Consider the following 72089-nt stretch of genomic DNA (forward strand, 5'->3'; position numbering starts at 1 on the left):
GCCTCCTGAACCCTCTGGGATACCACTCGATGACAAATGGAGAGAGACTTCTCTACACCCGGTACTCAATACTTTGTCCGCTTCGTCCTGTGAGCCTGACAATGGGTACCCCAAAGTGGTAGTTACCTCCGAGTCTCTACACCTCTCCGACCAGGCGGAGGATCTCCAGTTGTCTCCTGAACCCTTCGGGGTGCTACCTGGTAGCGAAAGGACAGAGTCTCTCCTATACTCTGTACCTGATACCTCGCTCGCTTCGTCCAGTGAGTCCAACCTAGTGTACTCCGAAGCAGAGGTTACTCCTGAGTCTCTACACCCCTCCGACCAGGCGGAGGACCTCCAGTTGTGTTCAGAATCCTTCGGGGTGCCACCTGGTGGTGAATGGACAGAGACTTTCCTATATCCTGGATCTGATACCTCGCTTGCTTCGTCCAGTGAGTCCGACCTAGTGTACTCTGAAGCAGAGGTTACTCCTGAGTCTCTACACCCCTCCGACCAGGCGGAGGACCGCCAGCTGTCTCCAGAACCCTTCGGGGTGCCACCTGGTGGTGAATGGACAGAGACTTTCCTATACTCGGTACCCGATACCTCGCCCGCTTCCTCCAGTGAGTCCGACCTAGTGTACTCTGAAGCAGTTGTTTTCTCTGAGCCTCTGCACTCTTCTGACCCGGCGGAGGACCTCCAGTTGTTTCCTGAATCCTCCGGGATACCACCAGATAACAAAGAGACAGTGACTTTTTCTCATTATGTACCTGATAACCCGTCTATTTCTTCCTGTGAGCTTGACAAGATGTACCTCGAAGCAGAGATTACCCTTAAGTCTCTGTCCCCCTCCAACCCAGTGAACGACTGGTCCTCGAATTCCCTGCGGAAGATTCTGGCAGGCCTGAAGAAGAGGGGGCGTAAGGGGGGAGGTACTGTAACATACCTGGCGGCGTCCTTGCATGGTGGTCCATCTCCCACTGTGCAAGAGGGCGCACTTGATCTCCTGTCCAGAATGTCTCTCTGGCTTCCCTCCATGCTGTCTGTTTGTGTCTGTTTCTGCTGCTTAAGGGCGGCGCCCGATCACTTCCTGCCTTTTGTACCTGCTGTGGGTCACACCCCTTGTGCGTCCTCAGCCTATTGCTGTCTGTCACTTGGTATATAGCTCAGCAGCTCCCTTCTATCCCTGCCTGAGCATAGTGTTTCCTTCAGTGTGTGCTTGCACTCTGTAGGTGCCAGGTCCCGTTCTTTGTTTCCTTGTCTGCCTTTCCTGGAGGCTGTATTTCCAGGCCTGTCTGAACTTAGTCCTGTATGTCTCCTGCTTTGCGGTATCAGCTCCCGTGTCTGAACTGAGTCCTGTATGTCTCCTGCTTTGCGGTATCAGCTCCCGTGTCTGAACTGAGTCCTGTATGTCTCCTGCTTTGCGGTATCAGCTCCCGTGTCTGAACTGAGTCCTGTATGTCTCCTGCTTTGCGGTATTAGTTCCCGTGTCTGAACTGAGTCCTTTCTGTGTTCTCTTGTCTGTCCTGTCTGAACACGCTCCTAGCCTGTTCCTCCCGCCTTCTAGGGGCCGATTACCTAGACCCGCTCCTGTATCTTGTCTGTCCTGTCTGAACACGCTCCTAGCCTGTTCCTCCCGCCTTCTAGGGGCCGATTACCTAGACCCGCTCCTGTATCTTGTCTGTCCTGTCTGAACTCGCTCCTAGCCTGTTCCTCCCGCCTTCTAGGGGCCGATTACCTAGACCCGCTCCTGTATCTTGTCTGTCCTGTCTGAACACGCTCCTTGCCTGTTCGTCCCGCCTCTCTGGGGGCAGTATTCCCAGACCCGCTCCTGTATCCCGCTGCAGTGTCGGTCTCCTCCGTACACTCAGTTCCAGTCTGAACTCTCTCCTATCCTTTACCTGTTTTGCCTCTATGTCCGTTCCCTTCCTTTTTCTGCAGAGTCTGAACTCGTACCTAACTCCTGCCTGTTGTCTCTGTACTCCCGTTTGTGAGTTTGTGGTCCACTCGCTACTTCACTGCAAGTACCCTGTGGGTGTCTGGCTCTGCCTTTCCCTTCCTGTCTGTTCCGTGTGAACAGAGCCCTGTCCTCCCTGCTCAGCCTTGTCTGCACTCTAGCCGTGCTTGCCTGTACCCCTCTGCCTGTATTATTCCTGAGTCCCAGTGTGTACTGGGTCCTATCCCGCCTGTGTTCCTACCTGCTAGTGCCTCCCTGTCTGCACTCTTGCTGTGCTTGCCTGTACCCCCCTGCCTGCTTACCCGCCTGCCTGCATACCAGTCGTGCCTGCCTATACCCACCACTCTGTTCCAGCCTACCAGCCTGTTCCAGTAATCCCTGTGTGGGTCAACCCCCGTGTCCGGAGTTTGACCTGGAGTAGCACCTGGTCCCTCTGCCCGGTTTCTCCCTGGTGCACTGGCGTCGTATGCCGTCGTGCCATCTTGGTCGGATCGGCCAGATACTTAGTTACGCCCCTCCAGGCACTCTCCGGTTCATGGTCCAGTGGAACCACTACAACCGCACACGCCAGTCAGTCCGGGCGTGTGCATAACACCACTATTCTGCATGGAGCAATATATGGGGTACATTATTCTGTATGGAGTAATATATGGGACCCATTATTCTGTATGGAGCAATATATGGGGTCCATTATTCTGTATGGATGTATGGAGCAATATATGGGGTCCATTATTCTGTATGGAGCAATATATAGGTCTATTATTCTGTATGGAACATTATATGGGGTTCATTATTCTGAATGAAGAGATATATGGGATCCATTCCTAATGGAGCATTATATGAGGCCCATTATTCTGTTTGGAGCAATATATGGGGTCCACTATTCTGCATGGAGCAATATATGGGGTACATTATTCTGTATGGAGCATTATATGGGGCCAATTATTCTGTATGAAGCAAAATATGGGGTCCACTATTCTGCATGGAGCAATATATGGGGTACATTATTCTGTATGGAGTAATATATGGGACCCATTATTCTGTATGGAGCAATATATGGGGTCCATTATTCTGTATGGATTTATGGAGCAATATATGGGGTCCATTATTCTGTATGGAGCAATATATAGGTCTATTATTCTGTATGGAACATTATATGGGGTTCATTATTCTGAATGAAGAGATATATGGGATCCATTCCTAATGGAGCATTATATGAGGCCCATTATTCTGTATGGAGCAATACATGGGACCCATTATTCTGTATGGAGCAATATATGGGGTCCATTATTCTGTATGGAGCAATATATGGGGTCCATTTTTCTGTATGGAGCAATATATGGGGTCCATTATTCTGTATGGAGCAATATATGGGGTCCATTATTCTGTATGGAACATTATATGGGGTCCTTTATTCTGAATGAAGAGATATATGGGATCCATTCCTAATGGAGCATTATATGAGGCCCATTATTCTGTTTGGAGCAATATATGGGGTCCACTATTCTGCATGGAGCAATATATGGGGTCCATTATTCTGTATGGAGCATTATATTGGGCCCATTATTCTGTATAGAGCAATGTATGGAATCCATTATTCTGTATGGAGCTTTATATGGGGTCATTTATTCTGTATGGAGCAATATATGGGGTCCATTATTCTGTGTGGAGCAATATATGGGGTCCATTTGTCTGTATGGAGCAATATATGGGTCCATTATTCTTTATGGAGCATTATATGGGGCCCATTATTCTGTATGGAGCAATTTATGGGGTCCATTATTCTGTATAGAGCAATACATAGGGTCCATTTTTCTGTATGGAGCATTATATGGGGCCAAATATTCTGTATGAAGCAATATATGCGGTCCACTATTCTGCATGGAGCAATATATGGGGTACATTATTCTGTATGGAGCATTATATGCGGCCAATTATTCTGTATGAAGCAATATATGGGGTCCACTATTCTGCATGGAGCAATATTTGGGGTACATTATTCTGTATGGAGTAATATATGGGACCCATTATTCTGTATGGAGCAATATATGGGGTCCATTATTCTGTATGGATGTATGGAGCAATATATGGGGTCCATTATTCTGTATGGAGCAATATATAGGTCTATTATTCTGTATGGAACATTATATGGGGTTCATTATTCTGAATGAAGAGATATATGGGATCCATTCCTAATGGAGCATTATATGAGGCCCATTATTCTGTTTGGAGCAATATATGGGGTCCACTATTCTGCATGGAGCAATATATGGGGTCCATTATTCTGTATGGAGCAATATATGGGGTCCATTATTCTGTATGGAGCAATATATGGGGTCTATTATTTTGTATAGAGCATTATATGTGGTCCATTATTCTGCATGGATCAGTATATGGGTCTATTATTCAGTTTGGAGCAATATATGGGGTCCATTATTCTGTATGGAGCATTATATGGGGTTATTTATTCTGTATGGATCAATATATGGGGTCCATTATTCTGTATGGAGCTTTATATGGGGTCCATTATTCTGTATGGAGCATTATAAGGGGTCCATTATTCTGTATGGAGCAATATATGCGGTCCATTATTCTATATAGAGCAATATATGGGGTCAATTATTCTGTTCGGATGAATATCTGGGGCCCATTATTCTGTATGGAGCATTTTATAGGGTCCATTATACTGTATGGAGCAATATATGGGGTCCATTATTCTGTATGGAGCAATACATAGGTCCATTATGCTGTATAGAGCAATAAAAAGTTTTTATTATTCTGTATGGAGCATTATATGGGGCTCATTATTCTGTATGGAGCATTATATGGGGTCCATTATTCTCCATGGAGCATTATATGGGGTCCATTATTCTGAATGGAGCAATATATGGGGTCCATTAATCTGTATGGAGCATTATATGGGGTCCATTATTCTGTATGGAGCAATATATGGGGTCCATTATTCTCTATTGAGCAAAATATGGGGTCCATTATTCTGTTTGGAAGAATATCTTGGGCCCATTATTCTCTATGGAGCATTGTATGGAGTCCATTATACTGTATGGAGCAATAGATGGAGTCCATTTTATTGTATAGAGCAATAAATTGGTCTATTATTCTGTATGGAACATTATATAGGGTCCATTATTCTGTACGGAGCAATATATGGGTCCATTATTCTGTGTGGAGCATTATATGGGGCTCATTATTCTGTATGGAGCATTACATGCGGCTCATTATTCTGTGTGGAGCATTATATGGGGTCCATTATTCTCCATGGAGCATTATATGGGGTCCATTATTCTGAATGGAGCAATATATGGGGTCCATTATTCTGTATGGAGCAATATATGGGTCCCTTATTCTGTATGGAGCATTACATGGGGTCCATTATTCGGTATGGAGCAATATATGGGGTCCATTATTCTGTATGGAGCAATATATGGGTCCATTATTCTGTATGGAGCAATATATGGCTCCATTATTCTGTATGGAGCATTATGAGGCCCATTATTCTGTATGAAGCAACATATAGGGTACATTATTCTGTATGGAGCAATATATGGGGTCCAGTATTCTGTTTGGAGGAATATCTGGGGCCCATTATTCTGTATGGAGTATTTTATGGGGTCCAGTATACTGTATGGAGCAATATATCGGGTCCATTATTCAGTATGGAGCAATATATGGGTCCAATATGCTGAATATAGCAATAAAAAGTGTTTATTATTCTGTATGGAGCAATACATAGGTCCATTACTCTGTATGGAGAAATATATGGGTTCCATTATTCTGTATGGAGCAATATATGGGGTCCATTATTCTGTATAGAGCAATATATGGAGTCCATTATTCTGTATGGAGCATTATATGGGGTCATTTATTCTGTATGGAGCAATATATGGAGTCCATTATTCTGTATGGAGCAATATATGGGGTCCATTAGTCTGTATGGAGCAATATATGGGTCCATTATTCTTTATGGAGCATTATATGGGATCCATTATTCTGTATGGAGCAATATATGGGGTCCATTATTCTGTATAGAGCAATACACAGGGTCTATTGTTCTGTATGAAGCATTATATGGGGCCCATAATTCTGTATGAAACAATATATGGGGTCCACTATTCTGCATCGAGCAATATATGGGACCCATTATTCAGTAGGAAGCAATATATGGGACCCATTATTCTGTATGGAGCAATATATGATGTACATTATTCGGAATGGAGCATTATATGGGGTCCATTATTCGGCATGGAGCAGTATATGGGGTCCATTATACAGAATGGAGCAATATATGGGGTCCATTGTTCTGTATGGAGCAATATATGGTTCCATTACTCTGTATGGAGCAATATATGGGGCCCATTATTCTGTATGGAGCAATATATGGGGTCCATTGTTCTGTATGGAGCAATATATGGGTCCATTATTCTGTATGGAGTAATATATGGGTCCATTATTCTGTATGGAGCATTATGAGGCCCATTATTCTGTATGAAGCAACATATAGGGTCCATTATTCTGTATGGAGCAATATATGGGGTCAATTATTCTGTTCGGAGGAATATCTGGGGCCCATTATTCTGTATGGAGCATTTTATAGGGTCCATTATACTGTATGGAGCAATATATGGGGTCCATTATTCTGTATGGAGCAATACATAGGTCCATTATGCTGTATAGAGCAATAAAAAGTTTTTATTATTCTGTATGGAGCATTATATGGGGTCCATTATTCTTTTTGGAGCAATATATGGGGTCTATTATTCTGTATGGAGCAATACATGGGTCCATTACTCTGTATGGAGAAATATATAGGGTCCATTATTCTGTATGGAGCAATATATGGAGTCCATTATTCTTTATAGAGCATTATATGGGGTCCAATATTCTGTATGGAGCAATATATAGGTCCATTATTCTGTATGGAGCATTATATGGGGCCCATTATTCTGTAAAGAGCAATATATGGAGTACATTATTCTGTATGGAGCTTTATATGGGGTCATTTATTCTATATGGAGCAATATATGGGGTCCATTATTCTGTATGGAGCAATATATGGGACCCATTATTCTGTATGGAACAATATATGGGGTCCATTATTCTGTATAGAGCAATACATAGGGTCTATAATTCTGTATGGAGCATTATATGGGGCCCATTATTCTGTATGACGCAATATATGGGGTCCATTATTCTGCACGGAGCAATATATGGGGTCCATTTTTCTGTATGGAGCAATATATGGGACCCATTATTCTGTATGGAGCAATATATGGGGTCCTTTGTTTAGTATGGAGCAATATATGGGGTCCATTATTCTGTATGGAGCAATATATGGTGTCCACTATTCTGCATGGAGCAATATATGGGGTCAGTTATTCTGTATGGAGCACTATATGGTACCCATTATTCTGTAGGGAGCAATATATGGGGTCCATTATTTTGTATAGAGCATTATATGGGGTCTATTATTCTGTATGGAGCAATATATGGGGTCTATTGTTCTGTATAGAGCAATATTTGGGGTCCATAATTCTGTATAGAGCAATATACGGGGTCTATTATTCTGTTTGGAGCATTATATGGGATCCATTATTCTGTATGAAGTGATATATGGGATCCAGTCTGTAAGGAGCATTATATGAGGCCCATTATTCTGTTTGGAGCAATATATAGGGTCCACTATTCTGCATTGAGCAATATATGGGGTCCATTTTTCTATATGGAGCAATATATGGGACCTATATTTGTGTATGGAGCAATATATGAGGTCTATTATTCTGTATGGAGCAATACATGGAGTCCATTGTTCTGTATGGAGCAATATATGGGGTCCAATATTGTGTATTGAGAAATATATGGGGTCCATTATTCTGGATAGAGCATTATATGGGGTACAATATTCTGTATAAAGCAATATATGGGTCCATTATTCTGCATCGAGCTTTCTATGGGGCCCAATATTCTGTATGGAGCAATATATGGGGTCCATTATTCTGTATGGAGCAATATATGGGTCCCTTATTCTGTATGGAGCAATATATTGGGTCCATTATTGTGTATGGAGAAATATATGCGTATAATAATCTGTATGGTGTATTATATGGGGCCCACTATTCTCTATGGAACATTTTATGAGGCCCGTTATTCTGTATGGAGCATTAAATGGGGCTCATTATTCTGTATGGAGCATTATGTGGGGTCCATTATTCTGTATGGAGCATTATATGGGGTCCATTATTCTGTATGGAGCAAGATATGGGGTCAATTATTCTGTATAGAGCATTATATGGGGTCTATTATTCTGTATGGAGCAATATATGGGGTCCATTATTCTGTATGGAGCAATATATGGGTCCATTATTTTTTATGGAGCATTATATGGGGCCCATTATTCTGTATGGAGCAATATATGGGGTCCATTATTCTGTATAGATCAATTCATAGGGTCTATTATTCTGTATGGAGCATTATATTGGTCAATTATTCTGTATGAAGCAATATATGGGGTCCACTATTCTGCATGGAGCAATATATGGGGTACATTATTCTGTATGGAGCAATATATGGGACCCGTTATTCTGTATGGAGCAGTATATGGGGTCCATTATTCTGTATGGAACAATATATGGGGTCCATTATTTTGTATGGAGCAATATATGGGTCTATTATTCTGTATGGAACATGATATGGGGTCCATTATTCTGAATGAAGAGATATATGGATTCCATTCTTAATGGAGCATTATATGAGGCCCATTATTCTGTTTGGAGCAATATATGGGGTCCACTATTCTGCATGGAGCAATGTATGGGGTCCATTATTCTGTATGAAGCAATATATGGTACCCATTATTCTGTATGAAGCAATATATGGGGTCCATTATTCTGTATGGAGCAAAATATGGGGTCCATTATTCTGTATGGAGAAATATATGGGGTCAATTATTCTTTATGGAGCATTATATGGGGCCCATAATTCTGTATGGACCATTCTATGGGGACCGTTATTCTGTATTGAGCATTGCTTGGAGCTCATAATTCTGTACGGAGCATTATATGGGGTCCATTATTCTTTATGGAGAATTATATGGGATCCATTATTCTGCATGAGTGATATATGGGATCCATTCTGTATGGAGCATTATATGAGGCCCATTATTCTGTATGGAGCAATATATGGGGTTAATTATTCTGCATAGAGCATTATATGGGGTCCATTATTCTGTATGGAGCAATATATGGGGTACATTATTTTGTATGGAGCAATATATGGGTCCATTATTCTGCATCGGTCATTATATGGGGCCCAATATTCTGTATGGAGCAATATATGGGGTCCATTATTCTGTATAGAGCAATATATGGGTCCATTATTCTGTATGGAGCAATATATTTTGTCCATTATTCTGTATGGAGCAATATATGGGTCCATTATTCTGTAGGGTGTATTATATGGGGCCCATTATTCTCTAAGGAGCATTTTATGAGGCCCGTTATTTTGTATGAAGCATTAAATGGGGCTCATTATTCTTTATGGAGCATTATATGGGGTCCATTATTCTGTATGGAGCAATATATGGGGTCCTTTATTCTGCATGGAGCAATATATGGGGTCCATTATTCTGTATTGAGCAATATATGGGTTCTTTATTCTGTGTGGAGCAATATATGGGTCCATTATTCCATATGGAGCATTATATGGGGACACTTTTTCTGTATGGAGCAATATGTGGAGTCCATTATTCTGCATAGAGCAATATAAAGGGTCTATTATTCTGTATGGAGCATTATATGGGGCCCATTATTCTGTATGAAGCAATATATGGGGTCCATTATTCTGTATGGAGCAATATATGGGTCCATTATTCTATATGTAGCATTATGACGCCCATTATTCTTTATGGAGCAACATACAGGGCCCATTATTCTGTATGGAGCAGTATATGGGTCCATTATACTGTATAGAGCAATATATAGGGTCTATTATTCTGTATGGAGCATTATATGGGGTCCATTAATCTCCATGGAGCATTATATGGGGTCCATTATTCTGAATGGAGCAATATATGGGGTCCATTATTCTGTATGGAGCAATATATGGGTCCATTATTCTGTATGGAGCATTACATATGGTCTATTATTCTGTATGGAGCAATATATGTGGTCCATTATTCTGTATGGAGCAATATATGAGTCCATTATTCTGTATGGAGCAATATATGGGGTCCATTATTCTTTATGGAGCAATATATAGGTCCATTATTCTGTATCGAGCATTATGAGGCCCATTATTCGTTATGAAGCAACATATAGGGTCCTTTATTCTGTATGGAGCAATATATGGGGTCTATTATTCTGTTTTTTAGGAATATCTGGGGCCCATTATTCTGTATGGAGAATTTTATGGGGTCCAGTATACTGTATGGAGCAATATATTGGGTCCATTATTCTGTATGAAGCAATATATGTGTCCATTATGCTGTATAGAGCAATAAAAAGGGTTTATTATTCTATATGGAGCATTATATGGGGTCCGTTATTCTTTTTGGAGCAATATATGGAGCCCATTATTCTGTATGAAGCAATATATGGGGTCCACTGTTCTGCATGGAGCAATATATGGAGTCCATTATTCTGTATGGAGCAATATATGGGGTCCATTATTCTGTATGGAGCAATATATGGGGTCCATTATTCTGTATGGAGCAATATATGGGGTCCATTAGTTTGTATGGAGCAATATATGGGTCCGTTATTCTTTATGGAGCATTATATGGGGCCCATTATTCTGTATGGAGCAATATATGGGGTCCATTATTCTGTATAGAGCAATTCATAGGGTTTATTATTCTGTATGGAGCATTATATGGGGCCAATCATTCTGTATGAAGCAATATATGGGGTCCACTGTTCTGCATGGAGATATATGGGACCCATTATTCTGTATAGAGCAATATATGGGGTCCATTATTCTGTATGGAGCAATATATGGGGTCCATTGTTTTGTATGGAGCAATATATGGGTCTATTATTCTGTATGGAACAATATATGGGGTCCATTATTCTGTATGCAGAAATATATGGGGTCGATTATTCTTTATGGAACATTATATGGGGCCCATTATTCCGTATGGACCGTTATATGGTGCCCGTTATTCTGTATTGAGCATTGCTTGGAGCTCATAATTCTGTATGGAGCATAATATGGGGTCCATTATTCTGTACGGAGCATTATATGGGGTCCATTTTTCTGTATGGAGCAATATATGGGGTCCATTATTCTGTATGAAGCAATATATGGGGTCCATTATTCTGTATGAAGCAATATATGTGGTCCATTATTCGGTAAGGAGAATTATATGGGATCCATTATTCTGCATGAGCGATATATGGGATCCATTCTGTATGGAGCATTATATGAGGTCCATTATTCTGTATTGAGCAATATATGGGGTCCTCTATTCAGAATGGAGCAATATATGGGGTACCTTATTTTGTATGGAGCAATATATGGGTCCATTATTCTGCATCGAGCATTATATGGGGCCCAATATTCTATATAGAGCAATATATGGGGTCCATTTTTCTGTATAGAGCAATATATGGGTCCATTATTCTGTATGGAGCAATATATTGGGTCCATTATTCTGTATGGAGCAATATATGGGTTCATTATTCTGTAGGGTGTATTATATAGGGCCCATTATTCTCTATGGAGCATTTTATGATGCCCGTTATTTTGTATGGAGCATTATATGGGGCCCATTATTTTGTATTAAGCTATATATGGGGTCCATTATTCTGTATGGCGCAATATATGCGTCGAATATTCTATATGTAGCATTATGAGGCCCACTATTCTTTATGGAGCAACGTACAGGGCCCATTATTCTGTATGGAGCAATATATGGGTCCAGTATACTGTATAGAGCAATATACAGGGTCTATTATTCTGTATGGAGCATTATATGGGGTCCATTATTCTGTATGGAACAATATATGGGGTCCATTAGTCTGTATAGAGCAATATATGGGGTCCATTATTCTGTATGCAGCAATATATGGGTCCATAATTATGTATAGATCATTATATGGGGTCCTTTATTGTGTATGGAGCAGTATATGGGTCCATTAATCAGTATGGAGCAATATATGGGGTCCATTATTCTGTATGGAGCAATTTATGGGATCCATTATTCTGTATGGAGTATTATATGGGGTTATTTATTCTGTATGGAGCAATATATGGGGTCCATTATTCGGTATTGAGCAAAATGTGGGTCAATTATTCCGTATGGAGCATTATATGGGGACAATTATTCTGTATGGAGCAACATGTGGGGTCCATTATTCTGCATAGAGCAATATAAAGGGTTTATTATTCTGTATGGAGCATTCTATGGTGCCCATTATTCTGTACGAAGCAATATATGGGATCCACTATTCTGCGTGGAGCAATATATGGGGTCCATTATTCTGTGTGGAGCAATATATGGGACCCATTATTCTGTATGGAGCAATATATTGGGTCCATTATTCTGTATTCAGCAATATATGGGACCCATTATTCTGTATGGAGCAATATATGGGGTCCATTATTCTGTATGGAACAATATATGGGACCCATTATTCTATATGAAGCAATATCTTGGGTCCTTTATTCTGTATGGAGCTATATATGGGGTCCATTATTCTGTATGGAGCTATACATGGGTCTATTGTTCTGTATGGAGCATTATATGGGGTCCATTATTCTGTATGGAGCAATATATGGGGTCCATTATTCTGTACAGAGCATTATATGGGGTCCATTATTCTGTATCGAGCAATATATGGGGTCCATTATTCTGCATGGAGCAATATATGGGGTACATTATTCTGTATCGAACATTATATAGGGCCCATTATTCTGTATGGAGCAATATCTGGGGTAAATTATTCTGTATGGAGCAATATATGGGTCCATTATTCTGTATGGAGCATTATATCGGGCCCATTATTCTGTATGGAGCAATATATGGGTCCATTATTCTGTATTGAGCATTATGAGGCCCATTAATCTTTATGAAGCAACATATAGGGTCCATTATTCTGTATGGAGCAATATATGGGGTTCGTTATTCTGTTTGAAGGAATATCTGGGGCTCATTATTCTGTATGGAGCATTGTATAGAGTCCAATATACTGTATGGAGCAATATATAGGGTCCATTATTCTGTATGGAGCAATATATGGGTCCATTATGCTGTATAGAGCAATAAAAATGGTTTATAATTTTGTATGGAGCATTATATGGGGTCCATTGTTCTTTTTGGAGCAATATATGGGGTCCATTACTCTGTATGGAGCAATACATGGGTCAATTACTCTGTATGGAGCAATATATGGGGTCCATTATTCTGTATTGAGCAATAGATGGGTCCATTATTCTGTATGGAGCATTATATGGGGCCCATTATTCTGTATAGAGCAATATATGGAGTCCATTATTCTGTATGGAGCATTATATGGGGTAATTTATTCTGTATTGAGCAATATATGGAGTCCATTATTCTGTATGGAGCAATATATGGGGTCCATTAGTCTGTATGGAGCAATATATGGGTCCATTATTCTTTATGGACTATTATATGGGGTCCATTATTCTGAATGGAGCAATATATGGGGTCCATTATTCTGTATGGAGCAATAAACAGGGTCTATTATTCTGTATGGAGCATTATATGGGGCCCATTATTCTGTATGAAGCAATATATGGGGTCCACTATTCTGTATGGAGCAATATATGGGGTCCATTATTCTGTATGGATCAATATACGGGACCCATTATTCTGTATGGAGCAATATATGGGGTCCATTTTTCTGTATGGAGCAATATATGGGGTCCATTATTCTGTATAGAGCAATATATGGGACCCATTATTCTGTATGGAGCAATATATGGGGTCCATTATTCTGTATATTGCAATATATGGGACCCATAATTCTGTATGGAGCAATATATGGGTTCATTATTCTGTATGGAGCATTTTATGGGGTCCATTATTCTGCATGCAGCATTATATGGGGTCCAGTGTTCTGAATGGAGCAATATATGGGTGCATTATTCTGTATGGAGCAATATATGCGGCCCATTATTCTGTATGGAGCAATATATGGGGTCCATTATTCTGTATGGAGAAATATATCGGTCCATTATTCGGTATGGAGCATTATGAGGCCCATTTTTCTGTATGAAGCAACATATAGGGTCCATTATTCTGTACGGAGCAATATATGGGGTCCATTATTCTGTTTGGAGGAATATCTGGGGCCCATTATTCTGTATGGAGCATTTTATGAGGTCCATTATACTGTATGGAGCAATATATGGGGTCTATTATTCTTCATGGAGCAATATATGGGTCCATTATGCTGTATAGAGCAATATATGGAGTCCATTATTCTGTATGAAGCTTTATATGGGGTCATTTATTCTGTATGGAGCAATATATGGGGTCCATTATTCTGTATGGAGCAATACATGGGTCCATTACTCTGTATGGAGAAATATATGTGGTCCATTATTCTGTATGGAGCAATATATGGGGTCCATTATTCTGTATAGAGCATTATATGGGGTCCAATATTCTGTATGGAGCAATATATTGGTCCATTATTCTGTATGGAGCATTATATGGGGCCCATTATTCTGTATAGAGCAATATATGGAGTCCATTATTCAGTATGGAGCTTTATATGGGGTCATTTGTTCTGTATGGAGCAATATATGGGGTCCATTGTTCTGTATGTAGCAATATATGGGGTCCATTAATCTGTATGGAGCAATATATGGGTCCATTATTCTTTATGGAGCATTATATGGGGCCCATTATTCTGTATAGAGCAATACATAGGGTCTATTATTCTGTATGGAGCATTATATGGGGTCCATTATTCTGTATTAAGCAATATATGGGGTCCACTATTCTGCATGGAGCAATATATGGGGTCCATTATTCTGTATGGAGCAATATATGGGACCCATTATTCTGTATGGAGCAATATATTTGGTCCATTATTCAGTAAGGAGCAATATATGGGGTCCATTATTCTGTATAGAGCAATATATGGGTCCATTATTCTGCATCGAGCATTATATGGGGCCCAATATTCTGTATGGAACAATATATGGGGTCCGTTATTCTGTGTGGAGCATTATATGAGGCCCAATATTCTGTATGGAGCATTATATGGGGTCCATTATTCTGTATGGAGCATTATGTGGGGTCTATTTTTCCGTTTGGAGTATTATATGGGATCCATTATTCTGTATGAAGCGATATATGGGATCCATTCTGTAAGGAGCATTACATGAGGCCCATTATTCTGTATGGAACAATATATAGGGTCCACTATTCTGCATGGAGCAATATATGGGTTCCATTTTTGTGTATGGACCAATATATGGGACCCATTTGTCTGTATGGAGCAATATATGGGGTCTAATATTCTGTATGGAGCAATATATGGGGTACATTATTCTGTATGGAGCAATATATGGGTCCATTATTCTGCATCGAGCATTATATGAGGCCCAATATTCTGTATGGAGCAATATATGGGTCCCTTATTCTGTGTGGAGCAATATATTGGGTCCATTAATCTGTATGGAGCAATATATCAGTCCATTATTCTGTATGGAGCAATATATGGGTCCCTTATTCTGTGTGGAGCAATATATTGGGTCCATTAATCTGTATGGAGCAATATATGGGTCCATTATTGTTCATAGAGCATTATATGGGGCCCATTATTCTGTATGTAGCAATATATGGGGTCCATGATTCTGTATAGAGCAATACATAGGGTCTATTATTCTGTATGGAGCATTATATGGGGTCCATTATTCTGTATTAAGCAATATATGGGGTCCACTATTCTGCATGGAGCAATATATGGGGTCCATTATTCTGTATGGAGCAATATATGGGACCCATTATTCTGTATGGAGCAATATATTTGGTCCATTATTCAGTAAGGAGCAATATATGGGGTCCATTATTCTGTATAGACCAATATATGGGTCCATTATTCTGCATCGAGCATTATATGGGGCCCAATATTCTGTATGGAACAATATATGGGGTCCGTTATTCTGTGTGGAGCATTATATGGGGCCCAATATTCTGTATGGAGCATTATATGGGGTCCATTATTCTGTATGGAGCATTATGTGGGGTCTATTTTTCCGTATGGAGTATTATATGGGATCCATTATTCTGTATGAAGCGATATATGGGATCCATTCTGTAAGGAGCATTACATGAGGCCCATTATTCTGTATGGAACAATATATAGGGTCCACTATTCTGCATGGAGCAATATATGGGTTCCATTTTTGTGTATGGACCAATATATGGGACCCATTTGTCTGTATGGAGCAATATATGGGGTCTAATATTCTGTATGGAGCAATATATGGGGTACATTATTCTGTATGGAGCAATATATGGGTCCATTATTCTGCATCGAGCATTATATGAGGACCAATATTCTGTATGGAGCAATATATGGGTCCCTTATTCTGTGTGGAGCAATATATTGGGTCCATTAATCTGTATGGAGCAATATATCAGTCCATTATTCTGTATGGAGCAATATATGGGTCCCTTATTCTGTGTGGAGCAATATATTGGGTCCATTAATCTGTATGGAGCAATATATCAGTCCATTATTCTGTACGGTGTATTATATGGGTTCCATTATTCTGTATAGAGCATTATATGTGGTCTATTATTCTGTATGGAGCAATATATGGGGTCCATTATTCTGTATGGAGCAATGTATGGGTCCTTTATTCTGTATGGAGCAATATATGGGTCCATTATTCCGTATGGAGCATTATATGGGGACAATTATTCTGTATGGAGCAATATGTGGGGTCCATTATTCTGCATAGAGCAATATAAAGGGTCTATTATTCTGTATGGAGCATTATATGGGGCTTATTATTCTGTATGAAGCAATATATGGGGTCCATTATTCTGTATGGAGCAATATATGGGTCCATTATTCTATATGCAGCATTATGTGGCCAATTATTCTTTATGGAGCAAAATACCGGGCCCATTATTCTGTAAGCGGCAATATATTGGTCCATTATATTGTATAGAGCAAGAAAAAGGGTCTATTATTCTGTATGGAGCATTATATGGGGACCACTATTCTGTATGGAGCTATATATGGGGTCCATTATTCTGTATGGAGCAATACATGTTTCCATTAATCTGTATAGAGCAATATATGGGGTCCATTATTCTGTATGCAGCAATATATGGATTCCATTATTCTGTATAGAACATTATATGGGCTCCATTATTCTGTATGGAGCAGTATATGGGTCCATTATTCTATATGAAGCATTGCTTGGAGTTCATAATTCTGTAAGGAGCATAATATGGGGTCCATTATTCTGTACGGAGCATTATATGGGGTCCATTATTCTGCATGGAGCAATATATGGGGTCCATTATTCTGTATGAAGCAATATATGGGGTCCATTATTCGGTAAGGAGAATTATATGAGATCCATTATTCTGCATGGAGCGATATATGGGATCCATTCTGTATGGAGCATATTATGAGGCCCGTTTTTCTGTATGGAGCATTAAATGGGGCTCACTATTCTGTATGAAGCATTATATGGGGTCCATTAATCTGTATGGAGCATTATATGGGGTCTATTATTCTGTATGGAGCAATATATGGGGTCCATTATTCTGTATAGAACATTATATGGGGTCCATTATTCTGTATGGAGCAATATATGGGGTCCATTATTCTGTATGGAGCAATATATGGGTCCTTTATTCTGTATGGAGCAATATATGGGTCCATTATTCCGTATGGAGCATTATATGGGGACAATTATTCTGTATGGAGCAATATGTGGGGTCTATCATTCTGTATAGAGCAATATAAAGGGTCTATTATTCTGTATGGAGCATTATATGGGGCCCATTATTCTTTATGAAGCAATATATGGGGTCCATTATTCTGTATGGATCAATATATGGGTCCATTATTCTATATGGAGCAATATATGGTTCCATTATTCTAAATGTTCATTATGAGGCCCATTATTCTTTATGGAGCAACATACAGGGCCCTTTATTCTGTATGGAGCAATATATGTGTTCATTATACTGTATAGAGCAATATACAGGGTATATTATTCTGTATGGAGCATTACATGCGGTCCATTATTCGGTATGGAGCAATACATGGGTCCATTAATCTGTATAGAGCAATATATGAGGTCCAATATTCTGAATGCAGCATTATATGGGGTCCATTATTCTGTATAGAGCATTATATGGGGTCCATTACTCTGTATGGAGCAGTATATGGGTCCATTATTCAGTATGGAGCCATATATGGGGTTCATTATTCTGTATGGAGCAATATATGGGGTCCATTATTCTGTATGGAGCATTATATGGGGTTATTTATTCTGTATGGAGCAATATAAAGGGTCCATTATTCTGTTTGGAGGAATATCTGGGGCCCTTTATTCTGTATGGAGCATTGTATGTAGTCCATTATATCTGTATGGAGCAATATATGGGGTCCATTATTCTGTATAGAGCAATGTATGGGTCCTTTATTCTGTATGGAGCAATATATGGGTCCATTATTCCGTATGGAGCATTATATGGGGACAATTATTCTGTATGGAGCAATATGTGGGGTCCATTATTCTGCATAGAGCAATATAAAGGGTCTATTATTCTGTATGGAGCATTATATGGGGCCCATTATTCTGTATGAAGCAATATATGGGGTCCATTATTCTGTATGGAGCAATATATGGGTCCATTATTCTATATGCAGCATTATGTGGCCAATTATTCTTTATGGAGCAAAATACCGGGCCCATTATTCTGTAAGCGGCAATATATTGGTCCATTATATTGTGTAGAGCAAGAAAAAGGGTCTATTATTCTGTATGGAGCATTATATGGGGACCATTATTCTGTATGGAGCTATATATGGGGTCCATTATTCTGTATGGAGCAATACATGTTTCCATTAATCTGTATAGAGCAATATATGGGGTCCATTATTCTGTATGCAGCAATATATGGATTCCATTATTCTGTATAGAACATTATATGGGCTCCATTATTCTGTATGGAGCAGTATATGGGTCCATTATTCTGTATGAAGAATTGTTTGGAGTTCATAATTCTGTATGGAGCATAATATGGGGTCCATTATTCTGTACGGAGCATTATATGGGGTCCATTATTCTGCATGGAGCAATATATGGGGTCCATTATTCTGTATGAAGCAATATATGGGGTCCATTATTCGGTAAGGAGAATTATATGAGATCCATTATTCTGCATGGAGCGATATATGGGATCCATTCTGTATGGAGCATATTATGAGGCCCGTTTTTCTGTATGGAGCATTAAATGGGGCTCACTATTCTGTATGAAGCATTATATGGGGTCCATTAATCTGTATGGAGCATTATATGGGGTCTATTATTCTGTATGGAGCAATATATGGGGTCCATTATTCTGTATAGAACATTATATTGGGGTCTATTATTCTGTATGGAGCAATATATGGGGTCCATTATTCTGTATGGAGCAATATATGGGTCCTTTATTCTGTATGGAGCAATATATGGGTCCATTATTCCGTATGGAGCATTATATGGGGACAATTATTCTGTATGGAGCAATATGTGGGGTCTATCATTCTGTATAGAGCAATATAAAGGGTCTATTATTCTGTATGGAGCATTATATGGGGCCCATTATTCTTTATGAAGCAATATATGGGGTCCATTATTCTGTATGGATCAATATATGGGTCCATTATTCTATATGGAGCAATATATGGTTCCATTATTCTAAATGTTCATTATGAGGCCCATTATTCTTTATGGAGCAACATACAGGGCCCATTATTCTGTATGGAGCAATATATGTGTTCATTATACTGTATAGAGCAATATACAGGGTATATTATTCTGTATGGAGCATTACATGCGGTCCATTATTCGGTATGGAGCAATACATGGGTCCATTAATCTGTATAGAGCAATATATGAGGTCCATTATTCTGAATGCAGCAATATATGGGGTCCATTATTCTGTATAGAGCATTATATGGGGTCCATTACTCTGTATGGAGCAGTATATGGGTCCATTATTCAGTATGAAGCCATATATGGGGTTCTTTATTTTGTATGGAGCAATATATGGGGTCCATTATTCTGTATGGAGCATTATATGGGGTTATTTATTCTGTATGGAGCAATATAAAGGGTCCATTATTCTTTTTGGAGGAATATCTGGGGCCCTTTATTCTGTATGGAGCATTGTATGTAGTCCATTATACTGTATGGAACAATATATGGGGTCCATTATTCTGTATGGAGCAATATATGGGTCCATTATGCTGTATAGAGCAATAAAAAGGGTTTATTATTCTGTATGGAGCATTATATGGGGTCCATTATTCTGTATGGAGCAATATATGGGGTCCATTATTCTGTATGGAGCAAAACATGTGTCCATTACTCTATATGGGTCCATTCCTCTGTATGGAGCAATATATGGAGTCCATTATTCTGTATGGAGCAATATATGGGGTCCATTATTCTGTATAGAGCATTATATGGGGTTCATTATTCTGTATGGAGCAATATATGGGTCCATTATTCTGTATGGAGCGTTATATGGGGCCCATTATTCGGTATGGAGCAATATATGGAGTCCATTATTCTGTATGGAGCAATATATGGGGTCCATTATTCTGTATGGAGCAATATATGGGGTCCATTATTCTGTATAGAGCAATACACAGGGTCTATTTTTCTGTATGGAGCATTATATGGGGCCCATAATTCTGTATGAAACAATATTTGGGGTCCATTATTCTGCATGGAGCAATATATTGGAACCATTATTCTATATGGAGCAATATATGGGAGCCATTATTCTGTATGGAGCAATATATGGGGTCCATTATTCTAAATGGAGCAATATATGGGGTCCATTTTCCTGTATGGAGCAATATATGGGTCTATTATTCTGTATGGAACATTATATGGGGTCCATTATTCTGTACAGAGCAATATATGGGTCCATTATTCTGTATGGAGCATTATATTGGGCCCATTATTCTGTATGGAGCATTACATGGGGCTCATTATTCTGTATGGAGCATTATATGAGGTCCATTATTCTGCATGGAGCAGTATATGGGGTCCATTTTTCAGTATGGAGCAATATATGGGTCCATTATTCTGTATGGATCAATATGTGGGGCCCATTATTCTGTATGGAGCAATATATGGGGTCCATTATTCTCTATGGAGCAATATATGGGTCCATTAGTCTGTATGGAGCAATATATGGTCTCCATTATTCTGTATGGAGTAATATTTGAGTCCATTATTCTGTATGGAGCATTATGAGGCCCATTATTCTGTATGAAGTAACATATAGGGTCCATTATTCTGTATGGAGCAATATATGCGGTCCATTATTCTGTTCGGAGGAATATCTGGGGCCCATTATTCTGTATGGAGCATTTTATAGGGTCCATTATACTTTATGGAGCAATATATGGGGTCCATTATTCTGCATGGAGCAATATATGGGTCCATTACGCTGTATAGAGAAATAAAAAGTTTTTATTATTCTGTATGGAGCATTATATGGGGTCCATTATTGTTTTTGGAGCAATATATGGGGTCCATTATTCTGTATGGAGCAATACATGGGTACATAACTCTGTACGGAAAAATATATGGGGTCTATTATTCTGTATGGAGCAATATATGGGGTCCATAATTCTTTATAGAGCATTATAGGGGGTCCAATATTCTGTATAGAGCAATATATGGGTCAATTATTCTGAATGGAGCATTATATGGGGCCCATTATTCTGTATAGAGCAATATATGTAATCCATTATTCTGTATGGAGCAATATATGGGGTCCATTATTTTGTATGGAGCAATACATGGGGTCCATTAGTCTGTATGGATCAATATATGGGTCCATTATTCTTTATGGAGCATTATATGGGGCCCATTATTCTGTATGGAACAATTTATGGGGTCCATTATTCTGTATAGAGCAATACATAGGGTCTATTATTCTGTATGGAGCATTATATGGGGCCCATTATTCTGTATGAAGCAATATATGGGGTCCACTATTCTGCATTTAGCAATATATGCGGTCCATTATTCTGTATGGAGCAATATATGGGACCTATTATTCTGTATGGAGCAATATATGGGGTCCATTATTCTGTATGGAGCAATATATGGGTCTATTATACTGTATGGAACATTATATGGGGTCCATGATTCTGTATGAAGAGATATATGGGATCCATTCTGTATGGAGCATTATATGAGGCCCATTATTCTGTTTGGAGCAATATATGGGGTCCACTATTCTGCATGGAGCAATATATGGGGTCCATTATTCTGTATGGAGCAATATATGGTACCCATTATCCTGTATGGAGCAATATATGGGGTCCATTATTCTGTATGGAGCAATATATTGGTCTATTATTCTGTATCGTACATTATATGGAGTCCATTGTTCTGTATGGAGCAATATATGGGGTCCATTATTCTGTATAGAGCATTATATGGGGTCCATTATTCTATATGGAGCAATATATGGGGTCTATTATTCTGTATAGAGCAATATATGGGTTTCATAAATCTGTATAGAGCAATATACGGGGTCTATTATTCTGTATGGAGAATTATATGGGATCCATTATTCTGTATGAAGCGATATGTGGGATCCATTCTGTAAGGAGCATTATATGAGGCTCCATTATTCTGTTTGGAGCAATATATAGGGTCCACTATTCTGCATGGAGCAATATATGGGGTCCATTTTTCTGTATGGAGCAATATATGGGACCTATTTTTCTGTATGGAGCAATATATCGGGTCTATTATTCTGTATGGAGCAATATATGGGGTCCATTATTCTGTATGGAGCAATATATGGGGTCCAATATTGTGTATGGAGAAATATATGGGGTCCATTATTCTGGATAGAGCATTATATGGGGTACATTATTCTGTATGAAGCAATATATGAGTCAATTATTCTGCATCGAGCATTATATGGGGTCCAATAGTCTGTATGTAGCAATATATGGGGTCCATTATTCTGTATGGAGCAACATATGGGTCCCTTATTCTGTATGGAGCAATATATTGGGTCCATTATTGTGTATGGAGAAATATATGGGTAGATTAATCTGTATGGTGTATTATATGGGGCCCATTATTCTCTATGGAGCATTTTATGAGGCCCGTTATTCTGTATGGAGCATTAAATGGGGCTCATTATTCTGTATGGAGCATTATATGGGGTCCATTGTTGTGTATGGAGCATTATATGGGGTCCATTATTCTGTATGGAGCAAGATATGGGGATCATTATTCTATATAGAGCATTATATGGGGTCTGTTTTTCTGTATGGAGCAATATATGGGTCCTTTATTCTGAATGGAGCAATATATGGGTCCATTATTCCGTATGGAGCATTATATGGGGACAATTATTCTGTATAGAGCAATATGTGGGGTCCATTATTTTGCATAGAGCAATATAAAGGGGCTATTATTCTGTATGGAGCATTATATGGGGCCCATTAGTCTGTATGAAGCAATATATATGTCCATTATTCTGTATAGAGCATTATATGGGGTCCATTATTCTGTATGGAGCAATATATGCGTCCATTTTTCTGTATGCAGCATTATATGGGGCCCATCATTCTGTATAGAGCAATATATGGAGTCCATTATTCTGTATGGAGCATTATATGGGGTCATTGATTCTGTATGGAGCAATATATGGAGTCCATTATTCTGTATGGAGCAATATGTGGGGTCCATTAGTCTGTATGGAGCAATATATGGGTCTATTATTCTTTATGGAGCATTATATGGGGTCCATTATTTTGTATGGAGCAATGCATGGGTCCATTAATCTGTATAGCGCAATATATGGGGTCCATTATTCTGTATGCAGCAATATATGGGGTCCATTATTCTGTATAGAGCATTATATGGGGTCCATGACTCTGTATGGAGCAGTATATGGGTCCATTATTCAGAATGGAGCAATATATGGGGTCCATTATTCTGTATGGAGCAGTATATGGGGTCCATTATTCTGTATGGAGCATTATATGGGGTTATTTATTCTGTATGGAACAATATATGAGGTCCATTATTCTGTATGGAGCAATATATGGGTCCATTATTCCATATGAAGCATTATATGGGGACAATTATTCTGTATAGAGCAATATGTGGGGTCCATTATTCTGCACAGAGCAATATAAAGGGTCTATTATTCTGTATGGAGCATTTTATGGGGCCCATTATTCTGTAAGAAGCAATATATGGGGTCTATTATTCGGTAAGGAGAATTAGATGGGACCCATTCTTCTGTATGAAGCGATATATGTGATCCATTCTGTATAGAGCATTACATGAGGCTCATTATTCTGTATGGAGCAATATATGGGATCCACTATTCTGCATGCAGCAATATATGGGGTCCATTTTTCTGTATGGAGCAATATATGGGAACCATTATTCTGTATGGAGCAATATATTGGGTCCATTGTTCTGTATGGAGCAGTATATGGGACCCATTATTCTGTATGAAGCAATATATGGGGTGCATTATTCTGTATGGAGCAATATATGGGACCCATTATTCAGTATGGAGCAGTATATTGGGTCCATTTTTCTGTATGGAGCTATATATGGGGTCCATTATTGTGTATGGATCTATATATGGGTCTATTATTCTGAATGGAGCATTATTCTGTATGGAGCAATATATGGGGTCCATGATTCTGTACAGAGCATTATATTGGGTCCATTATTCTGTATGGAGCAATATATGGGGTCCATTATTCTGCATGGAGCAATATATGGGGTACTTTATTCTGTATCGAGCTTTATATAGGGCCCATTATTCTGTATGAAGCATTTTCTTGGGTGCATTATTCTTTATGGAGCATTATATGGGTCCATTATTCTCTATGGAGCGATATATGGGGTCCATTATGCTGTACGGAGCAATATATGGGTCCATTAATCTGTATGGAGCATTATGTGGGGCCTATTTTTCTGTATGGAGCATTACATGGGGCTCATTATTCTGTATGGAGCATTATAAGGTGTCAATTATTCTGTATTGAGCGTTATATGGGGTCCATTATTCTGTATGGAACAATATAATGCCCATTATTCTGTATGAAGCAACATATAGGGTTCATTATTCCGTATGGAGCAATATATGGGGTCCATTATTCTGTTTGGAGGAATATCTGGGGCCCTTTATTCTGTATGGAGCATTGTATGGAGTCCATTATACTGTATGGAGCAATATATGGGGTCCATTATTCTGTATGGAGCAATATATGGGTCCATTAGGCTATATAGGGCAATAAAAATGGTTTATTGTTCTGTATGGAGCATTATACGGGGTCCATTATTCTGTATGGAGCAATATATGGGTCCATTGTTCTGAATGGAGCATTATATGGGGCCCATTATTCTGTATAGAGCAATATATGGAGTCCATTATTCTGTATGGAGCATTATATGGGGTCATTTATTCTGTATGGAGCAATATATGGAGTCCAATATTTTGTATGGAGCAATATTTGGGATCCATTAGTCTGTATGGAGCAATATATGGGTCCATTGTTCTTTATGGAGCATTATATGGGGTCCATTATTCTGTATGGAGCAATATATGGGGTCCATTATTCTGTATAGAGCAATACACAGGGTCTATTGCTCTGTATGCAGCAGTATATGGGGCCCATAATTCTGTATGAAACAATATATGGGGTCCACTATTCTGTATGGAGCAATATATGGGACCCATTATTCTGTATGGAGCAATATATGGGACCCATTATTCTGTATGGAGCAATATATGGGGTCTATTATTCTGTACGGAACATTATATAGAGTCCATTATTCTGTACGGAGCAATATATGGGTCCATTATTCTGTATGGAGGATTATATTGGGCCCATTATTCTCTATGGAAAATTACATGGGGCTCATTATTCTGTAAGGAGCATTATATGGGGTCCATTATTCTGCATGCAGCAGTATATGTGGTCCATTATTCTGAATGGAGCAATATATGGGGTCCATTATTCTGTATGGAGCAATATATGGGTCCATTATTCTGCATAGAGCAATATATGGGGCCCATTATTCTGTATGGAGCAATATATGGGGTCCATTATTCTGTATGGAACAATATATGGGTCCATTATTCAGTATGGAGCAATATATGGGTCCATTATTCTGTATGGAGTAATATATGAGTCCATTATTCTGTATGGAGCATTATGAGGCCCATTATTCTCTATGAAGCAACATACAGGGTCCATTATTCTGTATGGAGCAATATATGGGGTCCATTATTCTGTTCGGAGGAATATCTGGGGTCCATTATTCTGTATGGAGCAATATATGGGTCCATTATGCTTTATAGAGCAATAAAACGGTTTATTATTCTGTATGGAGCATTATATGGGGTCCATTATTCTTTTTGGAACAATATTTGGGGTCCATTATTCTGTATGGAGCAATACATGGGTCCATTACTCTGTATGGAGAAATATATGGGGTCTATTATTCTGTATGGAGCAATATATGGGGTCCATTATTCTTTATAGAGCATTATATGGGGTCCAATATTCTGTATGGAGCAATATATGGGTCCATTATTCTGTATGGAGCATTATATGGGGCCCATTATTCTGTATAGAGCAATATATGGAGTCCATTATTCTATATGGAGCTTTATATATGGTCATTTATTCTGTATGGAGCAATATATGGGGTCCATTATTCGGTATGGAGCAATATATGGGTCCATTATTCTTTATGGAGCATTATATGGGGCCCATTATTCTGTATGGAACAATATATAGAGTCCATGATTCTGTATAGAGCAATACATAGGGTCTATTATTCTGTATGGAATATTATATGGGGCCCATTATTCTGTATGAAGCAATATATGGGGTCCACTATTCTGCATGGAGCAATATATGGGGTCCATTATTCTGTATGGAGCAATATATGGGACCCATTATTCTGTATCTAGCAATATATGGGGTCCTTTGTTCTGTATGGAGCAATATATGGGGTCTATTATTCTGTATGGAACATTATATGGGGTCCATTATTCGGTATGAAGAGATATATGGGGTCCATTATTCTGTATAGAGCATTATATGGGGTCCATTATTCTGTATGGAGCAATATATGAGGTCTATTATTCTGTATGGAGCAATATATCGGGTCCATAATTCTGTATAGAGCAATATATGGGGTCTATTATTCTGTTTGGAGCATTATATGAGGCCCATTATTCTGTTTGGAGCAATATATGGGGTCCACTATTCTGCATGGAGCAATATATGGGGTCCATTATTCTGTATGGAGCAATATATGGGGCCCATTATTGTGTATGGAGCAATATATGGGGTCCATTATTCTGTATGGAGCAATATATGGGTCTATTATTCTGTATGGTACATTATATGGGGTCCATTATTCTGTATGGAGCAATATTTGGGGTCCATTATTCTGTATAGAGCATTATATGGGGTCCATTATTCTGTATGGAGCAATATATGAGGTCTATTATTCTGTATGGAGCAATATATGAGGTCCATAATTCTGTATAGAGCAATATATGGGGTCTATTATTCTGTATGGAGCATTATATGGGATCCATTATTCTGTATGAAGCGATATATGGGATCCATTCTGTAAGGAGCATTATATAAGGCCCATTATTCTGTTTGGAGCAATATATAGGGTCCACTATTCTGCATAGAGCAATATATGGGGTCCATTTTTCTGTATGGAGCAATATATTGGACCTATTTTTCTGTATGGAGCAATATATGGGGTCTATTATTCTGTATGGAGCAATATATGGGGTCCATTATTCTGTATGGAGCAATATATGGGGTCCATTATTCTGTACCGAGCAATATATGGGTCCATTAATCTGTGTGGAGCATTATATGTGGCCCATTGTTCTGTATGGAGCATTACATGGGGCTCAGTATCCTGTATGGATCATTATATGGGGTCCATTATTCTGTATGGAGCAATATATGGGGTCCATTATTCTCTATGGAGTAAGATATTGGGGTCCATTATTCTGTTTGGAGGATTATATTGGGTCCATTATTGTGAATGGAGAAATATATGGGTCCATTATTCTATATGGTGTATTATATTGGGCCCATTATTCTCTATGGAGAATTTTATGAGGCCCGTTATTCTTTATGGAGCATTAAATGGGGCTCATTATTCTGTATGGAGCATTATATGGGGTCCATTATTCTGTATGGAGCATTATATGGGGTCCATTATTCTGTATGGAGCAAGATATGGGGTCCATTATTCTGTATAGAGCAATATATGGAGTCCATTATTCTGTATGGAGCATTATATGGGGTCATTTATTCTGTATGGAGCAATATATGGAGTCCATTATTTTGTATGGAGTAATATATGGGGTCTATTAGTCTGTAGGGAGCAATATATGGGTCCATTATTCTTTATGGAGCATTATATGGGGTCCATTATTCTGTATGGAGCAATATATGGGGTCCATTATTCTGTATAGAGCAATACACAGGGTCTTTTGCTTTGTATGGAGCATTATATTGGGCCCATAATTCTGTATGAAACAATAAATGGGGTCCACTATTCTGCATGGAGCAATATATGGGTCCATTATTCTGTATGGAGCATTATATTGGGCTCATTATTCTGTATGGAGCATTACATGGGGCTCATTATTCTGTAAGGAGCATTATATGGGGTCCATTATTCTGCATGCAGCAGTATATGGGGTCCATTATTCTGAATGGAGCAATATATGGGGTCCATTATTCTGTATGGAGCAATATATGGGCCCATTATTCTGTATGGAGCAATATATGGGGTCTATTATTCTTTATGGAACAATATATGGGTCCATTATTCAGTATGGAGCAATATATGGGGTCCATTATTCTGTATGGAGTAATATATGGGTCCATTATTCTGTATGGAGCATTATGAGGCCCATTATTCTCTATGAAGCAACATACAGGGTCCATTATTCTGTATGGAGCAATATATGGGTCCATTATGCTGTATAGAGCAATAAAAAGGGTTTATTATTCTGTATGGAGCATTATATGGGGTCCATTATTCTTTTTGGAACAATATATGGGGTCCATTAATCTGTATGGAGCAATACATGGGTCCAATGCTCTGTATGGAACAATATATGGGGTCCATTATTCTTTATAGAGCATTATATGGGGTCCAATATTCTGTATGGAGCAATATATGGGTCCATTATTCTGTATGGAGCATTATATGGGGACCATTATTCTGTATAGAGCAATATATGGAGTCCATTATTCTGTATGGAGCTTTTTATATGGTCATTTATTCTGTGTGGAGCAATATAATGGGTCCATTATTCTGTATGGAGCAATATATGCATCCATTATTCTTTATGGAGCATTATATGGGGCCCATTATTCTGTATGGAACAATATATGGAGTCCATGATTCTGTATAGAGCAATACATAGGGTCTATTTTTCTGTATGGAACATTATATGCAGCCCATTATTCTGTATGAAGCAATATATGGAGTCCACTATTCTGCATGGAGCAATATATGGGGTCCATTATTTTGTATGGAGCAATATATGGGACCCATTATTCTGTATCTAGCAATATATGGGGTCCTTTGTTCTGTATGGAGCAATATATGGGGTCCATTATTCTGTACGGAGCAATATATGCGTCTATTATTCTGCATGGAACATTATATGGGTTCCATTATTCGGTATGAAGAGATATATGGGATCCATTCTGTATGGAGCATTATATGAGGCCCATTATTCTGTTTGGAGCAATATATGGGGTCCACTATTCTGCATGGAGCAATATATGGGGTCCATTATTCTGTATGGAGCAATATATGGTACCCATTATTCTGTATGGAGCAATATATGGGGTCCATTATTCTGTATGGAGCAATATATCGGTCTGTTATTCTGTATGGTACATTATATGGGGTCCATTATTCTGTATGGAGCAATATATGGGGTCCATTATTCTGTATAGAGCATTATATGGGGTCCATTATTCTGTGTGGAGCAATATATGAGGTCTATTATTCTGTATGGAGCAATATATGGGGTCCATAATTCTGTATAGAGCAATATACGGGGTCTATTATTCTGTATGGAGCATTATATGGGATCCATTATTCTGTATGAAGCAATATATGGGATCCATTCTGTAAGGAGCAGTATATGAGGCCCTTTATTCTGTTTGGAGCAATATATAGGGTCCACTTTTCTACATAGAGCAATATATGGGGTCCATTTTTCTGTATGGAGCAATATATGGGACCTATTTTTCTGTATGGAGCAATATATGGGACCTATTTTTCTGTATGGAGCAATATATGGGGTCCATTTTTCCGTATGTAGCAATATATGCGGTCCAACATTGTGTATGGAGAAATATATGGGGTCCATTATTCTGGATAGAGCATTATATGGGGTACATTATTCTGTATGAAGCAATATATGGGTCCATTATTCTGCATCGAGCATAATATGGGGCCCAATATTCTGTATGGAGCAATATATGGGGTTCATTATTCTGTATGGAGCAATATATAGGTCACTTATTCTGTATGGAGCAATATATTGGGTCCATTATTGTGTATGGAGAAATATATGGGTAGATTAATCTGTATGGTGTATTATATGGGGCCCATTATTCTCTGTGGAGCATTTTATGAGGCCCGTTATTCTGTATGGAGAATTAAATGGGGCTCATTATTCTGTATGGAGCATTATATGGGGTCCATTATTCTGTATGGAGGATTATATGGGGTCCATTATTCTGTATGGAGCAAGATATGGGGTCCATTATTCTGTATAGAGTATTATATGGAGTCTATTATTCCATATGGAGCAATATATGGGGTCCATTATTCTGTATGGAGCAATATATGGGTTCTTTATTCTGTATGGAGCAATATATGGGTCCATTATTCCGTATGGATCATTATATGGGGACAATTATTCTGTATGGAGCAATATATGGGGTCCATTATTTTGCATAGAGCAATATAAAGGGTATATTATTCTGTATGGAGCATTATATTGGGCCCATTATTATGTATGAAGCAATATATAGAGTCCATTATTCTGTATGGAGCAATATATGGGTCCATTATTCTATATGTAGCATTATGAGGGCCATTATTCTTTATGGAGCAACATACAGGGCCCATTATTTTGTATGGAGCAATATATGGGTCCATTATACTGTATAGAGCAATATACATTGTCTATTATTCTGTATGGAGCATTAAATGGGGTCCATTATTTTTTTTGGAGCAATATATGGGGTCCATTATTCTGTATGGAGCAATTCATGTTTCCATTAATCAGTATAGAGCAATATATGGTGTCCATTATTCTGTATGCAGCAATATATGTTGTCCATTATTCTGTATAAAGCATTATATGGGGTCCATTATTCTGTATGGAGCAGTATATGGGTCCATTATTCAGTATGGAGCAATATACGGGGTCAAATATTCTGTATGGAGCAATATATGGGGTCCATTATTTTGTCTGGAGCATTATATGGGTCTATTATTCAGTTTGGAGCAATATATGGGGTCCATTATTCTCTATGGAGCAATATATGGGGTCCATTATTCTGTATGGAGCATTATATGGGGTTATTTATTCTGTATGGATCAATATATGGGGTCCAATATTCTGTATGGAGCAATATATGGGTCCATTATTCCGTATGGAGCATTATATGGGGACAATTATTCTGAATGGAGCAATATGTGGGGTCCATTATTCTGCATAGAGCAATATAAAGGGTCTATTTTTCTTCATGGAGCATTATATGGGGCCCATTATTCTGTACGAAGCAATATATGGGGTCTATTTTTCGGTAAGGAGAAAAAGATGGGATCCATTATTCTGTATGAAGCGATATATGGGATCCATTCTGTATGGAGCATTATATGAGGCTCATTATTCTGTATGGAGCAATATATGGGATCCACTATTCTGATTGGAGCAATATATGGGGTCCATTATTCTGTATGGAGCAATCTATGGGACCCATTATTCTGTATGGAGCAATATATTGGGTCCATTATTCTGTATGGAGCAATATATGGGACCTATTATTCTGTATGGAGCAATATATATGGTCCATTATTCTGTATGGAGCAATATATGGGACCCATTATTCTGTATGGAGCAATACATTGGGTCCATTATTCTGTATAGAGCTATATATGGGGTCCATTTTTCTGTATGGAGGTATATATGGGTCTATTATTCTGTATGGAGCATTATATGGGGTCCATTATTCTGTATGGAGCAATATATGGGGTCCATTATTCTGTACAGAGCATTATATGGAGTCCATTATTCTGTATGGAGCAATATATGGGGTCCATTATTCTGTACCGAGCAATATATGGGTCCATTAATCTGTATGGAGCATTAAATGGGGCCCATTATTCTGTGTGGAGCATTACATGGGGCTCATTATTCTGTATGGAGCATTATATGGGGTCCATTAATCTGTATGGAGCATTATATGGGGTCCATTATTTTGTATGGAGCAATATATGCAGTCCATTATTCTATATAGAGCAATATATGGGGTCCATTATTCTGTTTGGAGGAATATCTTTGGCCCATTATTCTGTATGGCGCATTGTATGGAGTCCATTATACTGTATGGAACAATATATGGGGTCCATTATTCTGTATGGAGCAATACATGGGACCCATTATTCTGTATGGAGCAATATATGGGGTCCATTATTCTGTATGGATCAATTTATGGGGTCCATTTTTCTGTATGGAGCAATATATGGGTCTATTATTCTGTATGGATCATTATTTGGGGTCCATTATTCTGTACGGAGCAATATATGGGTCCATTATTCTGTATGGGGCATTGTATGGGGCCCATTATTCTGTATGGAGCATTACATGGGGATCATTATTCTGTATGGAGCATTATATGGGGTCCATTATTCTGTACGGAGCGTTATATGGGGTCCATTATTCTGTATGGAGCAATATATGGAGTCCATTATTCTCTATAGAGCATCATATGGGGTCCATTATTCTGTTTGGAGGAATATCTGGGGCCCATTATTCTCTATGGAGCATTGTATGGAGTCCATTATACTGTATGGAGGAATATATGGGTCTATTATTCTGTATGGAACATTATATAGGGTCCATTATTCTGTATGGAGCAATATATGGGTCCATTATTCTGTATGGAGCATTATATGGGGCCCATTATTCTGTATGGAACATTACATGGGGCTCATTATTCTGTGTGGAGCATTATATGGGGTCCATTATTCTCCATGGAGCATTATATGGGGTCCATTATTCTGAATGGAGCAATATATGGGGTCCATTATTCTGTATGGAGCAATATATGGGTCCATTATTCTGTATGGAGCATTACATGGGGTCCATTATTCGGTATGGAGCAATATATGGGGTCCATTATTCTGTATGGAGCAATATATGGGTCCATTATTCTGTATGGAGCAATACATGGGATCCATTATTCTGTATGGAGCAATACCTGGCTCCATTATTCTGTATGGAGCATTATGAGGCCCATTATTCTGTATGAAGCAACATATAGGGTCCATTATTCTGTATGGAGCAATATATGGGGTCCATTATTCTGTTTGGAGGAATATCTGGGGCCCATTATTCTGTATGGAGAATTTTATGGGGTCCAGTATACTGTATGGAGCAATATATCGGGTCCATTGTTCAGTATGGAGCAATATATGGGTCCATTATGCTGTATAGAGCAATAAAAAGTGTTTATTATTCTGTATGGAGCAATACATAGGTCCATTACTCTGTATGGAGAAATATATGGGTTCCATTATTCTGTATGGAGCATTATATGGGGTCCATTATTCTGTATAGAGCAATATATGGAGTCCATTATTCTGTATGGAGCATTATATGGGGTCATTTATTCTGTATGGAGCAATATATGGAGTCTATTATTCTGTATGGAGCAATATATGGGGTCCATTAGTCTGTATGGAGCAATATATGGGTCCATTATTCTTTATGGAGCATTATATGAGGTCCATTATTCTGTGTGGAGCAATATATGGGGTCCATTATTCTGTATAGAGCAATACACAGGGTTTATTGTTCTGTATGAAGCATTATATGGGGCCCATAATTCTGTATGAAACAATGTATGGGGTCCACTATTCTGCATGGAGCAATATATGGGACCCATTATTCTGTAGGAATCAATATATGGGACCCATTATTCTGTATGGAGCAATATATGGTGTCCATTATTCTGTATGGAGCAATATATGGGGTCATTATTCTGTATAGAGCAATATTTGTGTCTATTATTCTGTATGGAACATTATATGGGGTCCATTATTCTGTATAGAGCAATATATGGGTCCATTATTCTGTATGGAGCATTATGAGGCCCATTATTCTCTATGAAGCAACATACAGGGTCCATTATTCTGTATGGAGCAAAATATGGGGTCCATTATTCTGTATGGAGCAATATATGGGTCCATTATGCTGTATAGAGCAATAAAAATGGTTTATTATTCTGTATGGAGCATTATATGGGTTCCATTATTCTTTTTGGAACAATATATGGGTTCCATTATTCTGTAGGGAGCAATACATGGGTCCATTACTCTGTATGGAGAAATATATGGGGTCTATTATTCTGTATGGGGCAATATATGGGGTCCATTATTCTTTATAGAGCATTATATGGGGTCCAATATTCTGTATGGAGCAATATATGGGTCCATTATTCTGTATGGAGCATTATATGGGGCCCATTATTCTGTATAGAGCAATATATGGAGTCCATTATTCTGTATGGAGCTTTATATATGGTCATTTATTCTGTATGGAGCAATATATGGGGTCCATTATTCTGTATGGAGCAATATATGGGTCCATTATTCTTTATGGAGCATTATATGGGGCCCATTATTCTGTATGGAACAATATATGGAGTCCATGATTCTGTATAGAGCAATACATAGGGTCTATTATTCTGTATGGAACACTATATGGGGCCCATTATTCTGTATGAAGCAATATATGAGGTCCACTATTCTGCATGGAGCAATATATGGGGTCCATTATTCTATATGGAGCAATATATGGGACCCATTATTCTGTATCTAGCAATATATGGGGTCCTTTGTTCTGTATGGAGCAATATATGGGGTCCATTATTCTGTATGGAGCAATATATGGGTCTATTATTCTGTATGGAACATTATATGGGGTCCATTATTCGGTATGAAGAGATATATGGGAACCATTCTGTTTGGAGCATTATATGAGGCCCATTATTCTATTTGGAGCAATATACTGGGTCCACTATTCTGCATGGAACAATATATGGGGTCCATTATTCTGTATGGAGCAATATATGGTACCCATTATTCTGTATGGAGCAATATATGGGGTCCATTATTCTGTATGGAGCAATATATGGGTCTATTATTCTGTATGGTACATTATATGGGGTCCATTATTCTGTATGGAGCAATATATGGGGTCCATTATTCTGTATAGAGCATTATATGGGGTCCATTATTCTGTATGGAGCAATATATGAGGTCTATTATTCTGTATGGAGCAATATATGGGGTCCATAATTCTGTATAGAGCAATATACGGGGTCTATTATTCTGTATGGAGCATTATATGGGATTCATTATTCTGTAGGAAGCGATATATGGGATCCATTCTGTAAGGAGCATTATATGAGGCCCATTATTCTGTTTGGAGCAATATATAGGGTCCACTATTCTGCATAGAGCAATATATGGGGTCCATTTTTCTGTATGGAGCAATATATGGGACCTATTTTTCTGTATGGAGCAATATATGGAGTCTATTATTTTGTATGGAGCAATATATGGGGTCCATTATTCTGTATGGAGCAATATATGGGGTCCAGTATTGTGTATGGAGAAATATATGGGGTCCATTATTCTGGATAGAGCATTATATGGGGTACATTATTCTGTATGAAGCAATATATGGGTCCATTATTCTGCATCGAGCATTATATGGGGCCCAATATTCTGTATGGAGCAATATATGGGGTCCATTATTCTGTATGGAGCAATATATGGGTCCCTTATTCTGTATGGAGCAATCTTTTGGGTCCATTATTGTGTATGGAGAAATATATGGGTAGATTAATCTGTATAGTGTATTATATGGGGCCCATTATTCTCTATGGAGCATTTTATGAGGCCCGTCATTCTGTATGGAGCATTAAATGTTGCTCATTATTCTGTATGGAGGATTATATGGGGTCCATTTTTCTGTATGGAGTATTATATGGGGTCCATTATTCTGTATGGAGCAAGATATGGGGTCCATTATTCTGTATAGAGCATTATATGGAGTCTATTATTCCATATGGAGCAATATATGGGGTCCATTATTCTGTATGGAGCAATATATGGGTTCTTTATTCTGTATGGAGCAATATATAGGTCCATTATTCCGTATGGATCATTATATGGGGACAATTATTCTGTATGGAGCAATATGTGGGGTCCATTATTTTGCATAGAGCAATATAAAGGGTCTATTATTCTGTATGGATCATTATATGGGACCCATTATTATGTATGAAGCAATATATGGAGTCCATTATTCTGTATGGAGCAATATATGGGTCCATTATTCTATATGTAGCATTATGAGGGCCATTATTCTTTATGGAGCAACATACAGGGCCCATTATTTTGTATGGAGCAATATATGGGTCCATTATACTGTATAGAGCAATATACAGGGTCTATTATTCTGTATGGAGCATTAAATGGGGTCCATTATTATTTTTGGATCAATATATGGGGTCCATTATTCTGTATGGAACAATACATGTTTCCATTAATCTGTATAGAGCAATATATAGGGTCCATTATTCTGTATGCAGCAATATGTGGTGTCCATTATTCTGTATAGAGCATTATATGGGTCCATTATTCTGTATGGAGCAGTATATGGGTCCATTATTCAGTATGGAGCAATATATGGGGTCCAATATTCTGTATGGAGCAATATATGGGGTCCATTATTCCGTATGGAGCATTATATGGGGACAATTATTCTGTATGGAGCAATATGTGGGGTCCATTATTCTGCATAGAGCAATATAAAGGGTCTATTATTCTGTTTGGAGCATTATATCGGGCCCATTATTCTGTACGAAGAAATATATGGGGTCCATTATTCGTTAAGGAGAATTAGATGGGATCCATTATTCTGTAGGAAGCGATATATGGGATCCATTCTGTTTGGAGCATTATATGAAACTCATTATTCTGTATGGAGCAATATATGGGATCCTCTATTCTGCATGGAGCAATATATGGGACCCATTATTCTGTATGGAGCAATATATGGGGTCCATTATTCTGTATGGAGCAATATATGGGACCCATTATTGTGTATGGAGCAATACATTGGGTCCATTATTCTGTATGGAGCTATATATGGGGTCCATTTTTCTGTATGAAGCTATATATGGGTCTATTATTCTGTATGGAGCATTATATGGGATCCATTATTCTGTACAGAGCAATATATTGGTCCATTAATTTGTATGGAGCATTATATGGGGCCCATTATTCTGTATGGAGCATTACATGGGGCTCATTATTCTGTATGGAGCATTATATGGGGTCCATTATTCTGTATGGAGCATTATATGGGGTTCATTATTCTGTATGGAGCAATATATGGGGTCCATTATTCTGTATGGAGCAAGATATTGGGGTCCATTATTCTGTTTGTAGGAATATATTGGGTCCATTATTGTGAATGGAGAAATATATGGGTCCATTATTCTATATGGTGTATTATATTGGGCCCATTATTCTCTATGGAGAATTTTATGAGGCCCGTTATTCTTTATGGAGCATTAAATGGGGCTCATTATTCTGTATGGAGCATTATATGGGGTCCATTATTCCGTATGGAGCATTATATGGGGTCTATTATTCTGTATGGAGCAATATATGGGGTCCATTATTCTGTATGGAGCAATATATGGGTCCTTTATTCTGTATGGAGCAATATATGGGTCCATTATTCTATATGAAGCAATATATGGGACCATTATTCCGTATGGAGCATTATATGGGGACAATTATTCTGTATGGAGCAATATGTGGGGTCCATTATTTTGCATAGAGCAATATGAAGGGTCTATTATTCTGTATGGAGCATTATATTAGGCCCATTATTCTGTATGAAGCAATATATGGGGTCCATTATTCTGTATGGAGCAATATATGGGTCCATTATTCTATATGTAGCATTATGAGGGCCATTATTCTTTATGGAGCAACATACAGGGCCCATTATTCTGTATGGAGCAATATATGGGGTCCATTATACTATATAGAGCAATATACAGGGTCCATTATTCTGTATGGAGCAATACATGTTTCCATGAATCTGTATAGAGCAATATCCATTATTCTGTATGCAACAATATATGGGGTCCATTATTATGTATAGAGCATTATATGGGGTCCATTATTCCGTATGGAGCAGTATATGGGTCCATTATTCAGTATGGAGCAATATATGGGTTCGATTATTATGTATGGAGCAATATATGGGGTCCATTATTCTGTATGGAGCATTATATGGGGTTATTTATTCTCTATGGAGCAATATATGGGGTCCATTATTCTGTATGGAGCAATATATGGGTCCATTATTCCGTATGGAGCATTATATGGGGACAATTATTCTGTATGGAGCAACATGTGGTGTCCATTATTCTGCATAGAGCAATATAAAGGGTCTATTATTCTGTATGGAGCATTATATGGGGCCCATTATTCTGTACGAAGCAATATATGGGGTCCATTATTCGGTAAGGAGAAAAAGATGGGATCCATTATTCTGTATGAAGCGATATATGGGATCCATTCTGTATGGAGCATTATATGAGGCTCATTATTCTGTATGGAGCAATATATGGCATCCACTATTCTGCATGGAGCAATATATGGGGTCCATTATTCTGTATGTAGCAATATATGGGACCCATTATTCTGTATGGAGCAATATATGGGGTCCATTATTCTGTATAGAGCAATACACAGGGTCTATTGCTCTGTATGGAGCATTATATCGGGCCCATAATTCTGTATGAAACAATATATGGGGTCCACTATTCTGCATGGAGCAATATACGGGATCCATTATTCTGTATGGAGCAATATATGGGACCCATTATTCTGTATGGAGCAATATATGGGGTCCATTATTCTGAATGGAGCAATACATGGGGTCCATTATTCTGTATGGAGCAATATATGGGTCTATTATTCTGTACGGAACATTATATGGGGTCCATTATTCTGTACGGAGCAATATATGGGTCCATTATTTTGTATGGAGCATTATATTGGGCCCATTATTCTGTATGGAGCATTACATGAGGCTCATTATTCTGTAAGGAGCATTATTTGGGGTCCATTATTCTGCATCCAGCAGTATATGGGGTCCATTATTCTGAATGGAGCAATATATGGGGTCCATTATTCTGTATGGAGCAATATATGGGTCCAATATTCTGTATGGAGCAATATATGGGGACCAATATTCTGTATGGAGCAATATATGGGGTCCATTATTCCGTATGGAGCATTATATGAGGACAATTATTCTGTATGGAGCAATATGTGGGGTCCATTATTCTGCATAGAGCAATATAAAGGGTCTATTATTCTGTATGGATCATTTTATGGGGCCCATTATTCGTTAAGGAGAATTAGATGGGATCCATTATTCTGTATGAAGCGATATATGGGATCCATTCTGTATGGAGCATTATGTGAGACTCATTATTCAGTATGGAGCAATATATGAGATCCACTGTTCTGCATGGAGCAATATATGGGGCCTATCATTCTGTATGGAGCAATATATTAGGTCCATTATTTTGTATGGAGCAATATATGGGACCCATTAATCTGTATGGAGAAATATATGGGGTCCATTATTCTGTATGGAGCAATATATGGGACCCATTATTCTGTATGGAGCAATACATTGGGTCCATTATTCTGTATGGAGCTATATATGGGGTCCATTATTCAGTATGAAGCTATATATGGGTCTATTATTCTGTATGGAGCATTATATGGGATCCATTATTCTGTATGGAGCATTATATGGGGTCCATTATTCTGTAGAGAGCATTATATGTGGTCCATTATTCTGTATGGAGCAATATATGGGGTCCACTATGCAGCATGGATCAATATATGGGGTACATTATTCTGTATTGAGCATTATATGGGGCCCATTATTCTGTATGGAGCAATAAATGGGGTACATTATTCTGTAAGGAGCAATATATGGGTCCATTATTCTGTATGCAGCAATATATGGGGTCCATTATTCTGTACCGAGCAATATATGGGTCTATTATTCTGTATGGAGCATTATATGGGGCCCATTATTCTGTATGGAGCATTACATGGTGCTCATTATTCTGTATGGAGCATTATATGGGGTCCATTGTTCTGTACAGAGCATTATATGGGGTTCATTATTCTGTATGGAGCAATATATGGGGTCCATTATTCTGTATGGAGCAAGATATTGGGGTCCATTATTCTGTTTGTAGGAATATATTGGGTCCATTATTGTGAATGGAGAAATATATGGGTCCATTATTCTATATGGTGTATTATATTGGGCCCATTATTCTCTATGGAGAATTTTATGAGGCCCGTTATTCTTTATGGAGCATTAAATGGGGCTCATTATTCTGTATGGAGCATTATATGGGGTCCATTATTCTGTATGGAGCATTATATGGGGTCTATTATTCTGTATGGAGCAATATATGGGGTCCATTATTCTGTATGGAGCAATATATGGGTCCTTTATTCTGTATGGAGCAATATATGGGTCCATTATTCTATATGAAGCAATATATGGGACCATTATTCCGTATGGAGCATTATATGGGGACAATTATTCTGTATGGAGCAATATGTGGGGTCCATTATTTTGCATAGAGCAATATAAAGGGTCTATTATTCTGTATGGAGCATTATATTGGGCCCATTATTCTGTATGAAGCAATATATGGGGTCCATTATTCTGTATGGAGCAATATATGGGTCCATTATTCTATATGTAGCATTATGAGGGCCATTATTCTTTATGGAGCAACATACAGGGCCCATTATTCTGTATGGAGCAATATATGGGTCCATTATACTGTATAGAGCAATATACAGGGTCCATTATTCTGTATGGAGCAATACATGTTTCCATGAATCTGTATAGAGCAATATATGGGGTCCATTTTTCTGTATGCAACAATATATGGGGTCCATTATTCTGTATAGAGCATTATATGGGGTCCATTATTCTGTATGGAGCAGTATATGGGTCCATTATTCAGTATGGAGCAATATATGGGTTCCATTATTCTGTATGGAGCAATATATGGGGTCCATTATTCTGTATGGAACATTATATGGGGTTATTTATTCTCTATGGAGCAATATATGGGGTCCATTATTCTGTATGGAGCAATATATGGGTCCATTATTCCGTATGGAGCATTATATGTGGACAATTATTCTGTATGGAGCAACATGTGGTGTCCATTATTCTGCAAAGAGCAATATAAAGGGTCTATTATTCTGTATGGAGCATTATATGGGGCCCATTATTCTGTACGAAGCAATATATGGGGTCCATTATTCGGTAAGGAGAAAAAGATGGGATCCATTATTCTGTATGAAGCGATATATGGGATCCATTCTGTATGGAGCATTATATGAGGCTCATTATTCTGTATGGAGCAATATATGGCATCCACTATTCTGCATGGAGCAATATATGGAGTCCATTATTCTGTATGTAGCAATATATGGGACCCATTATTCTGTATGGAGCAATATATTGGGTACATTATTCTGTATGGAGCAATATATGGGACCCATTATTCTGTTTGGAGGAATATATTGGATCCATTATTGTGTATGGAGAAATATATGGGTCCATTATTCTGTATGGTGTATTATATTGGGCCCATTATTCTCCATGGAGAATTTTATGAGGCCCGTTATTCTGTATGGAGCATTAAAAGGGGTTCATTATTCTGTATGGAGCATTATATGGGGTCCATTATTCTGTATGGAGCATTATATGGTGTCCATTATTCTGTGTGGAGCAAGATATGGGGTCCATTATTCTGTATAGAGCATTGTATGGAGTCTATTATTTTCTATGGAGCAATATATGGGGTCCATTATTCTGTATGGAGCAATATATGGGTCCTTTATTCTGTATGGAGCAATATATGGGTCCATTATTTCCTATGGAGCATTATATGGGGACAATGATTTTGTATGGAGCAATATGTGGGGTCCATTATTCTGCGTAGAGCAATATAAAGGGTCTATTATTCTGTATGGAGCAATATATTGGGTCCATTAAGCTCCATGGAGAATTTTATGAGGCCCGTTATTCTGTATGGAGCATTAAAAGGGGTTCATTATTCTGTATGGAGCATTATATGGGGCCCATTATTCAGTATGAAGCAATATATGGGGTCCATTATTCTGTATGGAGCAATATATGGGTCCCTTATTCTGTATGGAGCAATATATTGGGTCCATTAAGCTGTATGGATCAATATATGGGTCCATTATTCTGTATGGTGTATTATATGGGGCCCATTATTCTCTATGGAGCATTTTATGAGGCCCGTTATTCTGTATGGAGCATTAAATGGGGCTCATTATTCTGTATGGAGCATTATATGGGGTCCATTATTCTGTATGGAGCATTATATGGGGCCCATTATTCTGTATGAAGCAATATATGGGGTCCACTATTATGCATGGAGCAATATATGGGGTCCATTATTCTGTATGGAGCAATATATGGGACCCATTATTCTGCATGGAGCAAAATATTGGGTCCATTATTCAGTATGGAGCGATATATGGGGTCCATTATTCTGTATGGAGCAATATATGGGTCTATTATTCTGTATGGAACATTATATGGGGTCCATTATTCTGTATGAAGAGATATATGGGATCCATTCTGTATGGAGCATTATATGAGGCCCTTTATTCTGTTTGGAGAAATATATGGGGTCCACTATTCTGCAAGGAGCAATATATGGGGTCCATTATTCTGTATGGAGCAATATATGGGGTCCATTATTCCGTATGGAGCATTATATGGAGACAATTATTCTATATGGAGCAAGATGTGGGGTCCATTATTCTGGATAGAGCAATATAAAGGGTCTATTATTCTGTATGGAGCATTATATGGGGCCCATTATTCTGTGTGAAGCAATATATGGGGTCCATTATTCTGTATGGAGCAATATATGGGTCCATTATTCTATATGTAGCATTATTTGGCCCATTATTCTTTATGGAGCAACATACAGGGCCCATTATTCTGTATGGAGCAATATATGGGTCCATTATACTGTATAGAGCAACAAAAAGGGTCTATTATTCTGTATGGAGCATTATATGGGGACCATTATTCTATATGGAGCAATATATGGGGTCCATTATTCTGTATGGAGCAATACATGTTTCCATTAATCTGTATAGAGCAATATATGGGGTCCATTATTCTGTATGCAGAAATATATGGGGTCTATTATTCTGTATAGAGCATTATATGGGCTCCATTATTCTGTATGGAGCAGTATATGGGTCCATTATTCTGTATGGAGCATTGCTTGGAGTTCATAATTCTGTATGGAGCATAATATGGGTTCCATTATTCTGTACGGAGCATTATATGGGGTCCATTATTCTTCATGGAGCAATATATGGGTGTCATGAAAACAACACCCACTCTTGGGTCAGACCTTGCAGCTCTCTGGCGCCCCCTTATCCTGCTGGTCAAACACGGTATTGACAGAGGATAAGCACGGGTGCAGCTGCTCTAATTTGTGTCGACTATTGCGGCACGTGATGTGACAGGACGTATATATACCACCAGTTCCTTCCAGGAACGTATATATACCTCCAACCAGCCACCCTCAAACCACAATATCACATAAATACTGGTATACTGCCACCACCGATCGCTTAACAGGTGGATCGGGTACCTGGTAGGTAACGTGAATTAGCGAGTGAGGAACGTGTTTGCTCGACATAGGACAAGAAGAAAGAAACTGGCAAATAATTAATGATTTACTCCCAAAAAGTGGGCAGTGTTTACAAAATATATACAAGATATTATAAAGGAGACAATTTACATGTATGCATAAACAGTTATTAAAATAAAAGGGATAAGTAATAGCAAAACCTGCTTCACAAGGTGATGGTCTCAGATTCTGTGGGGGGGACGGCTCCCCGGAAATTAGACTTGATTCCTTCACGCAGCGTGTAGTGCATGCGTCTGCGTCCCTGGTTGGAATGGCTTGAAAAATGGCCGATCTGGTTTTTAGCAAGCAGCCAAAACTCTGGGGAACACCCCTTATTTACCTTACAAGGGGGCTCGGCTTTGCGAGCCCACCCAGCTGCAGAAGACCTAAAAAATCCTTCAGATTCCATATCTTGGTGTGGGGGGGTCCCACATCCAAGAGGGAGACATCAGCTTGACCGTCAGCAATATTCATGAAGATAGATTTTAAATATGAAACCTCTATGACGCTCAGAAGCTCAGAATCCATTATCTCAGTTCCCGGTCATTCCTCAGTTATGCAAGTTATACTATTGTAATGGGAAAAAGGTGAGCATTCAAAAAACGTGGTTCCGATGTTTCTGTCAGACCTGTGCGTGATTAAAATTGGCATAAAACGTTTGTACAATTGAACAATGGGATTTTTTGGAGGGATTTTCCGGTTTGTACCAGCGCTTGCCCTGGACTGAGGTTTTATGGCGGGTCATAAAAATTCCTGGTTTGGGGAAAAGCAAAAGTGAGTTCTATGTCTTCACTTACAAACAGATAGGGGGTAGTTTTTTTTTTTCTTTTTTAAAACATCTCTCATTTTTTAAAACTCGGGCAAAAATACCTTTTGCCTGACACCTCCCCCTTTTTGACTGCGCTATGGAGGTAGGACCTTCTGGTACTCCTCCAAGCGTATGTCTGGAGGCTCCCCTCGCCGGGACAACCCATCGGCATTGCCATGCTCGCTGCCCCTGCGGTGTTGAACGGTAAAGTCGTACTGCTGGAGGGTGAGGCTCCAGCGTAACAACCTTCCGTTGGCACCTGACATGGTGTGCAGCCAACTCAGGGGGTTGTGGTCAGTCACGACAGTGAAGGGGCGCCCGTACAAGTAAGGCTGTAAGCGGTTGAGGGCCCATACAATGGCCAGGCACTCCTTCTCTATGGTGGAATAGGCCACTTCCCTCGGCAGCAGTTTCCGGCTTAGGTACTACACGGGATGTTCTTGGTTCCCCGAGTGGACCTGGCTGAGTACAGCACCGAGGCCAAACTCACTGGCGTCGGTCTGTACTAAGAGTGGCCGTGTGCCGTCGACCGCCTTTAGTACAGGAGAGCTGCTCAGGGCAGTCTTCAAAGCCCTAAAGGCCACCTCGCATTCATCCGTCCATTTGACGGAATGGGGTAGGCTCTTCCTGGTGAGGTCTGTCAAGGGCTTCGCAAGGCTACTATAGTCCTGCACAAAGCGTCTATAGTACCCTGCGGTGCCCAAGAAGGACTGCACCTGCTTCTTGGTCCTGGGGGTGGGCCAGGACACGATAGCGTCCACCTTCCCAGGCTCTGGCTTCAGAGTACCCCCACCTACCCGGTGCCCCAGGTAGTGGACCTTGTTCATGCCCATCTGGCACTTTCCCGGCTTGATGGTCAAGCCCGCCTGGTGAATCCGCCCGAGCACCTGCTGCAGATGCTCGAGGTGATCCTCCCAGGTGGGACTGAAGATGGCAATGTCATCCAGGTACGCCACTGCGTACCTCTCCAGTCCCTGGAGCAGGTGGTTGACCATACGCTGGAACGTGGCAGGGGCATTTTTCATGCCGAAGGGCATGACCGTGGATTCATACAATCCGAAGGGTGTGATAAAGGCGGACTTCTCCTGGGCCCCGGGGCTCAAGGGAATCTGCCAATATCCCCGACTCAAATCCATAATGGAGAGATAGCTCGCGGTGGCTAACTGCTCCAGCAGCTCCTCAATGCGTGGCATTGGTTGTGCGTCAGAGGCGGTGATAGCGTTGAGCCCCCTGTAGTCCACACAGAACCGGGTGGTCCGGTCCTTCTTAGGCACCAGGACTACAGGTGAGGCCCACGCGCTCTTGGACCGCTTAATCACCCCCAACTGCAGCATCTCCTCGACCTCCTGGCGCATGACATGCTGCACCTCGTCGGAGATTCGATAGGCTGTCCGCCGGAGTGGGGCATGATTCCCGGTGTCCACTTCATGGACCGCCACTTCAGTCCTGCCAGGCAGGTTGGTGAACACTGCTTGGAAGGGTTTCAGCACTGCTTGCATCTGAGACCTCTGGTCTGCGGATAGCAAGTCGCTTAGCTCTACATCCTCTAGGGACCCGCTGGCCTTCGCTTGGGCGAGCATGTCCAAGAGGGGGTCATCCTCCCCATCCTCGGGCAGGTTGCAGACCGGTAGGACGCAGGTTCCACGTTCTTGATGAGCCTTCATCATATTAACGTGAAACGCCTTCCGCCTACCCCGCTCGTGGTCCAGTGTGATCACGTAGGTGACCGGGTTGAGCTGTTGGTGAATGACGTACGGGCCTTCCCAGGCCACCTGAAGCTTGTCCTTTGGTACGGGAACCAGCACCCACACCTTCTGACCCACCTGGTAGGTCCGTTCTCGGGCGTTCTGGTCGTACCAATGCTTCTGGTCAGCCTGGGCTTGCGCCATGTTGTCATGCACCAACTGCGTCAAGGTCTGCATCTTGTCACGGAAGCGCATGACATACTCCACGATGGACACCCCTGGGGAGCTCGGCTCTTCTTCCCAGAATTCCCTTATCAACCCAAGGGGTCCTCGGACACGCCTGCCATACAGGAGCTCAAAGGGGGAGAACCCCGTTGAGGCCTGTGGAACCTCTCTGTAAGCAAATAGCAGGTGTGGGAGGTAACGCTCCCAGTCGCGACCCTGGGTCTCAACCAGCATTTTTAACATCTGTTTGAGGGTACCGTTGAATCGCTCACACAAACCATTGGTCTGTGGGTGATACGCACTCGATACCAAATGCTGCACCTGCATTTTCTTACATAGGGCCTCCATTAAGCGTGACATGAACTGAGTCCCCTGGTTGGTAAGCATCTCCCTGGGAAATCCTACTCGCGAAAAGATGGCCAAGAGGGCGTCCGCCACCTTATCCGCCCTAATTGAGGACAGGGCTACTGCCTCCGGATACCGGGTAGCATAGTCTACCACGGTAAGGATGAATCGTTTTCCAGAGCTGCTGGGCATGGCCAGTGGTCCCACAATGTCCACAGCAATCCTCTGGAAAGGCTCCTCTATCACTGGCAAAGAGATCAGGGGGGCTTTGGGGGCCGGCCCTGACTTTCCCACTCTTTGACATGTGGTACAGGAGCGACAGTAGTTCACCACATCTGTCCTCATTTTGGGCCAATAAAAGTGGTGAGACAGCCGGGCCTTGGTTTTGCTGACCCCCAAGTGTCCAGCGAGTGGAATTTCATGGGCGATCCGCAACAACTCGTCCCTGAATTGGTGGGGGACGACCAGCTGTCTTCCCCTCAGCCACTCCTGTTGGGGTGTACAGGGAACTGTCTCCCGGTACAACCTCCCTTGGTCCCAGAATACCCTCTCCTTATCAAACTTGGAGATGGGTTTCTCAGCGAGGCTCCTTAACGTCTCCAGGCTAGCATCTGAGTGCAGAGCTGCCTGAAACTCCTGGCTGGAGGAAGCCAGAAGTGAGGTTAAGGCCACGTCCTCACTTGGACCCTCTGGGACCGGCTCTGGGTCCATACCTGATCCTGTTATTCCTCTGTCCGAGGAGGGTCCAGAAGGCAGGGCGTTACTTGCGTTCTGGGCACTCTGACTGCAGGTAACAGTGGCTATATAGGCCGTCTCCCCGGGGAATAACACTGTCCCATCAGCCTGTGCGGCTATGAGTACTACTTCTCCATCATCCTCCATTACCTCAGGCACAGTGCTATGGGGCAGCGACTATCAGCCAGGTCACCTTCCGTTGTGACACTGGTCACTGGCCCAGCACCACCTGCGCCATGGTCCTCGTGCCTCTCCCCATTACCCTTGGCACTGACCTTTGCTCCTGCTAGGGGATCCTCAGCAACATCACCCCGCAGAGTGACATGGCTGAGTTCTCCTGCACCTTCCAATACAACAACATCATCATCATCGTCATCATCATCATCATCATCATGTAAAGCATTGACATTCACATTATCAGCATTAACCTTAAAAACCATATCAGATCGAGGAGGGGTGTTAGGAACATAATAAGCAAGCATCCTCCCCAAATCAGTTCCCAACAAAACATTTGCAGGTAGGTTTTTGGATACTCCCACTTCCTTCACCCCACTCCCCGCACCCCAATCAATAAAAACCCGGGCCATGGGCAAGGTGCATCGGACGCCCCCAATCCCGGTGACAGTCAGGGTCTTTCCTGGAATAAGCGCTTCAGGGGACACCAGTTCGGGTCGGATGAGGGTTCGTTCGGCCCCAGTGTCCTTGAGGCCTACAGTGACAGTGTCCCCCACCCTGACAGACTGAAAGTTTTCACAGGCCCTCTCAACCGGCCCACCCACCAAAAGAACTGAGGCATTAGGCCCTGGGGCCTTGGATGGGGGGTTCTTCCTCTGCTTCTCTGGGCAAGTGGCGCTGAGATGACCAGTCTGGTTGCAGAAATAACACCTGCGGGCATCAGAGGCAGGCAGGGCCTTGGTAACGGGAAAAAGGCCTCCAGAAGGTCGGCTGGCAGGGGCATGGATGGTGGTCGATGGCTTACCCCCTTTCCAGCTAGTGACGACCGGCTTCCGCACCTCTGGTCTCCGGTTGGCCTCGTAGGTGTCTGCGATCTGCGCCGCTTTATTGGCATCTGGTGGCTCTCGATCCATCACGAACTGCCGTACCTCAGTCGGACATAGATGCAGGAACTGGTCTTTCACCATCAGATCCTTTAGCTGCTCAAAGGTGTTCGCTGACAGTCCTTGGATCCACTGCTCAAAGTTGGTCCGGAGCCCATGCACCACATCGCTGTAACTGTCGTGCGGTCCACGCTGGAGGCTCCGGAACTTTTTACGGTACACCTCAGGGGTCAGTTGGAACCTCTGGATTAGGGCCTGCTTAATGGCATCATAGTTCCCATCGAGGCTCGGGGGAAGAGCCACAAACACATCCAGAGCTTTGCCTCGCAGCCCTGCAGTTAAATATCGCGCCCACTGTTCCTCAGACAGCTGTTACTGTCTGCAAGTTTTTTCAAAACCCCTCAGAAAGGTGTCGAGGTCGCCGTCCTTTTCCATCACAGGAAAATGCTCTGGACGGGGCTTAAACAGGGTCGTATTGTTGGTCTCACCGTTCCGTAAGGTGGATGCTGGGATCCCGAGTTGGGCCATCTGCAGTTCATGGGCCCTCTGAGCTTGGGCCTCCGCTCGCCGCTCGGCAGCCTCTCGCTGGGCTCTCTCGGCCTCTCGCTGGGCTCTCTCGGCTCGCTCGGCTCTCTCGGCCTCCTGGTACTGTTGAATTACTTTCAGCCGTCCTTCATGATCCTCTGCAGGAAGTTGCTGTAGAGTCATCTGCAGATAGGGGTCCACGCTGCCCTGGTCGCTGACGCGGCGTGCGTCTACAGGTGGGACCCTTGCAGCAGTACTGTCCATATCTCGGCTGACCTCTGGCCCTGCTGAGGTCTGGAGAAGGGCTTGCTCAGTCTCCAGTTGTGCCAGTGCAGCAGCCATTTGTTCTCTGCTTTTGCCGTGGGGGTCAATGCCTCTAGTTATACATATTCCAATCAGAGTGTCCTTTTTCTGCTGGCGGTACCAGGACTCCCCAACTACGACCATGATCACCAAAATAAGAATAGAAAAGAAAAACCGAAGAAGGGTAGGGGTAACTGCTACACATACAGTATTGTCTCAGATCTAATAAACACTGAGTTCGATCTTCAAAACTTTTGTGCAAGTTTTTAGTGAGAGGAATGATTGCTCAAACCAGATCACTAATGTCCTATGATCCCACCGCTGCCACCAATTTGTCATGAAAACAACACCCACTCTTGGGTCAGACCTTGCAGTTCTCTGGCGCCCCCTTATCCTGCTGGTCAAACACGGTATTGACAGAGGATAAGCACGGGTGCAGCTGCTCTAATTTATGTCGACTATTGCGGCACGTGATGTGACAGGACGTATATATACCACCAGTTCCTTCCAGGAACGTATATATACCTCCGACCAGCCACCCTCAAACCACAATATCACATAAATACTGGTATACTGCCACCACCGATCGCTTAACAGGTGGATCGGGTACCTGGTAGGTAACGTGAATTAGCGAGTGAGGAACGTGTTTGCTCGACATAGGACAAGAAGAAAGAAACTGGTAAATAATTAATGATTTACTCCCAAAAGGTGGGCAGTGTTTACAAAATATATACAAGATATTATAAAGGAGACAATTTACATGTATGCATAAACAGTTATTAAAATAAAAGGGATAAGTAATAGCAAAACCTGCTTCACAAGGTGATGGTCTCAGATTCTGTGGGGGGGACGGCTCCCCGGAAATTAGACTTGATTCCTTCACGCAGCGTGTAGTGCATGCGTCTGCGTCCCTGGTTGGAATGGCTTGAAAAATGGCCGATCTGGTTTTTAGCAAGCAGCCAAAACTCTGGGGAACACCCCTTATTTACCTTACAAGGGGGCTCGGCTTTGCGAGCCCACCCAGCTGCAGAAGACCTAAAAAATCCTTCAGATTCCATATCTTGGTGTGGGGGGGTCCCACATCCAAGAGGGAGACATCATCTTGACCGTCAGCAATATTCATGAAGATAGATATTAAATATGAAACCTCTATGACGCTCAGAAGCTCAGAATCCATTATCTCAGTTCCCGGTCATTCCTCAGTTATGCAAGTTATACTATTGTAATGGGAAAAAGGTGAGCATTCAAAAAATGTGGTTCTGATGTTTCTGTCAGACCTGTGCGTGATTAAAATTGGCATAAAACGTTTGTACAATTGAACAATGGGATTTTTTGGAGGGATTTTCCGGTTTGTACCAGCGCTTGCCCTGGACTGAGGTTTTATGGCGGGTCATAAAAATTCCTGGTTTGGGGAAAAGCAAAAGTGAGTTCTATGTCTTCACTTACAAACAGATAGGGGGTGGTTTTTTTTTTTTTCTTTTTTAAAACATCTCTCATTTTTTAAAACTCGGGCAAAAATACCTTTTGCCTGACAATGGGGTCCATTATTCTGTATGAAACAATATATGGGGTCCATTATTCCGTAAGGAGAATTATATGGGATCCATTAATCTGCATGGAGAGATATATGGGATCCATTCTGTATGGAGCATTATATGAGGCCCATTATTCTGTATTGAGCAATATATGGGGTCCACTAATCAGAATGGAGCAATATATGGGGTCCATTATTCTGTATGGATCAATATATGGGGTCAATTATTCTGCATAGAGCATTATATGGTGTCCATTATTCTGTATGGAGCAATATATGGGGTCCATTATTCTGTATGGAGCAATATATGGGTCCATTATTCTGCATGAAGCATTACATGGGGCCCAATATTCTGTATGGAGCAATATATGGGGTTCATGATTCTGTATGGAGCAATATATGTGTCCATTATTCTGTGAGGAGCAATATACTGGGTCCATTATTCTGTATGGAGCAATATATGGGTACATTATTCTGTAAGGTGTATTATATGGGGACCATTATTCTCTATAGAGTATTTTATGAGGCCCGTTTTTTTGTATGCAGCTTTAAATGGGGCTCATTATTCTGTATGGAGCATTATATGGGGTCCATTATTCTGTATGGAGCATTATATGGGGTCCATTATTCTGTATGGAGCAAGATATGGGGTCCATTATTCTGTATAGAGCATTGTATGGGGTCTATTATTCTGTATGGAGCAATATATGGGGTCCATTATTCTGTATGGAGCAATATATGGGTCCTTTATTCTGTATGGACCAATATATGGGTCCATTATTCCGTATGGAGCATTATATGGGGACAATTAATCTGTATGGAGCAATATGTGTTGTCCATTATTCTGTATAGAGCAATATAAAGGGTCTATTATTCTGTATGGAGCATTATATGGGGCCCATTATTCTTTATGAAGCAATATATCGTGTCCATTATTCTGTATGGAGCAATATATGGGTCCATTATTCTGTATATTCATTATAAGGCCCATTATTCTTTATGGAGCAACATGCAGGGCCCATTATTCTGTAAGGAGCAATATATGGGTTCAGTATACTGTATAGAGCAATATACAGGGTCAATTATTCTGTATGGAGCATTATATGGGGTCCATTATTCAGTATGGAGCACTACATGGGGTCCATTATTCTGTATGGAGCAATACATGGGTCCATTAATCTGTATAGAGCAATATATGGGGTCCATTATTCTGTATGCAGCAATATATGGGGTCCATTATTCTGTATAGAGCATTTTATGGGGTCCGTTACTCTGTATGGAGCAGTATATGGGTCCATTATTCAATATGGAGCCATATATGGGGTCCATTATTCTGTATGGAGAAATATATTGGGTCCATTATTCTGTATGGAGCATTATATGGGGTTATTTATTCTGTATGGAGCAATATATGGGGTCCATTATTCTGTATGGAGCAATATATGGGTCCATTATTCCATATGGAGCATTATATGGGGACAATTATTCTGTATAGAGCAATATGTGGGGACCATTATTCTGCACAGAGCAATATAAAGGGTCTATTATTCTGTATGGAGCATTCTATGGGGCCCATTATTCTGTACGAAGCAATATATGGGGTCCATTATTCGGTAAGGAGAATTAGATGGGATCCATTCTTCTGTATGAAGCGATATATGGTATCCATTCTGTATAGAGCATTATATGAGGCTCATTATTCTGTATGGAGCAATATATAGGATCCACTATTCTGCATGGAGCAATATATGGGGTCCATTGTTCTGTATGGAGCAGTATATCGGACCAATTATTCTGTTTGGAGCAATATATGGGGTGCATTACTCTGTATGGAGCAATATATGGGACCCATTATTCTGTATGGAGCAATATATTGGGTCCATTTTTCTGTATGGAGCTATATATGGGGTCCATTATTGTGTATGGAGCTATATATGGGTCTATTATTCTTTATTGAGCATCATTCTCTATGGAGCAATATATGGGGTCCATTATTCTGTACAAAGCATTATATTGGGTCCATTATTCTGTATGGAGCAAAATATGGGGTCCATTATTCTGCATGGAGCAATATATGGGGTACATTATTCTTTATCGAGCATTATATAGGGCCCATTATTCTGTATGGAGCAATATATGGGGTCCATTATTCTGTATGGAGCAATATATGGGGTCCATTATTCTGTATGGAGCAATATATGGGTACAATATTCTGTATGGAGCATTATAAGGCCCATTATTCTGTATGAAGCAACATATAGGGTCCATTATTCTGTATGGAGCAATATACGGGACCCATTATTCTGTATGGAGCAACATATGGGGTCCATTATTCTGTATGGAGCAATATATGGAGTCCATTATTCTGTATGGAGCAATATATGGGACCCATTATTCTGTGTGGAGCAATATATGGGGTCCATTATTCTGTATGGAGCAATATATGGGACCCATAATTCTGTATGGAGCAATATATGTGTCCATTATTCTGTATGGAGCATTATATGGGGCCCATTATTCTGTATAGAGCATTATGTGGGGTCCATTATTCTGAATGGAGCAAAATATATGGTCCATTATTCTGTATGGAGCAATATATGGGTCCATTATTCTGTATGGAGCAATATATGGGGCCCATTATTCTGTATGGAGCAATATATTTGTCCATTTTCTGTATGGAGCAATATATGGGGTCCATAATTCTGTATGGAGTAATATATCAGTCCATTATTCTGTATGCAGCATTATGAGACCCATTATTCTGTATGGAGCAATATATGGGGTCCATTATTCTGTTTGGAGGAATATTTGGGTCTACTATGCTGTATAGAGCAATATATGGAGTCCATTATTCTGTATGGAGCTTTATATGGGGTCATTTATTCTGTATGGAGCAACATATGGGGTCTATTATTCTGTATGGAGCAATACATGGGTCCATTACTCTACATGGAGAAATATATGGGGTCCATTATTCTGTATGGAGCAATATATGGGGTCCATTATTCTGTATAGAGCATTATATGGGGTCCAATATTCTGTATGGAGCAATATATGGCTCCATTATTCTGTATGGAGCATTATATGGGGCCCATTATTTTGTATAGAGCAATATATGGAGTCCATTATTCTGTATGGAGCTTTATATGGGGTCATTTATTCTGTATGGAGCAATAAATGGGGTCCATTATTCTGTATGGAGCAATATATGGGGTCCATTAGTCGGTATGGAGCAATATATGGGTCCATTTTTCTTTATGGAGAATTATATGGGGCCCATTAATCTGCATGGAGCAATATATGGGGTCCATTATTCTGTATAGAGCAATACATAGGGTCTATTATTCTGTTTGGAGCATTATATGGGGCCCATTATTCTGTATGAAGCAATATATGGGGTCCACTATTCTGCAGGGAGCAATATACGGGACCCATTATTCTGTATGGAGCAATATATGGGGTCCATTATTCAGTATGGAGCAATATATGGGGTCCATTATTCTGTATGGAGCAATATATGGGTCTATTATTCTGTATGGAACATTATATGGGGTCCATTATTCTGTATGAAGAAATTTATGGGATCCATTCTGTATGGAGCATTATATGAGGCCCATTATTCTGTTTGGAGCAATATATGGGGTCCACTATTCTGCATGGAGCAATATATGGGGTCCAATATTCTGTATGGAGCAATATATGAGGTCCATTATTCTATATAAAGCATTATATGGGGTCCATTATTCTGTATGGAGCAATATATAGGGTCTATTATTCTGTATTGACAAATATATGGGACCCATTTTTCTGTATGGAGCAATATATGGGGTCTATTATTCTGTATGAAGCAATATATGGGGTCCAATATTCTGGATAGATCATTATATGGGGTACATTATTCTGCATGGAGCAATATATGGGGTCCATTATTCTGAATAGAGCAATACATAGGGTCTATTATTCTGTTTGGAGCATTATATGGGGCCCATTATTCTGTATGAAGCAATATATGGGGTCCATTATTCTGTATGGAGCAATATACGGGACCCATTATTCTGTATGGAGCAATATATATGGGTCCATTATTCAGTATGGAGCAATATATGGGGTCCATTATTCTGTATGGAGCAATATATGGGTCTATTATTCTGTATGGAACATTATATGGGGTCCATTGTTCTGTATGAAGAGATATATGGGATCCATTCTGTATGGAGCATTATATGAGGCCCATTATTCTGTTTGGAGCAATATATGGGGTCCACTATTCTGCATGGAGCAATATATGGGGTCCATTATTCTGTATGGAGCAATAAAGGAGGTCCATTATTCTGTATAAAGCATTATATGGGGTCCATTATTCTGTATGGAGCAATATATAGGGTCTATTATTCTGTATGGACCAATATATGGGACCCATTTTTCTGTTTGGAGCAATATATGGGGTCTATTATTCTGTATGGAGAAATATATGGGGTCCATTATTCTGTATGAAGCAATATATGGGGTCCAATATTGTGTATGGAGAAATATATGGGGTCCATTAATCGGGATAAAGCATTATATGGGGTACATTATTCTGTATGAAGCAATATATGGGTCCATTATTCTGCATCGATCATTATATGGGGCCCAATATTCTGTATGGAGCAATATATGGGGTCCATTATTCTTTATGGAGCAATATATGGGTCCCATATTCTGTATGGAGCAATATATTGGGTCCATTAAGCTGTATGGAGCAATATATGGGTCCATTATTTTGTATGGTGTATTATATGGGGTCCATTATTCTCTATGGAGCATTTTATGAGGCCCGGTTTTCTGTATGGAGCATTAAATGGGGCTCATTATTCTGTATGGAGCATTATATGGGGTCCATTATTCTGTATGGAGCATTATATGGGGTCCATTATTCTGTATGGATCAAGATATGGGGTCCATTATTCTGTATAGAGCATTATATGGGGTGAATTATTCTGTATGGAGCCATATATGGGGTCCATTATTCTGTGTGGAGCAATGTATGGGTCCTTTATTCTGTATGGAGCAATATATGGGTCCATTATTCCGTATGGAGCATTATATGGGAGCAATTATTCTGTATGGAGCAATATGTGGGGTCCATTATTCTGCATAGAGCAATATAAAGGGTCTATTATTCTGCATGGAGCATTATATGGGGCCCATTATTCTGTATGAAGCAATATATGGGGTCCAATATTCTGTATGGAGCAATATATGGGTCCATTAGTCTACATGTAGCATTATGTGGCCCATTATTCTTTATCGAGCAACATACAGGGCCCATTATTCTGTATGGAGCAATATATGGGGTCGCTTATTCTGTATGGAGCAATACATGTTTCCATTAATCTGTATAGAGCAATATATGGGTCCATTATTCTGTATGCAGAAATATATGGGGTCCATTATTCTTTATAGAGCATTATATGGTGTCCAATATTCGGTATGGAGCAATATATGGGTCCATTATTCTGTATGGAGCATTATATGGGGCCCATTATTCTGTATAGAGCAATATATGGAGTCCATTATTCTGTATGGAGCTTTATATGGGGTCATTTATTCTGTATGGAGCAATATATGGGGTCTATTATTCTGTATGGAGCAATACATGGGTCCATTACTCTACATGGAGAAATATATGGGGTCCATTATTCTGTATGGAGCATTATATGGGGCCCATTATTCTGTATAGAGCAATATATGGAGTCCATTATTCTGTATGGAGCTTTATATGGGGTCATTTATTCTGTATGGAGCAATAAATGGGGTCCATTATTCTGTATGGAGCAATATATGGGGTCCATTAGTCTGTATGGAGCAATATATGGGTCCATTATTCTTTATGGAGAATTATATGGGGCCCATTAATCTGCATGGAGCAATATATGGGGTCTATTATTCTGTATAGAGCAATACATAGGGTCTATTATTCTGTTTGGACCATTATATGGGGCCCATTATTCTGTATGAAGCAATATATGGGGTCCACTATTCTGCATGGAGGAATATACGGGACCCATTATTCTGTATGGAGCAATATATGGGGTCCATTATTCAGTATAAAGCATTTTATGGGGTCCATTATTCTGTATGGAGCAATATATACGGGTCCATTATTCAGTATGGAGCAATATATGGGGTCCATTATTCTGTATGGAGCAATATATGGGTCTATTATTCTGTATGGAACATTATATGGGGTCCATTGTTCTGTATGAAGAGATATATGGGATCCATTCTGTATGGAGCATTATATGAGGCCCATTTTTCTGTTTGGAGCAATATATGGGGTCCACTATTCTGCATGGAGCAATATATGGGGTCCATTATTCTGTATGGAGCAATAAAGGAGGTCCATTATTCTGTATAAAGCATTATATGGGGTCCATTATTCTGTATGAAGCAATATATGGGGTCCAATATTGTGTATGGAGAAATATATGGGGTCCATTAATCTGGATAGAGCATTATATGGGGTACATTATTCTGTATGAAGCAATATATGGGTCCATTATTCTGCATCGAGCATTATATGGGGCCCAATATTCTGTATGGAGCAATATATGGGGTCCATTATTCTTTATGGAGCAATATATGGGTCCCGTATTCTGTATGGATCAATATATTGGGTCCATTAAGCTGTATGGAGCAATATATGGGTCCATTATTTTGTATGGTGTATTATATGGGGTCCACTATTCTCTATGGAGCATTTTATGAGGCCCGGTTTTCTGTATGGAGCATTAAATGGGGCTCATTATTCTGTATGGAGCATTATGTGGGGTCCATTATTCTGTATGGAGCATTATATGGGGTCCATTACTCTGTATGGATCAAGATATGGGGTCCATTATTCTATATAGAGCATTATATGGGGTCTATTATTCTGTATGGAGCCATATATGGGGTCCATTATTCTGTATAGAGCAATGCATGGGTCCTTTATTCTGTATGGAGCAATATATGGGTCCATTATTCCGTATGGAGCATTATATGGGAACAATTATTCTGTATGGAGCAATATGTGGGGTCCATTATTCTGCATAGAGCAATATAAAGCGTCTATTATTCTGTATGGAGTATTATATGTGGCCCATTATTCTGTATGGAGCAATATATGGGGTCGCTTATTCTGTATGGAGCAATACATGTTTCCATTAATCTGTATAGAGCAATATATGGGGTCCATTATTCTGTATGCAGAAATATATGGGGTCCATTATTCTTTATACAGCATTATATGGGGTCCAATATTCGGTATGGAGCAATATATGGGTCCATTATTCTGTATGGAGCATTATATGGGGCCCATTATTCTGTATAGAGCAATATATGGAGTCCATTATTCTGTATGGAGCTTTATATGTGGTCATTTATTATGTATGGAGCAATATATGGGGTCCATTATTCTGTATGGAGCAATATATGGGGTCCATTAGTCTGTATGGAGCAATATATAGGTCCATTATTCTTTATGGAGCATTATATGGGGCCCATTATTCTGTATGGAACAATATATGGGGTCCATTATTCTGTATAGAGCAATACATAGGGTCTATTATTCTGTATGGAGCATTATATGGGGCCCATTATTCTGTATGAAGCAATATATGGGGTCCACTATTCTGCATGGAGCAATATATGGGGTCCATTATTCTGTATGGAGCAATATATGGGGTCCTTTGTTCTGCATGGGGCAATATATGGGGTCCATTATTCTGTATGGAGCAATATATGGGTCTATTATTCTGTATGGAACATTATATGGGGTCCATTATTCTGTATGAAGAGATATATGGGATCCATTCTGTATGGAGCATTATATGAGGCCCATTATTCTGTTTGCAGCAATATATGGGGTCCACTATTCTGCATGGAGCAATATATGGGGTCCATTATTCTGTATGGAGTAATATATGGGGTCCATTATTCTGTATGGAGCAATATATGGGTCTATTATTCTGTATGGTACATTATATGGGGTCCATTATTCTGTATGGAGCAATATATGGGGTCCATTATTCTGTATAGAGCATTATATGGGGTCCATTATTCTGTATGGAGCAATATATGGGGTCTATTATTCTGTATAGAGCAATATATGGGGTCCATAATTCTGTATAGAGCAATATACGGGGTCAATTATTCTGTATGGAGCATTATATGAGATCCATTATTCTGTATGAAGCGATATATGTGATCCATTCTGTAAGGAGCATTATATGAGGCCCATTATTCTGTTTGGAGCAATATATAGGGTCCACTATTCTGTATGGAGCAATATATGGGGTCCATTTTTCTGTATGGAGCAATATATGGGACCCTTTTTTCTGTATGGAGCAATATATGGGGTCCATTATTCTGTATGGAGCAATATATGGGGTCCAATATTGTGTATGGAGAAAAATATGGGGTCCATTATTCTGGATAGAGCATTATATGGGTTACATTATTCTTTATGAAGCAATATATGGGTCCATTATTCTCCATCGAGCATTATATGGGGCTCAATATTCTGTATGGAGCAATATATGGGGTCCCTTATTCTGTATAGAGCAATATATGGGCCCATTATTCTCTATGGAGCATTTTATGAGGCCCGTTATTCTGTATGGAGCATTAAATGGGGCTCATTATTCTGTATGGAGCATTATATGGGGTCCATTATTCTGTATGGAGCATTATATGGGGTCCATTATTCTTTATGGAGCAAGATATGTGGTCCATTATTCTGTATAGAGCATTATATGGGGTCTATTATTCTGTATGGAGCAATATATGGGGTCCATTATTCTGTATGGAGCATTATATGGGGACAATTATTCTGTATGGAGCAATATGTGGGGTCCATTATTTTGCATAGAGCAATATAAAGGGTCTATTATTCTGTATGGAGCATTATATGGGGCCCATTATTCTGTATAAAGCAATATATCGGGTCCAATATTCTGTATGGAGCAATATATGGGTCCATTATACTATATGTAGCATTATGAGGGCCATTATTCTTTATGGAGCAACATACAGGGCCCATTATTCTGTATGGAGCAATATATGGGTCCATTATACTGTATAGAGCAATATACAGGGTCTATTATTCTGTATGGAGCAGTATATGGGGTCCATTATTCTGTATGGAGCAATATATGGGGTCCATTATTCTGTATGTAGCAATACATGTTTCCATTAATCTGTATAGAGCAATATATGGGGTCCATTATTCTGTATGCAGCAATACATGGGGTCCATTATTCTGCATGGAGCAATATATTGGGTCCGTTATTCTGTATAGTGCATTATATGGGGTCCGTTATTCTGTATAGTGCATTATATGGGGTCCATTATTCTGTATGGAGCAATATATGGGTCCATTATTCTGTATGGAGCATTATATGGGACCCATTATTCTGTATAGAGCAATATATGGAGTCAATTATTCTGTATGGAGCATTATATGGGGTCATTTATTCTGTATGGAGCAATATATGGAGTCCATTATTCTGTATGGAGCAATATATGGGGTCCATTAGTCTGTACGGAGCAATATATAGGTCCATTAATCTTTATGGAGCATTATATGGGGTCCATTATTCTGTATGGAGCAATATATGGGGTCCATTATTCTGTATAGAGCAATACACAGGGTCTGTTGTTCTGTATGGAGCATTATATGGGGCCCATAATTCTGCATGAAACAATATATGGGGTCCACTATTCTGCATGCAGCAATATATGGGACCCATTATTCTGTATGGAGCAATATATGGGACCCATTATTCTGTATGGAGCAATATATGGGGTCCATTATTCTGTATGGAGCAATATATGAGTTTCTTATTCTGTATGGAACATTATATGGGGTCCATTTTTCTGTACGGAGCGACATATGGTTCCATTATTCTGTATGGAGTATTATATTTGGCCCATTATTCTGTATGGAGCATTACATGGGGCTCATTATTCTATATGGAGCATTATATGGGGTCCATTATTCTGCATGGAGCAGTATATGGGGTCCATTATTCTGAATGGAGCAATATATGGGGTCCATTATTCTGTACGGAGCAATATATGGGTCCATTTTTCTGTATGGAGCAATATATGGGGCCCATTATTCTGTATGGAGCAATATATGGGTCCATTATTCTGTATGGAGCAATATATGGGGTCCATTATTCTGTATGGAGTAATATATGGGTCCATTATTCTGTATGGAGCATTATGAGGCCCATTATTCTGTATGAAGCAACATTTAGGGTCCATTAGCCTGTATGGAGCAATATATGGGGTCCATTATTCTGTTCGGAGGAATATCTGGGGCCCATTATTCTGTATGGAGCAGTTTATAGGGTCCATTATACTGTATGGAGCAATATATGGGGTCCATTATTCTGTATCGAGCAATAAATGGGTCCATTATGCTGTATAAAGCAATAAAAAGGGATTATTATTTTGTATGGAGCATTATATGGGGTCCATTATTCTTTTTGGAGCAATATATGGGGACCATTATTCTGTATGGAGCAATACATGGGTCCATTACTCTGTATGGAGAAATAAATCGGGTCCATTATTCTGTATGGAGCAATATATGGGATCCATTATTCTTTATAGAGCATTATATGGGGTCCAATATTCTGTATAGAGCAATATATGGGTCCATTATTCTATATGGAGCATTATATGGGGCCCAATATTCTGTATAGAGCAATATATGGAGTCCATTATTCTGTTTGGAGCTTTATATGGGGTCATTTATTCTGTATGGAGCAATATATGGGGTCCATTATTCTGCATGGAGCAATATATGGGGTCCATTAGTCTGTATGGAGCAATATATGGGTCCATTATTCTTTATGGAGCATTATATGGGGCCCATTATTCTGTATGGAACAATATGGGGTCCATTATTCTGTATAGAGCAATACATAGGGTCTATTATTCTGTATGGAGCATTATATGGGGCCGATTATTCTGTATGAAGCAATATATGGGGTCCACTATTCTGCATGGAGCAATATATTGTGTCCATTATTCTGTATGGAGCAATATATGGGACCCATTATTTTGTATGGAGCAATATATGGGGTCCATTATTCTGTATGGAGCAATATATGGGTCTATTATGCTGTATGGTACATTATATGGGGTCCATTATTCTGTATGGAGCAATATATGGGGTTCATTATTCTGTATAGCGCATTATATGGGGTCCATTATTCTGTATGGAGCAATATATGGGGTCTATTATTCTGTATAGAGCAATATATGGGGTCCATAATTCTGTATAGAGCAATATACGGGGGCTATTATTCTGTATGGAGCAATATATGGGTCCATTATTCTTTATGGAGCATTATATGGGGCCCATTATTCTGCATGGAACAATATATGGGGTCCATTATTCTGTATAGAGCAATACATAGGGTCTATTATTCTGTATGGAGCATTATATGGGGCCCATTATTCTGTATGAAGCAATATATGGGGTCCACTATTCTGCATGGAGCAATATATGGGGTCCATTATTCTGTATGGAGCAATATATGGGACCCATTATTCTGTATGGAGCAATATATGGGGTCCATTATTCTGTATGGAGCAATATATGGGGTCCATTATTCTGTATGGAGCAATATATGAGTTTATTATTCTGTATGGAACATTATATGGGGTCCATTTTTCTGTATGGAGCAACATATGGTTCCATTATTCTGTATGGAGTATTATATTTGGCCCATTATTCTGTATGGAGCATTACATGGGGCTCATTATTCTGTATGGAGCTTTATATGGGGTCCATTATTCTGCATGGAGCAGTATATGGGGTCCATTATTCTGAATGGAGCAATATATGGGGTCCATTATTCTGTACGGAGCAATATATGGGTCCATTATTCTGTATGGAGCTATATATGGGGCCCATTATTCTGTATGGAGCAATATATGGGGTCCATTATTCTGTATGGAGCAATATATGGGTCCATTATTCTGTATGGAGCAATATATGGGGTCCATTATTCTGTATGGAGTAATATATGGGTCCATTATTCTGTATGGAGCTTTATGAGGCCCATTATTCTGTATGAAGCAACATTTAGAGTCCATTAGCCTGTATGGAGCAATATATGGGGTCCATTATTCTGTTCGGAGGAATATCTGGGGCCCATTATTCTGTATGTAGCAGTTTATAGGGTCCATTATACTGTATGGAGCAATATATTGGATCCATTATTCTGTATGGAGCAATAAATGGGTCCATTATGCTGTATAGAGCAATAAAAAGGGTTTATTATTCTGTATGGAGCATTATATGGGGTCCATTATTCTTTTTGGAGCAATATATGGGGATCATTATTCTGTATGGAGCAATACATGGGTCCATTACTCTGTATGGAGAAATATATGGGGTCCATTATTCTATATGGAGCAATATATGGAGTCCATTATTCTTTATAGAGCATATATGGGGTCCAATATTCTGTATAGAGCAATATATGAGTCCATTATTCTGTATGGAACATTATATGGGTCCCATTTATTCTGTATAGAGCAATATATGGAGTCCATTATTCTGTTTGGAGCTTTATATGGGGTCATTTATTCTGTATGGAGCAATATATGGGGTCCATTATTCTGTATGGAGCAATATATGGGGTCCATTAGTCTGTATGGAGCAATATATGGGTCCAATATTCCTTATGGAGCATTATATGGGGCCCATTTATTCTGTATAGAGCAATATATGGAGTCCATTATTCTGTTTGGAGCTTTATATGGGGTCATTTATTCTGTATGGAGCAATATATGGGGTCCATTATTCTGTATAGAGCAATACATAGGGTCCATTATTCTGTATGGAGCATTATATGGGGCCCATTATTCTATATGAAGCAATATATGGGGTCCACTATTCTGCATGGAACAATATGTGGGGTCCATTATTCTGTATGGAGCAATATATGGGAACCATTATTCTGTATGGAGCAATATATGGGGTCCATTATTCTGTATGGAGCAATATATGGGTCTATTATGCTGTATGGCACATTATATGGGGTCCATTATTCTGTATGGAGCAATATATGGGTCCATTATTCTATATGTAGCATTATGAGGGCCATTATTCTTTATGGAGCAACATACAGGACCCATTATTCTGTATGGAGCAATATATGTGTCCATTATAGTGTATAGAGCAATATACAGGGTCTATTATTCTGTATGGAGCATTATATGGGGTACATTATTCTGTATGGAGCAATATATGGGGTCCATTATTCTGTATGGAGTAATACATGTTTCCATTAATCTGTATAGAGCAATATATGGGGTCCTTATTCTGTATGCAGCATTATATGGGGTCCATTATTTTGTATAGACCATTATATGGGGTCCATTATTCCGTATGGAGCAGTATATGGGTCCATTATTCAGTATGGAGCAATATATGGGTTCCATTATTCTGTATGGAGCAATATATGGAGTCCATTATTCTGTATGGAGCATTATATGGAGTTATTTATTCTGCATGGAGAAATATATGTCGTCCATTATTCTGTATGGAGCAATATATGGGTCCATTATTCCGTATGGAGCATTATATGGGGTCCATTATTCTGTTTGGAGGAATATATTGGGTCCATTATTGTGAATGGAGAAATATATGGGTCCATTATTCTGTATGATGTATTGTATGGGGCCTATTATTCTCTATGGAGAATTTTATGAGGCCGGTTATTCTGTATGGAGCATTAAATGGGGCTCATTATTCTGTATGAAGCATTATATGGGGTCCATTATTCTGTATGGAGCATTATATGGGGTCCATTATTCTGTATGGAGCAAGATATGGGGTCCATTATTCTGTATGGAGCATTATATGGAGTTATTTATTCTGTATGGAGCAATATATGGGGTCCATTATTCTGTATGGAGCAGTATATGGGTCCAATATAACGCATGGAGCATGATATGGGGACAATTATACTGTATGGAGCAATATGTGGGGTCCATTATTCTGCAAAGAGCAATATAAAAGGTCTATTATTCTGTATGGAGCATTATATGGGGCCCATTATTCTGAAGGAAGCAATATATGGGGTCCATTATTCGGTAAGGAGAAAAAGATGGGATCCAGTATTCTGTATGAAGCGATATATGGGATCCATTCAGTATGGAGCATTATATGAGGCTCGTTATTCTGTATGGAGCAATATATGGGATCCACTATTCTGCATGGAGCAATATATGGGGTCCATTATTCTGTATGGAGCAATATATAGGACCCATTATTCTGTATGGAACAATATATTGGGTCCATTATTTTGTATGGAGCAATATATGGGACCCATTATTCTGTATGGAGCAATATATGGGGTCCATTATTCTGTATGGAGAAAAATATGGGACCCATTATTCTGTATGGAGCAATACATTGGGTCCATTATTCTGTATGGAGCTATATATGGGTTCCATTATTCTGTAGGGAGCTATATATGGGTCTATCATTCTGTATGGAGCATTTTATGGGGTCCATTATTCTGTATGGAGCAATATGTTGGGTCCATTATTCTGTACAGAGCATTATATGGGGTCCATTATTCTGTATGGAGCAATATATGGGGTCCATTATGCAGCATGGAGCAATATATGGGGTACATTATTCTATATCGAGCATTATATGGGGCCCATTATCATGAATGGAGCAATATATGGGGTACCTTATTCTGTATGGAGCAATATGTGGGTCCATTATTCTGTATGGAGCAATATATGGGGTCCATTATTCTGTACCGAGCAATATATGGGTCCATTAATCTGTATGGAGCATTATATGGGGCCCATTATTCTGTATGGAGCATTACATGGGGCTCATTATCTGTATGGAGCATTATATGGGGTCCAGTATTCTGTATGGAGCATTATATGGGGTCCATTATTCTATATGGAGCAATATATGGGGTCCATTATTCTGTTTGGAAGAATATCTGGGGCCCATTATTCTATATGGAGCATTGTATGAAGTCCATTATACTGCATTGAGCAATATATGGGGTCCATTATTCTGTATGGAGCAATATATAAGTCCATTATTCTGTATGGAGCAATATATGGGGCCCATTATTCTGTATGGAGCAATATATGGGGTCTGTTATTCTGTATGGAGCAATATATGGGTCCATTATTCTGTATGGATCAATATATGGGGTCCATTATTCTGTATGGAGTAATATATGGGTCCATTATTCTGTATGGAGCATTATGAGGCCCATTATTCTGTATGAAGCAACATATAGGGTCCATTATTCTGTATGGAGCAATATATGGGGTCCATTATTCTGTTCGGAGGAACATCTGGGGCTCATTATTCTGTATGGAGCATTTTGTAGGGTCCATTATTCTGTATGGAGCAATATATGGGTCAATTATGCTGTATAGAGCAATAAAAAGGGTTTATTATTCTGTATGGAGCATTATATGGGGTCCATTATTCTGTATGGAGCATTATATGGGGCCCATTATTCTGCATAGAGCAATATATGGAGTCCATTATTCTGTATGGAGCATTATATGGGGTCATTTATTCTATATTGAGCAATATATGGAGTCCATTATTCTGTATGGAACAATATATGGGGTCCATTAGTCTGTATGGAGCAATATACAGGGTCTATTGTTCTATATGGAGCATTATTTGGGGCTCATAATTCTGTATGAAACAATATATGGGGTCCACTATTCTGCATGGAGCAATATATGGGACCCATTATTCTGTATGGTGCAATATATGGGACCCATTATTCTGTATGGAGCAATATATGGGGTCCATTATTCTGTATGGAGCAATAAATGGGGTCCATTATTCTGTATGGAGCAATATATGGGTCTATTATTCTGTATGGAACATTATATGGGGTCCATTATTCTGTACGGAGCAATATATGGGTCCATTATTCTGTATGGAGCATTATATTGGGCCCATTATTTTGTATGGAGCAATACATGGAGCTCATTATTCTGTACGGCGCAATATATGGGTCCATTATTCTGTATGGGGCAATATATGGGGTCCATTATTCTGTATGGAGTAATATATGGGTCCATTATTCTGTATGGAGCATTATGAGGCCCATTATTCTGTATGAAGCAACATATATGGTCCATTATTCTGTATGGAGCAATATATGGGGTCCATTATTCTGTTTGGAGGAATAACTGGAGCCCATTATTGTGTATGGAGCATTTTATATGGTCCAATATTCTGTATGGAGAAATATATGGGTCGTTATGCTGTATAGAGCAATAAAAGGTTTATTATTCTGTATGGAGCATTATATGGGGTCCATTATTCTTTTTGAAGCAATATATGGGATCCATTATTCTGTATGGAGCAATATATGGGTCCATTATTCTGTATGGAGCATTATATTGGGCCCATTATTTTGTATGGAGCAATATATGGGTCCATTATACTGCATGAAGCATTATGAGGCCCATTATTCTGTATGAAGCAACATATAGGGTCCATTATTCTGTATGGAGCAATATATGGGGTCCATTATTCTTTTTGGAGGAATATCTGAGACCCTTTGTTTTCTATGGAGCATTGTATGGAGTCCATTATACTGTATGGAGCAATATATGGGGTCCATTATTCTGTAAGGAGCAATATATGGGTCCATTATGCTGTTTAGACCAATGAAAAGGGTTTATTATTCTGTATGGAGCATTGTATGGGATCCATTATTCTTTTTGGAGCAATATATGGGGTCCATTATTCTGTATGGAGCAATACATGGGTCCATTACTCTGTATGGAGCAATATATGGGGTCCATTATTCTGTATGGAGCAATATATGGGGTCCATTATTCTGTACAGAGCATTATATGGGGTCCATTATTCTGTATGGAGCAATATATGGGTCCATTATTCTGTATGGAGCATTATATGGGGTAATTTATTCTGTATGGAGCAATATATGAAGTCCATTATTCTGTATGGAGCAATATATGGGGTCCATTAGTCTGTATGGAGCAATATATCGGTCCATTATTCTTTATGGAAAATTATATGGGTCCATTATTCTGTATGGAGCAATATATGGAGTCCATTATTCTGTATGAAACAGTATATGGGGTCCACTATTCTGCATGGAGCAATATATGGGTCTATTATTCTGTATGGAGCATTATATGGGGTCCATAATTCTGTATGGAGCAATAAATGGGGTCCATTATTCTGTACAGAGCATTATATGGGGTACATTATTCTGTATGGTGGAATATATGGGGTCCATTATGCAGCATGGAGCAATATATGGGGTACATTATTATATATCAAGCATTATATGGGGTCCAGTATTCTATATGGAGCAATATATGGGGAACATTATTCTGTATGGAGCAATATATGGGTCCATTATTCTGTATGGAGAAATATATGGGGTCCATTATTCCGTACCGAGCAATATATGAGTCCTTTAATCTGTATGGAGCATTATATGGGGTCCATTTTTCTGTATGGAGCAATACATGGGGCTCATTATTCTATATGCAGCATTATATGGGGTACATTATTCTGTATGGTGCAATATATGGGGTCCATTATGCAGCATGGAGCAATATATGGGGTACATTATTATATATCGAGCAATATATGGGTCCATTATTCTGTATGGAGCAATATATGGGGTCCATTATTCTGTACCGAGCAATATATGGGTCCTTTAATCTGTATGAAGCATTATATGGGGCCCATTATTCTGTATGGAGCATTACATGGGGCTCATTATTCTGTATGCAGCATTATATGGGGTCCATTATTCTGTATGGAGCATTATATGGGGTCCATTATTTTGTATGGAGCAATATACGGGGTCCATTATTCTGTATAGAGCAATATATGGGGTCCTTTATTCTGTTTGGAGGAATATCTGGGGCCCATTATTCTGTATGGACCATTGTATGGAGTCCATTATACTGTATGGAGCAATATATGGGGTCCATTATTTTGTATGGAGAAATATATGGGACCCATTATTCTGTAAGGAGCAATAAATGGGTCCATTATTCTGTATCGAGCATTATATGGGGCCCATTATTCTGTATGGAGCATTAAATGGGTCTCATTATTCTGTATGGAGCATTATATGGGGTCCATTATTCTCCATGGAGTATTATATGGGGTCCATTATTCTGAATGGAGCAATATATGGGGTCCATTATTCTGTATGGAGCAATATATGGGTCCATTATTCTGTATGGAGCATTACATGGGGTCCATTATTCTGTATAGAGCAATATATGGGGTCAATTATTCTGTATGGAGCAATATATGGGTCCACTATTCTGTATGGAGCAATATATGGGGTCCATTATTCTGTATGGAGCAATATATGGGTCCATTATTCTGTATGGAGCATTATGAGGCCCATTATTCTGTATGAAGCAACATATAGGGTCCATTATTCTGTATGGAGCAATATATGGGGTACATTATTCTGTTTGGAGGAATATCTGGGGCCCAATATTCTGTATCGAGAATTTTATGGGGTCCATTATACTGTATGGAGCAATATATGGGGTTCTTTATTCTGTATGGAGGAATATATGGGTCCATTATGCTGTATAGAGCAATAAAAAGCGTTTATTATTCTGTATGGAGCATTATATGGGGTCCGTTATTCTTTTTGGAGCAATATATGTGGTCCATTATTCTGTATGGAGCAATACATGGGTCCATTACTCTGTATGGAGAAATATATGGGGTCCATTATTCTGTATGGAGCAATATATGGGGTCAATTATTCTCTATAGAGCATTATATGGTGTCCATTATTCTGTATGGAGCAATATATGGGTCGATTATTCTGTATGGAGCATTATATGGGGCCCATTATTCTATATAGAGCAATATATGGAATCCATTATTCTGTATGGAGCTTTATATGGGGTCATTTATTCTGTATGGAGCAATATATGGGTCCATTATTCTTTATGGAGCATTATATGGGGCCATTATTCTGTATAGAGCAATACATAGGGTCTACTATTCTGTATGGAGCATTATATGGGGTCCATTATTATGTATAGAGCATTATATGGGGTAAATTATTCTGTATGGAGCAGTATATGGGTCCATTATTCAGTGTGGAACAATATATGGGACCCATTATTCTGTATGGAGCAATATATTGGGTCCATTTTTCTGTATGGAGCTATATATGGGGTCCATTATTGTGTATGGAGCTATATATGGGTCTATTATTTTTCTTGAGCATTATTCTCTATGGAGCAGTATATGGGGTCCATTATTCTGTACAGAGCATTATATTGGGTCCATTATTCTGTATGGAGCAATATATGGGGTCCATTATTCTGTATGGAGAAATATATGGGGTCCATTATTCTGTATGGAGCAATATATGGGGTCCATTATTCTGTAGGAGCAATATATGGGTACATTATTCTGTATGGAGCATTATAAGGCCCATTATTCTGTATGAAGCAACATATAGAATCCATTATTCTGTATGGAGCAATATACTGGACCCATTATTCTGTATGGAGCAATATATGGGGTCCATTATTCTGTATGGAGCAAGATATCGGTTCCATTATTCTGTATATAGCATTATATGGGGTTTATTATTCTGTATGGAGCAATATATGGGGTCCATTATTCTGTATGGAGCAATATATGGGTCCTTTATTCTGTATGGAGCAATATATGAGTCCATTATTCCGTATGGAGCATTATATGGGGACAATTAATCTGTATGGAGCAATATGTGTTGTCCATTATTCTGTATAGAGCAATATAAAGGGTCTATTATTCTGTATGGAGCATTATATGTGGCCCATTATTCTTTATGAAGCAATATATCGGGTCCATTATTCTGTATGGAGCAATATATGGGTCCATTATTCTATATATTCATTATGAGGCCCATTATTCTTTATGGAACAACATACAGGGCCCATTATTCTGTATGGAGCAATATATGGGTTCAGTATACTGTATAGAGCAATATACAGGGTCAATTATTCTGTATGGAGCATTATATGGGGTCCATTATTCTGTATGGAGCAATATATGAGACCCATTATTCTGTGTGGAGCAATACATGGGGTCCATTATTCTGTATGTAGCAATATATGGGACCCATAATTCTGTATGGAGCAATGTATGTGTCCATTATTCTGTATGGAGCATTATATGGGGCCCATTATTCTGTATGGAGCATTACATGGGGCCCATTATTCTGTATGTAGCATTTTATGGGGTCCATTATTCTGCATGGAGCATTATGTGGGGTCTATTATTCTGAATGGAGCAAAATATATGGTCCATTATTCTGTATGGAGCAATATATGGGTCCATTATTCTGTATGGAGCAATATATGGGGCCCATTATTCTGTATGGAGCAATATATGGGTCCAT

Source organism: Phyllobates terribilis, unplaced genomic scaffold (assembly GCF_046119375.1).
Source record: "Phyllobates terribilis strain yellow unplaced genomic scaffold, ASM4611937v1 Scaffold_4__5_contigs__length_816908805, whole genome shotgun sequence".
In the NCBI taxonomy this organism is placed as follows: Eukaryota; Metazoa; Chordata; class Amphibia; order Anura; family Dendrobatidae; genus Phyllobates; species Phyllobates terribilis.